Below are 57009 nucleotides of genomic sequence, written 5' to 3'. Positions count from 1 at the left end.
TTGTATTTACAGGACACACCTGTACACTCAAATTTTGGATTGAATCCATCATCTCCAGGTGCACCGCTCACTGTACCATCAAAGCCACAAACTCAGATTTTGGACCACACGTTAAATCACAATGACGTGTGTGTGTGTGTGTGTGTGTGTGTGTGTGTGTGTGTGTGTGTGTGTGTGTGTGTGCTGAGGCAGCACACAGGACAGGGAGAGCATGCTGGAGCTGCACAGCCATGCAGGAACGTGAGGACCACTCTTGAGAAGGGAACAAATACCTCCCTTCTCTGAGAGGTGAAGGAAGGAAGCTCCACTCTCCAGTCACACAGCAGCAGCTTTGCAGCCCACCTCCATCACTTACCCAGACTCTGTGGGTAGCAGTGGTCCTGAACAGCCCCCAGTGAAGCCTGCTGAAGTTAACCTTATCCCTAACTCATAAAATCTGTGCAAATGCATGTGAGCAGCTGCATGATGCTAAACACTTACTCATATTACTTGTTTTTTATACACATAGGTCCACACTAATAGAATCAGTTGGCACACATAAACCTGATCAAGATGCAAGAACACATTACACACTAAGTGCTTGATTTGCATGTGTTCCTCTGTGTCCTCTCTTGGTTTACCACAACACCGGATTGGGGGAATGAAAGCTTAATTTTTCAGCAAAATTTCAACGATACTAAGGAAAGGCTGCCAACCTGGCACTGAAGTTAAATAAGATCGAAAAAGAATTGTTTGGAGACCAGAAAGAAAATAAAGCATGACTTCCAACATAAAAGTCAAATTTTGTTGCATTGCCTGCTTCCAAGGAAGACTAATGTTCTGAAGATATCAAAATAAAAAGAAATCAAAATGTGCACATCCACATGACCTAAAGTTTAAGTTTTCTAATGTTTTACAAAAATCCGACCATTATTGATCTCTCTGTGGACTGACCAAGCAGAATATAACTCACCAGACTCTCAGAGTTGTTTATATATATTACAGGGCTTACAGAGAGGCAAGCAGTGCCTTCTATTCCTTATTATGGTTAAGTTATTAAAATCATGACTTGAAATAGTGCTGTGATTTGTAAGGCTACAGTAAAAGAAAAAATATATATCTAATAAAGAAAAAGTTAATAACTTTTTGTTTTTCTTTGGAGCCTGGTGTCTAGGATCTCCAACTCCCTTACGAACACTAACGAAATAAACTTAAAAGCATTCCCAAAAGGAAGAGCAAACAAATACTATTCCCAAAAGCACATTAAAAAAATGAGTCAATGAGAATTTAAATGACTTAAAAACAGTTTAGTGGAGGGCTGACAGCAAATCTTAGCTTAATTTACTCTAAAATGCTCTAGGAATCTAGAAAATTAATATGCAATTTGGGGGGATAATCATATCCTTAACGAGCTGCATGACAGCTTTGTCTGTGAAAGCCATGCTCTACAGCCACCAGATCACCAGCCTGAGATTCAGCACCCAGACCAGGTGATACCAAAATCACATATCTCAATTCTTACTCTGCTGAGCAGCTTCTACTTCCAAAAGATTTTGGGAAACTTCACTTCAGATATTCCCCTGCACAGCTGTTATTGAGGTCTACAGAATCATCTTCTCATGGAGAGGAAAAACCAACTAGGTCCTAATGAAAGCCTAGGTTCTGTCAGAAACACAGCCACTCTCTCAGACAACAGAGAGGACAGACTGGCAGCCAGAACGACCTGTTCCCTGTTTTCAATCATTTTCAAGCCTGATGCTGCAGCATGGCCCTAAATAAAAGCAAGTGGAGAGGATGGTATGTGGGGAATATCTACTATGCCTGAAACTGAACATGTGGTTAGGATGGATGGTACAGGAAGGGTGTTCAAAATTTTATCTCAACCCATCAAGGCTTTCACATTTTTTCATTTTTATTCCACTTTATTTTCTGCTGCTTCCCACATACTTTATTCCAGAGTCTCTCTTAAATGATCACCACACTATGTCAGTCCCAGAAAAGTTTTGTGAGGTGAACAGCTGAAACCAGGCTGACCAGAAGAGACTCACCTTTGCTAAGGAGCTAACCAGTAGGTTCTCTCTAAGTAAAAGGCTTCAGCAATCACCCAATGCACAGCCTCAAGGCAATGACTTCTTTAAACTATCCTGAAAAAAATGAAAACATACACAGTAATGGATTGGAATCCTCCACAATTTATAAAGTTGATACAATGACACTTCTAGGAATGAAATTACTGCATTGTACTGTTAAAGAATAGGTACTACTAAAATCAAACACTTATCTTCTTTTTTCCCCCAAAACTAACTTGGAAGTGTCAAGGAAAGTAAAGCAACAGTATCTGATCCTTGTGCTGGCTTTGGATACTTTTAGAGTCAAATATCAGTAAGTGATGCATATAAGCAGCAACTACGCTTTCTTCCTTTTGCATTTCACTCCTGCTCATCCATCCAAATGACTTTAATGAGGTTTCTTGAGGCAATCATTCATTAAGCCTTGCTGATCATCAGCAGATTGTGCAAAATCAATTTTATTTCTTAAAACGCAATCTTCTTCCGAGCAGTTTAAGACAAATCAGAAATCTCTGCATGGAATCACAGAGGCAGGTCAAGTGAGTATTAGTATGATTTCAATTACACAGTGATTAATTCTATTAAACAACACAAAATGTGGTAGAATATAAACTTCCTGGTTTATGTTGCATTTTTAAGTGCTTGATATTTCTTTAAAATACAACAAGCAACAAAATAAAAATCGAGATTATGAATTTTTTAAAGGAAAGAGCAGTAAGTTAATTGTCTCTACAAAGTCAATAAAATCTTACGTAATTTAATATTTCAGGAAAAATATTCACTAGCATTTCTGGCATAAGATCAAGTCAGGTTTTTGCACTATGGATTTGCTCTCCTAGAACTAGTTCTCAATTTTAAAAAAGACTGATTAATAAATGGGTTTTTTTATCGTTCACCCATAGGTTCACGGAAAATATCCACTACGTACACCTGTTATCAAGATTTTATAATGTATGTCTGCAAAAAATCAGATTGCACATATATACACTATTTTTAAATCTTATACTCTGATACCTTTGGGAAATGCCCCATCTTTTTTCCCTACAGAGCTATAACAGTAACTACACCTTTAACAATATTGCTACAGCAATGAAGAATGAGGTAGCAGCTTTGCAAAAAGAATGAGATTTTAGCAGACAAGTATCACCGTGGAGGCCCAACCAGGAAAACAGACTGGGGACACAGATCTGGGTGCATCAGAGCAGCAGGGCAGAAGACCCTGCCCTTAGTTTATTTTTCCATTATATATCTGTGTCAAGGTGACCATGGATTGGAGAAGGGTATCGCCACCTCTCCTGTCACATTGGCCCAGGAGGCTGTCATTCAACCTCCCCTTGTCTTGGAGAAAGTATTCATAACATTGCCAATATTTACAAAACATGGTCCTGTGTTTACAATTCACCAGCGTGAGAAACTGCACGTTTCTCCTTTAATATGAACGCTCAGCAAACCAGGAAAATTCATGGCAACATCTCACCCTTTTAAGTATATTAAAAAGAAAACAGAAAAAGAAAAATGAACAATTCTATGACAGGAAAAAGAAAGAAAAAAAAAAAACCTGTATAAAGTTCACCGACCTTCATTTAGGTGACGGTGTGAGGGCTACATGTTGGTCTGATTCTGCCTTTGCTACCCAGGGTTTCACCCTGAACCCCTTGCAATAACTTGCTCAAAATATCTCGAGCATAGTCTAACATAATTCAACCAACACCCTCATATTTTTAAATTTTTATAAGATACAAGGGAATATACGGTGCAAAAGGCAGGAGCATTCCAAGAAAAATCAATCACTCAATTCAAAATTCTGAACCCCAAAAGTTCTGTCCCAAAACCACAACCCCCAAACAACGTGCCCTTTCCCCACAGAGGTCACAATGGCTACCATACATAAAACTGAGCCATAGCAAACAATTCCTCTGAGTCCATGATTAACAGTCCGCTGGCTCTCAGCATCACACTGCTTCAGTCAGTCCTTGTCCAGCAGCTCCACAGGATCCAAAGTCTCTATGGAGGCCATATAGGAAAAGAGAGGATGCCAGTCCATGTCCATGTTAATCAGATCTCGAAGAGGCTTCTGTGATGGGTGGCACTAGGGTGGCACAGGATGCACAAGGTTTCAGGATCAAACAGGATCAGTCCAATGCACCTGAGGCAGCTCAGCAGAGTTTCAGCGGCCACCTCCATGGCAAAGATCCCAGAACCTGAGGATAGAGAACTTAGAAAACACAAATTGAGCAATTGACTTTTTCTCAAAGAATGCATGCAACATAGGATGTGGACGTAGAAACCCACTGCAAGGTCCAAGGAAAACTGACCATAGCTATGTGGCAACATCAACACTTCCTATACTTGAGATGATGGCTGTACACCAGCCAGAGAATTTTGCTCTTGTTCTAGAGCTTGGGAAACTGTTTCGTCCCCCTGACGTCTTCGTCTTTTTCTTCGCCTCCGAGTTCTCGGGCTTGGCGTGGGCTCAGCATGACCCACTGCTTTGCAAGTTTCTGCAGTATGGTCTGAACCCACACCTTGTGCGCAGAAAAACAAGGGAGTCACTTTCTGTGCCTCCTTTTCCTGTTCTCCACTAGGCTGAATATCTGCCTGTGTCTCATGTCCAGCATTCTGCCTCTTTTCTGCCGGCTGTGAAGCAGCCGTTGGGGTCATCACCATAGAATCACAGGTGTTTAGAACTGCACAGGTCTGGACCATCTCCAGGATATTAGAAGTCTCCGGAATGGTTTCCAGGAGCCTCTGGCAAGCAGAATTAGCATGGCTTCTTGCTAATTGCTCCAAAATTATCATTGTCAAAGTTATATCCTCGACTCTCGTCTTTAAAAAATGCATCAGACGCGATATAAATTCATTAAAAGCTTCCTCTGGCTTCTGTGCTATGTCTAAGAAGTCTTCCTTTGGGGAGAAGGATAACTTGGTTTTTATCAATGCAGATATCCCTATGTATCTGCACGAATCTAAAACCCTGAAAGAAAGGCCAGCTTGCACATCAGGGCAAGCATATTGACTCCTCCCCATAAGTAGGTCAACTCCGACCCCAAACAAGGGATCATCTCGAGGCAGGTGGCTATTTTCGACAGCCATTTGTCCAGCTAGGAATTTCCAATTTCTTTCAAAGGTAAAAACCTGTTGAGGTTCAAGCATCATTGTTGCAAAACCTCTTATTACATAAGGCAAGATCAGATTCTCAAATTCTGCACTGATCCATTGAATTGCCTCAGTGAAGCTTGTATTATTTTCTGCCACGTCCCTTGATAAGGGAAGCGGGACTGCCCATGATGGGTCATCATGGCTATGATGCTGTGGACCCACGTCCACAGCTCCCTGAACTGGCTCGGGCAAAGCTGCATCTTCAGGCAGCAGCTCTCTTAGGTCAGCAGCCTGGTTCACCTGCGGACTAAAAGCCTCATCCGATTTCACGACAGGGAAAGCGTGCACATCAGACAACGCTTTTGCCCCGTTATCATCTCCCACAGCCGACCCGGCCCCGTAGGGGGGGTGGGCGGGGGACAGTGACTCGCTCAGACTCCTCTCTGAGCGGGGGGGGTGATTGTCGCGCTGGGCAGGGGGGCGTGGCTGACGGGCCACAGCTTTCAGCTCCCGCCTGGCCAGCCGATGGGTCAGTGGCCGGGTCCAGAGCCGGCAGCAGCTCTGCGGCTCCAGCGCTCGGCCCCGTCCCCTCTAAACGGAGGGGGCATGCGGCGGGGCCGCGCGGCGGCGCGGGCGGGCTGTCCAGCGCGGGTGGCCCCGCAGCAGCAGGCAGCGTTGCGCCCAGCCCTCCCCCCGCGGCGTCGGACCGGCACCGGACGCGTGGGGCGGGGCGCGGCGCGGTGGGCGGCGGCGGCGGCTCCGCTGCGGGCACCGCACGGACTGCCGGCGGCGGCGACCCCGCGCACAGCATTTGGCGCGGCGGGGGGACGGGGCAAGGAGGGGCCGTCCCCGCCGGGCTCGCCTGCCGAATCCTTCGCGGAGCAGGTCGCGGCGGGGCGGGGCGGGCCGGGGAGGCGGCGCACGGCGGCCCCCCCGGCTCCCCGCAGGGGGCCCGAGGCGGCGCGGCTCCGCGCGGCAGCTGCGGGGCGGACCCCGCAGCGGCGGCGGGCAGCGGGGGGGTCGCCGCGGCACGGCGGCCCGGGGCGGCGCGGGCGATCCCCCGCGCTCGGCGTGGGACCCGATGCCGAGCGCTCCGCCCCCTCGGCACCCCAGCTCCCCGCCCGGCCAACCGCGCGGGGAGCGGACCGAAAAAAGCTTCCCCGCCCTTCCAAAAACCCCGCTGGGCGCGCCCAACCCCCGACATGGGGGTGGGGGTCTCCTGCATCGGCTCTAACCCTGCATCAGAGCGATCCTCGTCAGAAGCGACGGAGCTCACAGGGGAGCCAGTCCTGCTTCCTGTCGAAAACCCAGAATCAACTTCAAAGTCCTCTCCAGCCTCTTTTAAAAGTGGGAAGACTGTTGTCCATGCCCGTAAAAGAGTGCCTGCCTTAGAGTTTCCGTCAAGGACGGCAGAGAAAAGGCTTTTTCCCAGGGTTCTCCATGGGCCAATATAAAGTGCCTTTTCAGCAGTATAAAAAATTCCAAGTTTCTTTCCCCAGCTAAGCAGTTCTCTCACGTGTTTCCTGGTCAAGTCAGCGTCACAGGACAACAAAAAGGAGTGGAGCAGTTCCATCATCAATCGTTCCTCTGAGAACATCGTGGGTTTCTTCTTTTTGCAGCTGTAGAAGGCAGATTTTTTTTTTTTTCTTTCTTCTTTTTTCTTTCCTCACTAGCTTGCAACTTGACCACGTATAGGCGCCAGTTATCACCGTGGAGGCCCAACCAGGAAAACAGACTGGGGACACAGATCTGGGTGCATCAGAGCAGCAGGGCAGAAGACCCTGCCCTTAGTTTATTTTTCCATTATATATCTGTGTCAAGGTGACCATGGATTGGAGAAGGGTATCGCCACCTCTCCTGTCACATTGGCCCAGGAGGCTGTCATTCAACCTCCCCTTGTCTTGGAGAAAGTATTCATAACATTGCCAATATTTACAAAACATGGTCCTGTGTTTACAATTCACCAGCGTGAGAAACTGCACGTTTCTCCTTTAATATGAACGCTCAGCAAACCAGGAAAATTCATGGCAACAGACAAGTGCACTCAGAATCAATTTAAGTCTATCTAGATTCTGGCTGCTCTCAAAAAGGCCACCATCACCTTCCCTTCCTCTTCACCTCCTGGTTTACCACTCCAGTCCATCTCTTGGGCAAACCAAATAAACTCCCAAGAGTAAACAGAGCAAGTGCACATGTTCTGTTTTAAAGATATATTTTCCGATCTGCCTTTCAGCTGTATGCATGACTGTGTGTACAAGGGGACAGCGGGAACCCGCAGTGCGAGCAAGGGAAGGATGCAGGACTGCCCTTTTGGCAGCCTCTCATAGTTGCATAAGCAACCGTGAAAGCAGAGCCTCATCAGGAACACCCTCAGAAATGGCCCACAAAGCTGTGCCTCCTCCACAGTGCACAAGCAGAAGTCAGCAGGGCACTCCTACACCCACCGCGCTGAGCTGGAGTCTGCAGTGCAGATCATCAGCCCCCATGGTGCAGAGGCAGGCAAAACTGGAACTCAAGCCTGTCCTTAACAATTGCTTGTTGTTAGCTATGGACTGTGGTTGCTGCCTTAGCAAACATCTCAGGATGGCGCTTTAAAAGTAGGCCAGGTGAAAGGTGTGATTCTGGGAATTCCTGCTCAAGAACGATATAAAACATTCTGAGTCAAGCAGTTACGTATTTTCCTGAAGGCAGAAAACTGCCTCCTTCTTATCTCGACATCTGCAAATCCACAGTTGCAGAAGAGAGCCCTCCCTGCTCTACTGTCCCGCCCTACTTTTCTCCCTCCTCCTCCCTGCTACACCACCTGTGGGGAGGCAGAGCTCCAGGAGCGAACACAAAGTCACCAAGTTCTGGCCACAAGCAGGTGCAGGTCAACCCAGCTGGAGGAAAAAAACAGAAGTTACAAAGGACAAAAACTTTCAGATGAGGTTCCTTCCAACATCTCGCAATTCAATGTGATCTATGACAGCTAATCCTGTTAAAATCAACTGGATGTTTGCCATTGCTTTCAGCAGGAGACCTTAAGGGCACACGCTTAATGTATCAGCAATTCCTGTGGATGGGAGCTGCATCTGCTTGCCTGAGTGCATTACTGAGCCTGAGAGCTGACCTTTAGATGGTCAAAAACATGTGCCTCTCATGCCCAGCTCATATGTGCTTTTAAAGGATCTATCCAAGGGCTTTAACTGCAAGCAAGCATATTGACCCTGCTGGATTTCAGTGCTATTATGCCAGTCCCATACCTGAGATTTTTTTCTTTTATGAATTTCCAATGCCTTCAAGAGTACTGCTCCCTTTAAAGACAACCTGAAGGCCCCATGGCAAGGGTAACATTTTGTCCAAACTGAAGCAGCCACTGCCCCCTGGAATGCGATTGTCCAGGATCTGACAGTCAAAGCACAGCTGGATTCAATCACATATCTTAGATAAGCCCTGCAAATAAAGCCCTCTCCCTCACAAGTTAAATACTGTTTACTGTCAGTTTTAGATGAGACAGAAAATTGAAGATTGTAGGATGCTGGACTCCCTGTGCCCTTTTTTACAGGTTTCAGCCTGTGGGTCCTGGCTGAGTATCCCGCGTATTTGCATTCTGGCTGGCAAAGCCCACACAAATGAGTAAGGCAGCCTTCCCTTTCCCTGCTGAGCTGGAGTGCATTACTGCAACCCACAGGAAGCCAGCTTCATTTCAGCTCAGAGATGACTGTGTTTTACTGGCAGAAAATATGCTGAAAAGCCTGGAAAGATCTCAACACAATTTGGAATGATTTGGGATGAAGAAGATGCAAACAATATAGTACTTAGAGAAATTAATTGTAGAAGAAGAAAATCAAATGAAATAAAGCATTTCCATAACAGCAAGCAATCTTCTGAAAACATACTACCTCTGTCAATGTTATTAAAATAGAAATTGTGAAGGAAAAGTCTATTCATTCCTTTTCACATGGGTTCTTTGCCAGTTAAATTCAGGATGGAAAACCAAGATCTTCTTGCTATGACCAGGACAGTTTTGAACATAATTTCCCTACCATTTTTCTGAAGCTATTTGCTGCAACCTCTCCAAAGCACTTTGTCATTGACAGTTAGAGACCAGTTTGGATAGACCATGTCCTCATCCAAAAATGACATGCTGTTGCCAAAAAACTTTAAATTCTCCATCTTCTCAATCACAGTAATTGGAAAAAGAATTTCTAAAGATAAGAGATATCAACTGGTAGAAAGAGTCTAAAACAAATTAAAGTGACACAACTTGGGGACTGGATTTTTCACTTAAATATTTGTTTTGAGGTTTTTGCCAGTAGATCTTTGACCACAGACCCAAACAAGGCTCAGAATACATCAAAATACTTAGATAAGAAGCTGTCAAGTATTATCTAGGCATAAGTGAAAATACACATAAATGTGATCTGAATGCCCTTATATTTGGGGGAAATTCAACTTTCAGCATTCAGCTCTGCACTACACTTTCCTTTTATCTTTGTTTCAGTAGAAAAGGCCCATATGGATGCTACAGGGCACAGTGCCTTAGCGCTGCTGCATTTCAGATGAGAAACATCACCACATCCTATCTGCATTACAGTTATTCAATGTCTCAAGACAATTTTCGCAAACATTTGGTGTGTTTGCTTTGCTGTACTAATCAAATTTCATTTCAAGTTCCTTCTATTCCTATTCTCACAGCAGTTTCAAATGGGAGTTGAGATATTTCTAAAATACTGTGCAGCAGATGTTGTAACTCAGGAGTGGGTGAAGTAGGGCCAGGAAAACAAAAGCAGGGAGCTATGAAGAGTAAATTGTTTTCCAGGTTTTTCTGTTTATTTGTTGTGCTGTGTTATGCAAGTGGCTTATCCTCTGTGCCCCAGCACTGCTAGCTGTTGAAAGGATATGTTCCCGGAGGACTTCCCAGCGTCTCATTATTTGTTGTTGGAGGAAAGCACTGCAAAACTGATGAAAAATGCCACAAAAGGGTGCAAAGTTTTATTAGTCTTTCAAGGACTGATCAGAAGGCCACTCAAGAGAAAAAAAAAGACATCTCTAATTACTTCAGTGGACTTTGAGCTGGACTTTTTAGTCAGCCCTCACTCAGTGAACTGCAGGCATTTGTCATTTCCTCTGCTCTGTTTCAGTGTCATTGCCTGTTTGCAGCAGAGCATTCCTGGGGAAAGTAGTATGCCAATCAGCAAGAGTTGTTTTCTTGTACTACCTATTAAAATTATTTTTTAACTCAAATTTTATTTTAAATTACATTTTAAAATAGTAGTGAAAAATTCTGAAGGTGATCACAAGGTTGATAGGTCTAACAGTGTAAAAAACTTCAACCATGAGGAAGCGTATGCTGCAGATATTTACCACCTAAGAGGCACCTGCTGTCACTCTGAGCTTGTTTTACAGCAAAGAGTTAAAGCTTCTGGAGGCTGGTGGGTTTCTTGTTGTGCCATCTGAAGAGAAGAGAGGAAAGGAAAATAAACCAGTCACAGCCAGTTAGCCACAGTAGATCGAGTTCTCAGGAGCACATCTGCAAATTAAGCAGATAGATTCCCCTCCATCAGGCTGTCTCTCCATGCCACGAGCCCCCTGTGCTGTCACAGAAGATTCCTCACTCTGCTCACATTTGAATCCCAATTACACAGAAAGATCACGGAGGACACAAAAAACTGCTATCAGCCAGGTATGTCTAAATTACTGTTTCACCCAAAGCAAACTCGGTTGATACACTTAGCAAGTGTTTTGAGAAATACTATATAAAAAATTCCTCCCGTAAGCTTCTTTATAGAGGACTTGAAACTTCTCTGTGTGTCTGGATATGATTTTGATTGTGGAGAATTTGGAAACAGCACTTGCTTTTCAGGGGTATGCTTTTCCGTTTTGGAAATGAAAAAAACAGATCTATTGGAGGAAAAAACCCACAATACTGCAAAATCAATTTAATTCTCTAATGGATATCTGTGTTCACACCAAAATAACTGCAAACTAATTAAAGGGGAGCAATGGGTGTTTATCAGCTAAAGACTCCACATTATCCTGCATTCCATTCTCCCAGTGTCAAATCAATTCAGCTCAAATATCTTATTTTTGTATAAATGAAAAAGGTCCTTTGTGTTTGCTACAGTTCATAAGATCAACTCATTCATCATTCATTATTTTGCAGCATTCAAATTACTGTGAAATTATTACAAATAATACTTTCAATGTTGAAAAATATGAGATGTCACACTAAACAGCAGCACTGATTAGTCATTGTTCTCCTGATTAGAATGTTTTTGTTGCCTAACTGGGTAACAGGTGAAGCACATAGGTGGACAAACCATCTCTGCATAGGGTCAAAGAGGACAAAAAGTAATAAACACAGTTTGGGAGTGACTCAGTGCCTAAACACTGTCATCTAGTGACACTTCATAAACCCTAGATTTACTAGGATCTGGGACACAAAACAATGGGAGACTTGCTTCCATAGGAGAAGGCAGAAGACAAGACTATCCAAAGGTACATGAAATGTCAGCTGCTGTTTAGCTCACTCAGTGCTAGCCCCCATCTCTAAAAGCTGTTCATCCTGTACTTATCTGTGAACATGTAATATGGTTTCTGAAATGGGACACTACCCAAAATTGTAACTATGTCCATCTATTTCCATAGTAAGCACATTTCAAATTACATCAGCTAGTGTTTTTAAAAAACACCTTCTCTCTTCATTTGATCCTTTTATAAATGTATCTCCCAATGCATTTATCTAAATCTGAATTCCTTATAATCTCTTCTTGTCGTAATAACAACTCTTAACTGAAAAATCTGCTCAAAATACTGTTTGAGTTTAAAATAAACATGGGGAGAATATTAGTTTTCCTCTTTCTGTTAGCTTAGCTTCTAGCTCAGGTCTCTACTGCTTCCCAAATAGAGGGCTTATAAAAGTAATGCTGAGATTCTCATTTATTTGTATAATCCTTACAGCTTACCCTTTTATAAAAACATCAATTATGATGAAGTATGGCACAAGTCATCAAAACTGGTAATTGTTTATGTAACTCCCCCTTCTCTTCTTACTCCTCTTCACTCCTTGTAATGTCTCTTCCCCAGTATCTTGTGTTGCACCACAACAAAGGCATCTGTCTGTTTCCCTCTGCACTAGCTGTAATGCTAATCCAACTCCAGTTTTGAGCATAAAGCCACAAAAAAGCACTTTAAACTCTTTGCTGATAAGGCTAGATCTTTTGGGCTCCCCAAAGCTGTTCAGGGTTAGATGAGCCATGGCCCAAAGGAATCAGTGGTATTGGAAGGTTAGAGTTGGAGGTCAGCAGAGCCAAAGAGCAACCACACTGTATTGACACACTGTAATTAGCATGAAAATACACGGAAAGACAAAGCAATTCCAGCAAGTGCCTAAGGAGCATTTTCTCCAAAAATCTCAGGTAAATATTCCCTCCATTACAAACTGAACTCTTTGCTTATGTAGAGTTAAAAAAATATTACGAGATGACAAGGAAGTGTGTTTAAATATTCTTAACCAGTATGTTCTGTGTGTCTATCAATCAAATAATTTTCACTGATCTGTCTCCACTCTGTATCTGCAGACTCTTCAGACAGCAAACCCCTCAGAACTGAGTACTGCTCAATATTTGGGAAATAGTTTGTGACATTATGGACACTAATAATTGCCCTATTTGGAGATTCTTAAATATATGTAAAAATACAAGATGCATACCAATATGTCAATTAAATTGTTTGCCACTTTTAATAGTCTTGTTAGACTTCAAATATAAACCAGTCAAATGTAGAACAGGGCTGGTACAAGATAAAGAATTCTAATTTTCTCGTAAAGAACAAAAATTTTCTTACAGCATCTTCAGTATGGAAGACATTTTACTTTTCTAAAGATCCTGTAAAACCAAAGAAGCTAAGTAACCAGATAATATGAAAGAAGAGACAAATGATACCTAATCAAGTAAACCTAACTTAGTGCAAGCTCCTCTGATGATGCCTTTTTTGAATGCTTGTAAGAAACAAGCAGCAGATTCCTGTTTAGCATATCACCTGAAGGTAAATAACTTCATAAGTCGTTCTTCATGCATAATAAGGACAAAACCTGCTGTGGATACCGACATGCTTAGAGATGGGTTCACTAATTTAATTAACTTATAACCGAAGTTCACCCACAGTGCAGTACTTCTAAAAAGAAATCTAAATATAGAAAAACTACCACCTTCAGGGCAGAGGCATTAGGCTATACAGTGAACAGAACTCAGCCATGATCTCTGGATGATTCCACAGCATCAGACAGCAGTTCCATGGATTGTTTTTCAAACAGACTCAGTAATGCCTATGCCTGCCCTGTCTGTGTGCTCTGGCCTGAAAACATCTCACCTTTGAAAAACATTCCCTGGCAGACCCCTATGTTAGCGCAGCAGTTCCACACCACTCTGCAGACAGCAGTGCAGCGATGTGGTACAACATGGCAATTGATGTAGTCAGTGTCAGCAGCTCCCATGGTTTTACAGCCACTCTTCCTCTACACGATGTTGTTCAGATCCCCCCAGGTTTTGATGTCACGTAACTAGAAGATACCAAATCCTTTCTTAAAAAAGAAACCCTATGTGTCTTGATTTATGTTGTCACAGCAAAACGAAAAGCAACAACAAGGAAAATATTAATCCTAAAGATTAAAAAAAAAATACATTTTAAAATGTAGGATTTAATGGTTTGTTCTAACATTTAGCTCACATCTTTAAATTCTGGGGATTTTGCAAAGGCTGGGACTGAGAACTTGGACATTTACTAAAGGGCACAAGTCTGCTGTCACGACAGGACACTGCCAATGAATCAGCCAGTTATTTCCCTCCTTGGTGTCTGTGCTCTCCAAAGCTCTTTCACAGTCAATATCCAGGCTGATTACAAAAACTCCTTTCAGTCTTCAAACAAACAGGTTTCTAAGAGTAAAGGATACCCCTTGAAGCCTACTGATGAAAGCCTGAGCCAAGCGCAGAGATGAAAGCCAAGGGCCTGGCGCACGCTGCAGCCCCGGGGCAGCGGGCCTCGCAAGCCGCGATCCCCAGTGAGCTGTCCCGCACACGCGTGGGATCCACCCCGGCCCCGCGGCCCCCGCAAAGACAGCGGGCACCTCCTGCTTCTAACGCAGTCAACAAAGGCTGCCGCTTTCCTTGTAAACAAAACGCGCAATCGGAAGTTTCCGTGCACGCCGTCCTCCGGGGCCCCGGGGCGGGCTCCCGGCCGGGAGCGGATGGGCGGGGGTCTCCCGCCGCCCCGGGCGAGCCCGAGCCCCGCCGGACGAGGCTCCCGCCCTCGGGGCCCCGGGCCTGCGCAGCCGGGAGGCTCCGGCCCGGCACGCCCGGCCGTCTCGGGCGACACACGGGCACGAAATCCCGGCTGGGGGCATCTCCGGCGCTGCTCCCTCCGCCCCGCGGCCGCACTCACCGCCGCGGCTCTGTGAGCCCGCCGCTCCCGAGTCCCCACGGCCGGGCCGGGCCCGCAGCGGGGACTACCGGCCCCAGCAGCCCGTGGGAGCGGCCGCCCCAGCGCAGGCCCCGGCCGCGGCGGGGGCGGGCTCCGTGTGCCATCGGCCCGTGTTGAGCACAAACTCCCCGCGTACCGCGGCGGTGGTGCGCACCTCATGCTTGACTCATGTCTTAAGACGCAGAAAAGCGTGTCTGAGTGGGTTTCCGGGAGTGAACTGCAGCACAACTCCCATAGGATTTATTCAAGTTCTAAATTCAAGTGTTAAATATTTGTGAGAGGGTCTAATGCATGTTTGTTCTGTTTTATTTTCGGGTTTTTTTTATTTTCTCAGCCACGGTATGGCCCAGTCAACAGACAAAATGTCGCTGCAGATGGTATCCACCGTCAATAACTCATCCTTGCTTCAGCCGGGCTTCTCTCTCCTGAATTTTGATGGCCATGTGTTCTTTTTTGGTCAGAAAGGATGGCCAAAGAGATCCTGCCCCACTGGTGTTTTCCTCCTCGATATAAAGCAGAATGAGCTCAAAATGAAACCTGCTGTCTTCTCTAAAGACTCGTGTTACCTTCCCCCTCTCCGCTACCCTGCTCTTTGCACACTCAGAAGCGATGCAAGAGCCAATGAGTACCAGTACATCATCCATGGTGGTAAAACACCTAACAATGAACTGTCTGATAAGATTTACTTTATGAGTCTGGTAAGCAAAACTAGCAAGAAAATTGTGTTCCAATGCATTGAGAAAGACCTGGGTGGAGATATTCCTGAAGCTAGATATGGGCATACAATTAATGTAGTTCATAGCCGGGGTAAAAGCATGAGTGTTCTGTTTGGAGGGAGGATGTATACTCCTCTTGCACAAAGAACCACTGAAAAATGGAACAGCGTAGTCGACTGTTTGCCATCTGTGTTTCTCATTGATTTTGAGTTTGGATGCTGTACATCATACATACTTCCAGAGCTTCAAGATGGACTTTCTTTCCACGTGTCAATTGCCCGAGATGACACAATCTACATCTTGGGAGGCCACTCACTTCAAAATAACACCAGGTCCCCCAACTTGTACAAGCTAAAAATTGATCTGCCCCTGGGCAGCCCATCTGTGACCTGCACCATCCTGCCGGGGGGGATATCAGTGTCAAGTGCTATAGTGACTCAGGTCAGTGACAATGAATTTGTCCTTGTTGGTGGCTACCACTCAGACAACCAGAAGCGGCTGGCATGTAACACCATAGTTCTGGAGGACAGTAAGATAGAGATTGTTGAAAGTGTGAGCCCAGAGTGGACACCAGATATTAAACACTGCAGAATGTGGTTTGGCTGTGATATGGGTAAAGGGTCGATTTTGCTGGGCATTCCAGGGGCCAACAAACAAATAATCCCAGATGCAAACTACTTCTACATTTTGAGATGCAAAGGAGCAGAAGAGGACGAGGAAGAAGAATTGATAACACAAATTTGCAGTCAGACATCAAGTGAAGACCCTGGAGACTCGGCTCCGTTTGAAGATTCGGAGGAGTTTTGTTTTAGTGCTGAAGCCAATAGCTTTGATGCTGACGATGCTGATACATACAATGAAGATGATGAAGAGGATGAATCAGAAACAGGCTACTGGATCACCTGCTGTGCCAGCTGCAATATTGACATTAACACCTGGGTCCCTTTCTATTCGACAGAACTCAACAAGCCTGCAATGATCCTGTGTTCCAGTGGGGCTGGCCACTGGGTCCACGCGCAGTGTATGGATCTCTCAGAGACCATACTACTACGTCTCTCAGAAGCAAATGTCAAGTACTTCTGCAACAAGCACATGGACCTTAATAAAGGGCTACAAACTCCCCAAAAGGTGATGTGCCTGAAAAAGCCACCCATGAAACCATTGCGCAAAAAGAAAACCATGAAGTTATCGACATCAACAAAAAGGTCCTTTCTTCGGAGACTGTTTGAATAGATTTGCACTGCTGATTTGTATTCACCTGGGAGGAAATGAAATCACAGGCAAAGGCAACACTGGTTGAAGCAAAGTGGGTTATTGGCACTTGAAGAGATCTTATTTCAGTTATCTCAGTGTTTTTGATACATTTCATAGCACATTAATTTTTTCTGTCTCTTACATGTATTTTTGTAATACCCAGACAGGGATCCCATCCTAGAGGGCACTGTGTAAACACACAGCCAGACACTGGTGAACTGTGTGCTGAATTTTTAGCTATAACTCACTCCCTGGTAAGTTTAATGGAACTGCTGGTAGGATAAGACATTATCCCATGAAGTCAGTGCTGTTACCATCTGTCCATAAAGAGCATTATATTGCCTGTTTTAATTTTTTATCTTAGTCAGTAGTTCTAGAAATATTTGACCCAATTTATATCTGCAGTTCTCCCATTTTATGTTGGTGGAATGAAATAAAATGAGACTAATTACTCTGATTTTAAACAAAAGTAGTGGTTTAAGTCCCTTGCATCAGAAATAATGAAATATTCAGATACTGAAGGTCAGTTTTCTTCAGGGACTTCCATTATGGAAAGTTTACATATGGAGCATTTAATTCTGGATAATTAACTTTTTATTTTGAGAGTTATGGAATGATTATATGTCAGTTTTGGCTACACTTGTGGAACATCATCTCACAGTAAAAATTAAATTGCTTTTTTAAAACTACTGTGGTCATCAACTACTTTGTGTTTGTATTTTTAAAAATTTGGTAAGGTAATAAAGTTTATAATAAAAATGACTGCATTTTTTCCTGTATTCATGGGTAAATCAAATACTGTAAATCCTAAAGTTTACAAAAGGACAGTATGTATGCTTGGGAGGTCTGTATGAGGCCTGATAAGGGGGTCTAGCTTCACAGCTGCCCCATGCTGTGAGCTCCCGTTGACTTCAGAAGAAATTCCTTCTGGTGAACAGGACTTTTATCATTTACTCCAGGCCCTTCTCTAGCCATTTCTTTCTCTGCTTTCCCAGGGTGACTGTGTAGAGTGTGAAAGCTTAGAAGTGCAAACTGTAGCTCAGAATGATTCATTGAGCCAGTGGAGCATTGTGAGGGTAGAAACAAATGTGGTTGGCTGCTCAAAACACGAGGAGAAGATTGGATTCAGATTGAAAAGGACATTGTCAAGGTTGAATAGCCCAAGAGTTTACTAAGATTTTTGTGGATTCTTTTATTGGCTATTTGTGAAGCCAATCATTCTTGACTTTATTTTTTATTCTTGTTACTGCTCCAAACATCTTTTCAGAAAATCAATACCAGCAGCTCAACATTTGTGAGCCAACAATAATAGCTCAGTATTCACAGTCCAACTCTCATGCTGGATCCCTGAATAAAAAAGAAAAACAGGAGCAGCTGTCAGCTATTTGATCACTGTGTGCAGACCCTGAGCAGACACCCCTTTACAAAGCAGTGTTTGGAGCTCAGTATTCCTGTCAACACAGGCGTGTCTGCACAGTACTCCCCTTAAACCCTTACCACCCCAAGTCAACAGCAAGGAAAAGGCAACCATACAAAGTTTCCATTTCTAAACTTTTCTTATGCTGAGGGAGCTTAAAGTTTGGATAGAGCTTCTAAAGGGGGAATACATCACCCTGATTGCCCTCTCTACAGCCTGATATGGGTATAAATTCATAGATTTCAATGCCAGCTTCCCATTTGCATTGTCATGTTACTTCATGTAAGCTCAGAGTATATATTGCTATATGTTTTTCCAAGAAGTAAGTTAATATCATGTTCATGTAAAGTCCCTTCAAACTGATGAAATTCAATAGTCAATGTCCCCTTTTGTAGGTTAGTCATAGGTCTTAGAGAGTTGAAATTAAACATTAAAATATATCTTCATCACACACAACCAAAAAAATCCACACCTACATTAAAACCACACCATCTCAACACCAACAAAAAGGGACAATATACTCACACAACAAAACTCGACCACCTTGCCACTTTGCCATTTTAGAAAAACAAAGGACTCCCCACAATTATTGGACTCCCAATAGTTTTTGAATTCCCTGGCAATACCCAGTCTGAGTTTTGCCTGTTACCTCTCTCAGTTCCTGTCATTATCTCAAGTTCCTTGGACAGCACACTGTATGACAAATTTGTCTGCTAGTGCAGACAAATAAAAGGATGGCAATATTTTGTAAAGGGAAAGCTTGACGCTGGCCTGGCAGAAGTGACATGTAGCCTGAGATAAAACCTTGTGGCTCAGGCACTGGTGGTGTGGTTGCAGCTTGTTGGGTACAACTCTGAATTTCCAGAACTGACTCCTGCAGCTGCAGTGGCTCCCTGAATCCCTGGGAGATGAGAACAGATGTTCAGCATGTGGAAAGCACAAGCACACATTGTGGCCCCTTCCAGCTCTTACCTGAGCTGTTGTTCTTTACTTAAAACTATGGCTGTGAAAAAAGCAATTCACAGACAGACTTTATGTTATACCTCACTGGGCCCATAGCATAAGTGTATTGTATATTTGAGCTGTGGTTTTTTAAAATGTATGGTTTATTTGAGTAGGAGGTTTGCTTGGTTAAACCATGTCCCAGCTTCACAGTGAAAGGTTGTACAAGCAACATTATATCACATCTCAGAGACTGTAGCTGCTGCAGGAAAAGGAATTTGTAAACAAAATAGAAAATATTGGAAAGTACTTGAACATAAAGAGATATACAACTTCAGGCTGTAAAGAAGACACTTGACATAGCATTCAAGACTGCAGAAAGTACCTAATTTCCTGAGTCATGTACTTCAAAAGCATTCATTGTCTTCAAAACCAGCTAATCAATACAAAATGTTTCTGCTCAGGCAGGTTAGAATTAACAGATAAAATGAAGCAGATTTAAGTGCAGAAGTAAATCTCTCTTGCATCTGCATCCAATTGGCCTGTGTGTTTTGTAACCACAGTAAGTAGCATCATGGTTCCCAGACACATTTTAGCAACACTGTATTGCTATTATCAGCTTCTATGAGAAGAATATATGGATTTTACTGCTATTGAAAGGTGCTTGGACCTTGAAGTACCTGATTAATTTACAGCAAAAGCACAGCACAAACTTTACTGGTAGCACTAAAGCATATGTTGTAGTTCAGAGTGACTCATTGCACTGATAGACCTTTGAAAGGAATGGAAATAATGCAAGTGGGAGCTCAAAGCAGAAGGAAAATACTGAATTCAGATTGAAAAGGAATTTGTTAAGTTATTTACTGCTGGACCCTATGTATTAAAGACAGAAAGATTGGCTTACTTCTTTTTTATGATTGGTGGCTATAGCTCCCTCCGTATTTCCTACCCTATTCCATTTCAAACAAGACTAACTTTTGGGAAAGGCTTGAGCCTTTGAAAAATCAAACTCCATTTTATTGTCTCTACTTTGAAAACTGTGGCACTGGAGCCCATATTTGCTTTGGAAAAAGGCAAGACAATAACCCTATAAACTCTCCAGTTTCTCAATCCATAAATATGTACAGGAAGAACAGGGCACTGGCCACTCTACGGATGTGCAGGACCTCCTTTGTAGAGCTGGTAGTTACTTGTCCACTTGCCCAGAATGCCCATCTCCAGAGGAAGAGTATTAAAAATGCACCTCTTGACCTCTCTCCTGATGCTGCTAGAAAGGCTGCTAATGAAATCCTCTTTAATATGTCTTTTTATATCATGGACAATATTGAGCTTGATGAAGAAGGTACAAAGCTCCTTAAAGACCTAAGGAAAAATTAGTAGTTGCAGCTGGTCACCTGCTTGACAATTACACCCTATTCAGTCCCCTAAAGCAGTACTCTGAAGAGCTGTGACAGGCCTCAATTATTCTTCATCTTATCCCCACAGGAGTACATGGAAAGTAAAATTCAGTCAGTTATTACAGATTTAGAAGTAAGGAAGTTATAAATCCTATAATAAATCCTAATTTACCAGAAAACAGTCTGAGGCTTAGGTTTTTGCTTTATATGAGTTCTGGGTTTTTTTCCATCCAACATTTTTTTTTACTTGAGGTCAGATGAAAAAGCTAAGTTGGTGATATAAAGTCCAGATATTAGATGTCTGGTTATCTGATTACACAGGAAATCATGTAGCCTAATTTGCTCATCATTAGTTCCATTCTAACCAGTTGGTTTACATAAATCTCTTAACCTGTAGATATCATTGTAAGGAAGAAATAAAGATTTTTCTGAACTAGAATGAAACTAAGCTACAAATTATGGACTGAAAGGTAGATTGGAACTAGTCTTTACAGCTTAACTTCTAGTGAGGAGCCAAACTTTGATGCAAAAGACACTTAATGTATTAGCATAGTGATAACAGTGCAAGGCTGATTTTACATAGAATCTGAGATGGTATTCGTAAATGAACCAAAAGACATTTACAGACTAAATAAAACTGAGTTTATATCATTTTAGTGGTCTCCCAAAAAGTTGCCTGTGAGGAAGGGTGCTGAAAGGACTGCTGAGATTCGCAGAGTAATCTTCATTTGTGTTAATTTAGTGACTTCCAGAACAGGGCTGGAATCTGCCTCTGGGTATTAGAACAGCCTAACTGTGAAAAATATCCACAGTTGAAATGAAAACTAAGACTATCACCAGGAAATTATGTGCATTATTGAAAAACTGTAAGAAATAAAAAGTCAGAAACCTAAATATTTATAAGACCTTTATTTTAAACTGGTTTAATGAAATAAGAAATTGTAATACAGTAAAAAAAAAGTAAAATTATGAAGCCATGCAGTGAAACAATGCAAATAACTCAGTGTAGTCAGAAATTAGGATCCTGTAAATATCTAGAGTTTGTTTCTGAACTACTTGACTAAAAATCAAAGTTGATTTGTTTAAAGACATTAGAATTATTCCTGAGGAAGAAAAACATGTGATAGCAGAATCATGGCTTCTAACCTAGTTCACATCATTTATAACATGGCAATTCACAATACAAAACCCTAGAATAAAGCAAAATAAAACCAAACAAAACAAAACAAGGTATATAATGTGATTGTATGAAAACTATAGTCAATACAATTTCAGAACAAGGTGGTAATTATTTACTGTGAATTACTGAAGGATTTGTACCAGTTATTAATGTAAAAAGAGAATATGAAGGTTTGAAAGAGCACTATGAATAGAAGTCTCTCCATATTTCTAAAACCTCTTCAAAGTCAGAAAGCTTAATAACAGGCTGCATAACCAAATGATGCACCTGTCTGCAGCTGGGATTTGTTTGCCTTCCAGTGCATGGCTGTGTGCATGCAGCATCGTTATTTCAGCTCTGTTTACAAAAGCTTCACTTATCCTTTCAGTGTTTGTTCTAATGAGCTCAGAATTCTCAACTGATTTACAGAAAGATGTCAACAATGGGGAAATAGAAGATTAAACTAGATTCAAGTCTAAAAAAACAGAGAAAAGCAAAAAGATAATAGTACCTCACTGTGTCAGCTGTCCTACCCAGAGCTGGTAGAGTGTGAAATGTGACTTAATAGCTTAAAATATCTCACAAAACAATACTGCCACATGGCACTGCTTCCTCTGTCCCCACTCACATTTTGTTCATTTTGATGAGTTACCTTAGGATGTAAGGCTTATCTTAAGGAATCATATGTACAAGGATCAAACTTACTCAGCCCTTTTAAACACAGCGAGACCAATCACTTGCTGTTGTATTGGCAGTCTGTTAAACTGAATTTGAAACTGGACAATGTTTCAGTAAGAGTGACTGAAATTACATGTGCAAAATTAACAAAGTCTGGTCCCTCACTCCATGACACATATGCATATCACTAACAATGCATTGCTGTGGATGACTTTGGATTACTTGAAATTCACTCCTGTGCAAAAGGAAATCAAAACTATATATACACCACTTAAATGGAATGAAAACCACCATGAGATGAGTCAAGATTGTTAAACAAATCCCTAATTCATTCAAGCAAACTCAAGGATACAACATAAGGTAAAACAGCTGTCCCAATTATACACACAGAGGAAAAAGAAAAGTGTGCAACTATTTGTGTAATAAAATACATGCTGACCAAATATGAAAACTATATCTGCAAAACTATAACTGCTAGAGAATGTTCTTTATACCTGCTATTTATACTCCCTAGGCAACAGCTCTATTTGTGGTCTGCGTTTACTGGTAAAGAATGATACTTATGTAAAACTAGGTTTTACGCTATATAGGAAATACTTGTTTTCAAAGAAATTTGAAAGAAAATTAATCTAGAAATGAACATTCAGTAAGTGCAGAAATACATGATACACCATACAGAAAATGCTGTAGCCCTCATAACTGCTTAGGAAAAAAGACATTATTCCCAATTGCAGATTTGACATTGTGTTAAATTATGTTTAAAAAAATGAAGTTAAACTAAAATCCCAAATTACAGACCATTTTTAAATAGTGATTTAATTAGTTGAAACCAAAAGAAAGGCATAATTAGAATAACATTAATATTTGTACTAATTACTAGCTCTTAATTCTATTTTTTAATTGTCCATAGATGGTAAATGCGAGACCCTTAAAGATACAACATGAAACAACATGAACAAGATACTACAAAACAAACCTCAGACCATTAATTCTTTTAAATTCATTGTTCACTTACACTCAGAAACCAACTTCTGCCACATCAAAATGAAAAAAACAAAGTGGATTCTTTTAGATCTGTGCTTTGATTGTTTCCACATTTAATCTTGTTTCAGAAACATTACTCCAAACACAGTAACACCCTAGCCACAGAGGCAGATCTGAAAGGCTGGATGATTTGGAGGCATCTCAGATACTTGAGTATGTTTCATGAATATGGCAGTGAACTAAAGTCATAATTTTATGAATTATGAATATACTAAGTATCACTTCAGAAAGACAAATACCAAGTAAGCACTGCTGTAATAGTGAAAAATATGGCATGCAGAAATTTCAAGAGAGTTTGTTGCTTTTTAACTAATCATGTAAGCAACTATCTTTGAGGTTAATAAATATCCCTCTTCTACAGATTTGGAAAATGCGGCTGTGCATGTGGTATGTCCCAGGTGAGAAAAAGTTCTGTATCAGATACAGCTGGAGTACAGCAGCAGCAGTCAGGGAAATACCCTACTGGCATGTATCTGATCAAGGCAATAACCCTCTCCTGAGAAAGGGGACTGCTGTGACTAAAGTCACTTGGTAAAACTATTGGTATTAATGAGGATTTACTGGTGACTTCAGTGAGGCCAGGAATTCATTCAATAAAACTGTACTAATGCAAATTGTACTATATACTGAAGTTACCATAGGAGTCTAAAATGCTCATGAAGCAACAAGCTACACAGCAGAGCTTGAATGTACTTTATATAATGAGATTATCACAAGGAACTGTAAATCCTGATTTAGGAGCACAAGTACAAGTTTGCCTTTCAGAGTAAACAAGCTATGATAAAAATATCTTTTAAAAACTTCAGCTACCTTTCCTATATCTTCCTAGAGTAAATTAGCATGATGATACCATCATCCGTTCCTAAGCAATAGTATAATATATATGTTAAATAATAATACTTCTAGAGTATGTGACATCAAAGTTTGCATCTTTAGTATCTTCTACAAAAATAACTGAACTTTATCCCAAAACAATTATTCAGCTGTCTCACTGACGAATCTTTACTTGTAAAATCCAAAGAACCATCAAGAAAATAATCAAGCCCTCTTAAAAACTAAACAGCAAAATATTCAACAAAATGCAAACGAAACAAACAGCAATGCTGCTTTGCAGCAACTGTCACAACTCTCCACAATCATATTCTCTCCAAACTAAAACTTGCTATAAAACCTTGTTTACTTTGATTTTATCCCTTAGAAACAATATGACCAGAACAAAACAAAGACCCTTCTTTGCAATTTTTTCTGCTTTCATCTCATATAACAACTGGTGAATGCACCAGTGCACTGCCTCTTGGAAGTGCCCAACACACACAGTGTTTATTAGAGGAACTCCTCTCAGCACCTTAAGAGGCAGTGTAAATTTCAGACTCCTCTGTACCACTACAGGTTTGAAGAAGAATCTGATTCCTTGCAGGGAGACACCATCACAAACCCAACACTAAAGGTGCTGTACGTTTAGGGTTCTGCTGAATCATTGTTTTCCAAGACCTCCAGTGGCAAGGAGTCACCCAAACTACCCCCTGAATCAACGGTGAAGTTCTGGCTTTTTAATGTTCTATGAGCATTCATGAACTTCTGGAGGTACTTGGAGGTATATAGCCAGTGGTGCTTCAAGACATCCTCCATCTCATAGACTTTGGACTGCCTGGCATTCATTTTTCGGAACCTCCTAAACAATTTGTTTCCAGACTCATTTCCTTCGCTTGCCCAGGCCCCGATAGACCCATCTCTTTCAATGATTTCAGGAACATGGGCAAGTGTTTTGTGGAAATAATTTGTAATCTTGCCCTCATATCTGTACTTGAACTTTGTAGATAAGAGTTCTGCGAAACGCTGTGAATTGTAGCTATACTGGCACAGCAGTTCTGGGCACTCCTTGGCAGGGCATGAGGATCGCCACACTGGCTTCATCTTCAGATAAAGGTCCATTAGTTCTTTCAGGGCTTCATGCCTTTCCTCACACTTTATTAATTCACATACTGCCTCTACAGTCTCTTTGGACATGAGCTTTCTAGCAAAATTCCCACTCATCTTCAACATAGGCTTCAAGTTCATCTTCTTCCTGAGGTGTTTGTCAAGAGCCAACTGCCACCTCTTCCTCTCCTCTTTAGACACATCAGGATTCTTGTAGAGTTCACCAATCTCCATCTGGAAAATCCTGTAGAACTCTGTTGCATTGCCAATGTCACAGTGCAATGCATCTATGGAGGGAACAGTCTCAATAAAAGGTTTGGCTGAAACACCCTTCACTCTGTCACGGAGCTCATCAACAGACTCGTGATATGGGTTGGACCTCCATATTTCATATCGCTCCAGATTTTCAGCATGGCTCCTGGTTATGGAGTGGAAGACCAGATTCTGGGATGCCTCCGAGCGGGTTGCATCACACAGGGTACAAATGTAAGTGGAACCTGAGGCCTCCAGCCCTTCCACTTCCCGCACGAGTTTCTCATCATAGCCTGTACCTCTAAAGACAAATCTAAATGTTCTCAGGATGCCTCCCATTTCAAGCAGCAGTTCACTGTTTTTCATAGCCTCTCTTTCTGCTATGAGGGGGCTCAGGATTGCTGTCAGAGTTTCATGATCTGATTCATCAGCCAGCATAAGGCACAAGGGCTTACAGCACAACTCTGAATTGGGCTTTACTTCCTCAAAGATCCTCTTGGTTTCATTCCCATGCGCTACAGAAATGTTCATGATTGTGAAGGAAAAGCGAACAGCCTTCTCTGGGACAGCAGGCCCACTTCCATGCTTCTCACTGACATCTCCCATTCCGTCACAGGACTCTTTTACCACCACAGTGAAGGGGCCATTCAAATAGTCATCCAGGTTTTTTGCTTTCATGCCTTCCAAGATCTCCTCCTCCATGTCTTTTAAGGCACAAACCAGGGCTGCATCATATCGGAATCTCTTTGCAATTGTGTCCACTGGGTAATCATCAATTGAGAGTGGCAGTCCTGATAGTCCATCTATAATTCCCACTTCTGTGTTAGTGGATACATTTTTCAGGGGAGGTTTCCACTCAAATGGGTGATAACCTGGCAGGAGGGCTTTCTCAGCAGTGCGAAGAGCATGCAAAGGCTGGAAGATCTGTCTCCCAGAGACAGCTTTGACTGTTCTATACATTTTATGATACTGACTACAGCTGAGAAACGTGTTGATTCGGATGGCCAGACAGACTGCAGGATGAAGTCCAGATCCCCTCCCTTGCATTATAGCCTCCAGTTCATCTGCTTGTTTGTGTTCATTTTTTGCTCTCAAAGCTAGCAGGAACAAAGTCATGCACACAGCCTTTATATCACCACCCTCTTCTTTCTCAGCAAAAGCCTTGACTTGACGTTTCAGTTCCCTCAGACGATGTTTCTGAGCTCTCCTCGTCAAAGACAGGAGGTGCTGCCTCGGTCGGCCACCTTTATTTATGTAGCTGTAGAGCTCTCTATCTTTCATCTCCTTGTGGCCGGAGAGGTGTTGGCCGTATTTTCCATGCAAGATCTCTTCATCACATTCCTTTACAGGGCATCTTATACTCAAGTTATCAAGGATGCTCAGGAAGGATTTCACTGGGGTAACCAGATCAGTAGGAAAGCAAGGATACCAGCAGGAGGGGCAATAGCTGCCCATAACCTTGATACATTTAAGGATGCAGGTTCTGCAAAACAAATGTCTGCATGTTGTTTCCAGTGGATCTGCCAAAATATGATCACAAATCTGGCAAGAGATGGATTTAATGAAATCTACTGGGTAATCAATTGCAAGCAGCTTGGTGCTGAGATGTATATCCTTGCAATTGACAATCTCTTTCATTAAATTTTTGTTGTTTATCTGTGCTTGGTTCTTCGCACCTCTGTTTAGCCGAGCGCGTTCCCCAGTGGTTTTGACACGTTTGCCACGTTGTACGCTTGGGGGCTGTTTTTTTCTCTTGACTCCTAGTCTGGTAGTATGGCACACATCACAGTTTGGGGAATGGGGTTGCCACTCCATTGTGCTGTTCCTAGGAAAATATACTTCACATGGAGTATTACTGAACTTTCTTTGTATAATACTCCAACAGTTGTGACAAAATCGAGTGGGATGGATAGTATCGACATCCCCTCGCACGTCAATCTTGAAAACCTTAGCAATAAGATCTGGCCAAGAGGTTGCTGTTTTTTCTTTCTTTCTCAGAAGCCACAGAGTTTCATCATCCACTGGCCCATGCACTGGGTAAGTTCTCTTGTAACAATCAGTTTTAAATGAAACTCCACAGATGCGGCAGAGTTGCTCCAGATTTTTCTTATGATCTCCATTGTCTTGTATTTTCATGGCATGGGCTTCTTCCTCAAGTCCCTGCCTATTGCCCGTTAACTCCATCTTTTCTCCTCTTGGCACTGCTTCATCTTTACGCAGGATGAATTCTTTGTTTGAAGAAACAGCCTCTTCTGCCTGCTCTTTGTTTATGTGCTGGCTGTCATCAGAGGGTGTTTTTTCAAATGATCGCAATTTGAAGAGCTTGAATTTCCATTCAGAAAATTTTGTATATGTGTGCTGAAGTTCTTCAGGTAGGTCCATTTGTGATGCTACTGATGTCTGCAACCTCACAGAAACCAGATCACCTGAGAAACAGAAAGATGTTTGCTTATTTTCCAAAAAATAATGCCATGATTTTTAATAGAACAGTTCTAATCACTTTATCTAAGAAATACTTTGAAAGTCATTACTCATCCAAGACAACTTCTGAACAGACAGGCCCAGAAAAAGCTGTCCACTTAATGTATGAGATGAGTTCCTAAATTTATTTTGACTTTGATCCTGAAGCATCACGTCTATTTGATCACCTTTGCACCTTACATTAAGCCATTAGTCATCCTATAGTAAACATCCAAATCTGCCCCTTCCTTCTTTTGCATGATGGGGCTTACCATGAGTAAAGGTACTATAGACAACAGCATTACATTCTGAAAGTCAGTGATTTTTTTAATGTGAAACTGAACTCAATTGTTGTCTGAAGTGTAGAATTTTGTGTGTTTGTGCTATGTTATCTAAACCAGCAAACCTATGGCTCTCATGTTACTTGTTAGTTCTGAATCTGGTCAGAAGTGTTTCACAGGTAGCATTCCACATGGGCAGAGCAGCACATAGCACTCAATCCCAGTGTAGATTTTATTCAGGCCTCAGTTTTGTAAGGTACTTTAGCATGTGCCTAATGAGTATGAGTAGCTCCATTAAAGCAGGAGGAGTGTGTCCTCTGTTGATGCACAGCACTACAGTTCCCTGAACACCAAAGGGAATACAGCAATACACACTGGCTTCAGATTTGATCGTGAGAGCATGTTTATACAATGTACATTGGTTGTTCATTTAAGTACCTTGCTGAGATCTCTCTGTAAAGATTACTGGTACTGGAAATTTGAAAATGTCTGTGTCAATTTGACCCTAATTTTAGCTTTCATAGAGGTGCAGCCAAAAGTAATATCAATGTCGTTTCCCTGGAAATACAGTGTGTATAAATATAAATACAAGACTTTCACCTCAAACACAGAAACTTTTTGCTGCAGCATCAGACCCAGAAAATAAAATTGTATAGAAACAACAAGAGTGACTAACCTATTTTTCATTACCTGGCTATGCACAAGGTAAACAAACAGTATAGAGAAAATTCAGTTATGTTTTCTGACTTATTTTGGTTTTACTGCTCTGGCTGGTGTGAGTAATAAAAATTAGAAAGACTGTACCTTAAAACAATACACTAGAACTAGAAATTACATAGCTTTTCTGATTTATTTTACTGATTTTATCATCACTTAGTAATCCACATAACTTGCTAGAAATCTCAGTTTGGTGTCTTCTCAGAAGGTGTCCTTCATTAGGTAATACATGCAAGTCGTGGTCCAAAGTGATGATGCCCAGGGTTTCTGAGATTATTTCATCTATAACCTTTCAATAAAGCATCATTTCAGTACAGCCCTTCAGAGTCTGTTGGGAAAGGACTGCAGGCATTAATGAAGTTCCACATCCAGAATGACATACCAGTCTGATTAGCCCTTTCCTTGAGAGCTGAGTTTTACTTTAAAATCATCCATTAGGCTTGGCAACTAAAATTTAGGTTTGTTTTCTTCCCAGCTTCTCTTCACTCCATCCCACTGAGAACAAGCTGCCCATAACAATGTCCCCATCTGCCCACATTGCTCCGTCCAGCTGCCTGTACTCCTAAATATCTCTGTCTGCACTGCAGTCCCCTGCTGTCCATTGCTGATCCAGCCTGGCAATGAGTGTGCTTGTATTCTGCTGTTCACAGATCTGTGAGGTGCAGCTGTGCACAGATGTATTCAGAGCATTACTACTGTCTCACTTTCTTGTCTGAATCTAGTGACAGACTTGGTGAAATTTATGCTCTGAGTAACCCATTTCCCCTGAATAGTTCTGTGTTCCTACCACCTGCAGAGTAATTGAATACCTAGGTGCCCTATACTGCCCACAGATCCTTCTCTTCTACATAACACCCTATGCAATTTTCTGTAATTTTTACCGTCACCAGCAGTACCTTCAGAATCTCTTAACCCATGTGTAATGCCTCTTCAGAATGATATCAAAGTAATTGTAAAAAAAAGCCAGCACAGAGTATATTTAATGCAAAATACTTAATACTTTCTCTGCTCTTCTGACCCTTTGAGTAAGTGCCACTCATCTCCAAGGCCATGACCTGACTCTTGCTACTAATCAGCAGCTCAAATGAATCAGACAGGGTTTACCCACGCTAAAGGAAAGTTCAAGCAGTTTTTTCTTTTCCTCTTTCATTGAACATGTCCTGGAAGGAATGAATGAAAAAGATGCCCTCTCAGGTTACCAGACCTTCACCTTCTGCAGTAGTTAATTGTTGCCAACAGGCTACTCATCAAATGCTTTTGAATCATCTAGCTCCCAGGCAATGGAGATTACAGCAGCTCTCTTGGGAGAGCAAGAAATATTCCCAGTGCTACGACTATTTCCTGCTACTCATGCAAAATGTGCCTGTGTTCTGTTATTCTAGTTGGGGGTCATGCTGAACAATCTTTTTTCACCTTGCCTACCTCTCTCAGATTCTTATAGAAGGAACCCCAGGCATGAATCTCCATGGTTATTTAATCACCTCAAAGAGCTGTGTTCAGTATCGCCTCTTTTTCTCTTGAAAAGGGAAAAGAAATCCTCTTTTTCCCCAGATCACAGTATTTCATTCACTTCTGAAGACAAGCAAGATTGCAATACTTTTTTTTCACATCAGGGAAGTCTTTGCTTTATAAAAAGGCTCACAAAAATGAGCAGAACAACCTCTAAAGTGAGAAAGCAGATATAAAACCATTGACCTGCCCATAACCCAGGACAAGGAACCAACACTGGGATGTCCTACAAGCACCTGGGATGCTGTCATTATTACTGCTAGCCTACCTTCAGCTCGCTGGCAGTTTGTAGAGCTGCTGCTATGTCTGCCCAGTTGGTTCCAAATGTCAAGTTTGTTTGCTGTCTCTCATGCATGCTCTCACTCTTTCTGTGTTCCCTCTGCTTTTTAAAGACACTGCAGTGCTGTTTATCTCACTTATCCCTCTCCCTCTGAGTTCCCCATACAACACTGGTGCTAACCACAGTTTATTTGAACTGAACACAATACAGAACTCTCAAATCCAGGTGGCACCTGGCAATTTATGAGGCTTAACCACAAAATTCATATAAACAAGGTCGTCTTGCGTGAGACTCCTGGGCTCTGAGATAAGTATGCAGGCTCTCTCTGAGGAGCACCTGCACTGTTTTTTAACACAAAGTTTGCCTTTAGCTTTCTTCTTTGTAGTTTCATAACTGGTTTCTTCACTGTTAACTCTCTGAGAGGAGAACCTAGTCTTGGTCACACTGGTGTTCCATGTCAAAGCTATTTCACTGAAGGCCAATGTCTCTTCCCCAGCCACACTTCTGCAGTTTGGGTGAATGACAACAGGGATCACAAAAGGTCCATGCTTCTGATGCCAGTATTTAATTTTCACAGATATTACCTCTTTAGTAATATGTATCTGGGGTCTTGAAGGCCCTGGGCAGGCAGGACAAATCAACAATATAGAAGTTAGTTACATACTTATTGACTAACTGGTAGGTACTACACCAGGTATGAGCCAGAGGCGACCACAAACAGTGGCCAGTAGAATCTTTTATCTGAAAGCCCAAGAAGAAAACCCATGTTTAGTCTCCACAAAGCAACTATCTCAAAAACTGACTCAAAGTGGAAAGATGCTGTCATATAAGAGCACCCTGACAATTTTCAGTCTCCACACACAACATTGTGCAAAAATTCTAGTGATCCATCAAGTCCTTTCAATTGTGAACATAACTTCACACTCCAGAAGTAGAAATTTGCAATAGCAGAAAAACTACATAAACACCCAGGCATGTCACTTTTTTCCAGAGACTTTGTGATACTGCAGGACTCAAAATCCATTTCTGACTTGCACACTTTTCCCTGAGAAGGTGGCTGAGGGAGGCCACTATGCTTACATTGCAGCTCAGGATCTCCCAATTAATGCACCTCTTACCTGGCAGCATCTGATGTCAGCCAGAAGAAAAATCAGCAAAAGTAGTAGTACTTGGTATTTGCTATAGCTAAAATAGGTGAGAGGACTCACACTCCTTTATCTACTCTGATCTTACAATGCTTTCAGTTCTTAGAATCATAGAAGCCTCTAGACTGGAAAAGGCTCTTAAGATCATCAGGTCTAACCACAAACCTTGCCACCACTAAATCTTTGCCGTGACACATCTGCATGTCTTCCAAATATCCCCTTGGAATGGTGACTCAACAACTTCTGTGGCCAGCCTGTTCCATTACTCTTCAATCCTTCTGGTGGAGAAATTTTTCCTAATATCCAATCTAAACCTCTCCTTGTGCAACTTAAGGCCATTTCCTCTTGTCCTATCACTTATTACTTGGGAAATAGCCTGACCCCATCTTGGTACAGTGTCCTTGAAAGGAAGACAGTTGTGGAGAGCAATAAGGTCTCCCCTGAGCCACCTTTTCTCTAGGCTAAACAACTCCAGCTGCACCAGCTGGTCCTCATAAGACCTGTTCTCTAGACCTTTCACCAGTCTCATTGCCCCAGCACTTCAATGTCTTTCTTGTAGTGAGAAGTCCAAAACCGAACACAGGATTCAAGGTGCGGCCTCACCAGTGCCCAGTACAGAGGCCACCTGGGCACTGCTGGCTCACTTTGAGCTGTCAACCAGCACCTCCAGGTGTTTTTCTATCCATCCTGACTCAAGCTATTCTTGTTAGCTGATGTCTCAGAGCACTGGTTGGTCCTGAGTCTTTGTGCTGCACGAGAGGCTAACAGCACCTGTAAACCACGGTAAAGATTCATGCCAAAGCAGTAATGTATGGAGAAAGGAAACAAAGTACTTATGGAATATGCAATGCATGGAAAAGTAAAAGGGTTTAGAGACAAATATTGATATTCTTGCTCAGATTCTGACACACACAAAACCATGAAATAAATCCCAGTCAGAAACATCTGAATGGAAGTGTCAGGATAAAGTAGAACAGAAGCTCTAGAAGTCATTCCAGGCCAAGGCAGTGTGAAACAAGAATGTCATGGCTGAGGCATTTCTAGACATCTGAGAACATTACATGGGTAGGGCCTGAGCTCACTACTCTGCTGTTTTGCAGAACTTCCTAACAACCCACCTATTTTTATTATTTCCTCCCTAGAACTTGGAGAGACCTTTTCAAAAAAAAAAAATCATGTCGAGCTGCAGTGTCAGATATCAATCAAAATCACTCTCTGCAGTCACAGACTGATTTCCTCTCTTATCTTGAAATGGCAGGCACAGTTCCCTGACAATATGCATTGTTAGGATTGAGGAGTTTGAGGCTCTTTGAGAAGTTTAGCAGATCTCTCCCTCTGGGGTGTTTATTCAAAACTTCACCCGGGTAGCTGGCTGCCTGTCCCGTTCCCCCCAGGAGCCTGAGTTCCTGTGCAAAACCACACTGTACAGGCATCAACTTCCTTATCAAAGGAGCTATATGAGCATACATAAGCCTAGTCAAGTGCTTTTCTTCCAAGTACACAGGAAATCACCTTGGAAAAATACTGACTCAAAGGGATACAGCAGGCAGCTAAAGGTTTTAATTGATCTCAAATTGCTACAGCTTTGAGTGTGTTTTGTGTCCGTAAAAGCACAATTGCTGAACAGTTTGAGATGCACAGATCCAGTACTGGAAAATGTTTTACCTGTGCAGCTGGCACCACCAAGTGGAGAAAAGCATTTTTGCATTCATTTCTGTTACGGCATGGACATTAATATGTGATAATGGGCCTAAGCCTTACAGATTTGGAAACCCTTCTGACTAAAAGAATTCATTTATTCTTGGAACAAAAACTCCAGATAAGTTGCTCCAGATAATTCCTGAATTCTCAGTTAAAATAGGTTGGACATCAGTGCCCTTGACACCTTGCAGATTACAAAAACTAACATTTTTCTAATATACAAAACCCCGCTATCTAAGGATATCTGTTTTACAAAGCCATGCAATGGCTGAATTTCCTTGTTTTACAGCTCATGAAAGCAGCATACAGTATGTTCACTTGGCAGGAGAAAAAGGGTAGCTCTGAAATTCGGCCAGCTCCAGGAGCAGGTCCACAATGTTTCAACTTATTTATGTATGTTAATGTTATTTCTTTATTGTGATACTTTGGAGCTCCATCTGATGGCCCAGCTATTTCTCTCTCCTAACTCTTTAGCTTCCTGGCAGGTCCTAACAAAAAATGTAAGTATGTTTTGGACACAACCAGTGCTCAGAGGTGTGCATTTGGGTCTGGCATGGCCTTGGCTCCAGGAGCAGCGCCCTGCAGAAGGAGGCAGGCGCTCTAGCCATGGAACAATCTCCCGATTTCCAGTTCCCAGGGAGCATCATGCCTTGCAGACAGAAACACCGAAAATCACTGGAAAACTGTGGACCTCAGCAACTCCCTCCCTCCCCAGCTTACATCCCCGGAAACAATGGGAACAGTTTGTTGGATTTAAATGTGTCTTAATCAGAGATTCTTGCCGAGAAAACTCCCTAATGCAGCCAACCAAATTCCTTTCGTTCGTTCGTAAGGAAATGAAGCTGTGTTCACACTGTCCCGGTATTTCCCTTCCTTAAAATTCCGCTGTCCAAGCCGCCGGGAGAGGTTTCGCTCTGCGCTCTTCCAGGGGGAGGCAGAGCACCCGGCCCCGGTGCCTGCAGGAGTCCCCACGGGACCGCTGAGCGGGGCTAGGAAATTGTGTCTAATAAGCATTTGGTTAATTGTTTCTAGTAAACATTTGGTTTCCACTGAGAAGCGGCTTTTTGGCGACTCCCAAGGCGCTAGCATGCACACCACCATCGCCACCGCGCCCCGGCTTCCAGCGCCTCGTTTTTAGCAGCGCTCAGGACGGAGCGGAGCGCATGCTGATGGCTCTTCGTAAAAGCATCAGCAGCGCGGAGCGAACACCGCCGCCGCAGGAGGATTCAGCCACGGGTGCGGACAGCTCGGGGTGTGTCGGGGAGCGGTGACAGCTCGGGGTGTGTCGGGGAGCGGTGACAGCTCGGGGTGTGTCGGGGAGGGGTGACAGTGAGTGACACCGCAGCTCCCGCCGCCCCGCCCCGCCCCGCCCCGCCCGGCGGCGCTGCCCCTCCGCGGCTGCAGAGGGCGCTGCAGCGGCCGTGGCGCCGCGGGGGCCGCGCTCCCTCCGAGCCGCTGCTCCGGCGCTTCCCGGGCAGAAGCGGAAGCGGCGGCGGCGGGCGGGGAGCGGCCGCGGGTCGCGGTGAGTCCGGCGGAACGGGAGGGCGGCCGGGAGGGCCCGGACGCCGGGCTTGGGGAGCGAGGGTCCGGCTGGACTCGGGCCGCCGCAGGCGTGTGGCGGCGCCCGGCGCGGAGCGTTTTTCCCCCGGGCCGGGGCTGCCGGCTGGGGAGCGGAGCCGCCTCCTGCCCGGCCCCGCGGAGCCCTTCGGCCTCTTCCACCGAGCTCGGGGCTCGGCGCATGGCCGGGCCGGGGTGCCGGGAGGGCGGCCTGCGCTGGGGCAGGGCGCTGGTGGGGCTGGGGCGCGCCGGCCCGCGGTGCTCCGGAATCGAAAGCGGGGCTGAGCCCGGCCGGCCGCCCGGCCCGGGGCTCGCAGTCGCGCTGGGCGGCCGGCGGGGGAACCTGGCCCGGGTGACTGTCCCGCCTCTGCCCCGGGACAGTGGGAGCAGCGGGGGCTCTCGGGCTGTGCTCCCCCTTGTCTGGAGCACGTCAGCTCAACTTGGGCTCTGTTCTTCCCACCGTGAAACAGACACTCAGTAAACTTTTCGAAAACGCGTTAAAGGGTAATTTGCAAGATAGATTACTATTTCTATACCCGATAGCTCTTATTTTCTAGTAGGGACTGGCACTTTTTAATATTTACGGTAACTTTATTAACACGAGTAATAAATTATTACTTCAGTAGTAATTTCCGTCAATTTCGTCGGGCTCAGATAGGTCACGCTGAGTCTTTTCGTTCTTAAACAGAAATCTCAGCTGTAGGTGGGAGGAAAATGTTCTAATTATATCCCTTAGACCTAGTTGTTAAAGCTTGCCGAAAGTATTCCCCCATGTTTGCCTCTGGCACGTTCTGCAGCGCTACCCCTCAGCTCTGTGGATTTTGTGGTGGCTTAGATACCACCGTGAGTGATTAATAAAGTATCGATTTGAAGCTTTGGGTGAATTTTGCGCTGTGTTCACCAGCTGTCAAAAGACTTACGAGCAAACTGCTGAAGGAAAAGGCCATAAAACTTGTACTTCTAGTTGAAGAAGGGGGGAAAAAGTCACAGAAGTATGCTGATAAAAGCATAAGTCTTCTGCATATTCCACATTACCTTCAGCTTTTCCCAGTGAGTGAAGATCTATGAAGCTCAGACTCTGATGAATGAGAACTTGTCAAGACATAAATGTCTTTTAAAGTTTTGTAGTATTGCAACACTGCAGTACTGCTTTCTGTCTTAGAAAACTGCTACTGTATTTAGAAAGACAGGGCACACAATCGGTACTTATGCTGATGGAACTTCAGCATGAAAAAGTACCTGAGGTGAACATGCATTCTTTTCTTCACCCACTGAACTTGTATGAGTTTACTATTTCAAGCACAGTAACTTTTGTATCTCGGTAGCACACATTAGCTAAGCATGTGTAAAAATAAAGAAAAAAAAGAAATTTTAGATCCAAACTGTGAAAACTGACCATAAAATATTCCAGGTATAAAGCATGTCAAAAAGAAAATAAAAGTAAGTGTAAAGTGGAGTGAAAAGGAGAAATGTTTTAGTTGTTTCAGAATGAGTATTTAATTCACTGTTTGCTTTCCCAGGATCTCAGATCATTTTACTAATGCCACATACAAGACTCATGCCTGTAGAGGTGGATGGTAATTAAATGTAGCCTGGAGACTGCCGTGCAGAAATCACATTTGTATACAGCCATACCTCTCCCTGCCTGTATTTGAAATGCTTTATGCTTTACTTTGTTCCCACTAGGGCAGCACCTTACATTCTCTGTAGATCTACTGAGGGGTATAGAAAGGCATAATGCATATCTGAATGTGTTCTCAGTGTGCAAAGGGAGAACATAAGCCAGAGTCACTGCCAAAGAAAGAGTTCAGTAGTACTGTTCTTCTCACTAGCAGTGCTTTCCTTATATTTGTTATTCTGAACAGTTCCCAGTAAATTCCGTCTATAAGTTAATAAACTGAAGAAAGTTTCAGGGAATTTTGGCTTGGGCTTGTTTTTCGGTTATGGAAAAACCCACAGAATATCTTGGTCTTAAATACAGTCTAGTATACTTCCACTGCTCACTGAAATTAAATTTGTTTTGACATACTTAAATAGGATAAAATATGAATGTAACTGTGAGTGTGCTACCATCTAGTCTCCTAAGTAACATTCAAGAATGAAAATACTTAGGTGATTAAAGCCTGACAGCATTCTTTACAAATAAAGAGAAATCACCTGGAAAGCTTCAGAAACCTCCCAAGGGCTGCTGTGCTCTCCTGAGGAGCTCTTGATAGTCTAATGAGCTCAGAATGTTGTCTGTGTTTGCCTCAAACAAAAATTCTTCTTTCAAGTCTTTAGGTTCACATGTTAAAATGGTGTGAGTAGCGTGGTTATCCAAAAGACTTGGATGTCTTAAAGGTTACTGCTATTAGAAGGAAAAAAAAAAAAAAGTAAGTTTGTATCTCAACAAAATAAGCAACATGCTTGCAGGCTTTTACAAGAAAGCAGAATTTAGTTTTTGCAGTTACAAGTTCTGCCTGAATGTCTTGTTGCTTTGGCTTGTCTAGCCATTTGAGAGCTTTGAAATAGAAGTGTTTTATAGGTATTAATTAAAAGGCTTTAGCATAATTTCATGTGTTGTGCCTGGATGAGGCCATAGTGATGATAGCTACAAACCTCATAGTGGAAACCCATGGTGCTTATCAGTTATCAGTAGACCATTGATTAATGTGCCTGGGAATAAGTGTTGCAAGTGTTACTCCATAAACAAATTATCCAAAGTCACTCCACTGGTCTGTCAGTCTTATGACCCAGAAATCTATACACACATATACAAGGCAGGTGAAGAAAAGAGAAAAATTTAGCCAGTTTTCTGTCGATGCAGTGCTAAAGGCATTCCCCATGCTGGGTGTGTTCTGGCCAGGCTGCAAGGAAATTAATTATATTTGTGAACTTTGAGTAAGAAAAAGGATTTGGAATAGTCTTCTGTATTGATTCCTGATTTTTATGGGTAGTCATTGTCAATTTTCCAGGAAAGGTTATGTGGAAATTAATTGTATTAAGCACTTCCTGATTTATAATAAAAATGTTGCCTTATAGCAACTGATAGCACAGTATTCCTTAAGTTTGCCAAATGCTTGAAAATATGATTTCATATTACACTGTAAATAGTATGCAATGCCTACTTTTACTTCATCCCTAATACTCTTAATGATAGTGGGATTTTACAGGCAATCTGAAGATATTTTCTGATAGCAGTGATTTTTTTATTTAGAGGAGTTTGGCGCTTGAAAATCCATATAAGTCTACCTAAACTTCATTATACTATGGGAGTTGAAAAATCAGAGTACTGAGCTTAGTTGCATGCATTTATTAATTTAAAATATGGGCAGTTTAAATTCTGTTTTGAAGTAATTTTTATCGATCATAAGGTACATTGTTCTTGCAGGAGTTTACTCTTCTGGTCTGACTGTGCTATCTCACATCAGCCTAATCACTTTGTAATGCAGCAGTGTAAATAGCAACGGAGCACAGGTTACTTTGTGAAGAAAGGTGTCATTATGGTTCAGAGTTGGAAGACTGGGATGGAGACTCCTTTTCTTTAAACTGTTCTTTAACTGTCTTTTCTGGGGTGTGAAAGTTTCATCCTTAGGGCATTCCCAGACTTCTGCAGCACAGGTAATGATCAAACAAGTTCTGTCCATTACTATTTGGCATGGAAAGCACCTTCCTTTCTGTTGGCAAACAACACAGCTGTTGCCTCAGTGAGCAAAATCAACCTTTGCCAGCCCAGGGCCTGGATACCTCTGTGCCCAAGCTGAAGCCCTTTATCTCCAGAGTCAGCAGGTCTGGCAGCACTTCCTAGCTCTAGAAAAGAGCATTTCAGGTACATTACCAGACTTATGGTAATGTATATTATAATTATTTATATTGTATATATAATAATTTAAGACTTTCTCTGCCTTAGAAACCTCACGCTAGCAAAAGCAAGAATTACCACGTAATGATCCAGTTTAATTGCTGTTGTTCCAGGATCTAAAAGCTGGATGTTATGGAAACAAAAGAGGTACAGAGAGCAGTCTAGAAAAGTGTTTAATGTATTAAACAACTAATATTTTAAAAATAGGATAAGTTCTCAAGGCTGTGGTGTACACAAGGTGTTTTAAATTTATATTTGGATATTGTTGTACTTGCATTTGAGTCAGTTTTGTTCAGCACAGAGGAAGAATAGCAACTATTACCAATAAGAAGAAAAACTGATGTGGTTTTTAGTAATCTTAGTTTTTGTTTCACTGGAGACCTCTTTCATAATATAAAAGAAAGCAGCTTGATTTGGATTTTGGGATATATCCTAGTTTGGGGCTTAAAATCCATCCTTTTCCAGCCTAAGCATTTTTTGAATTCCCCAGGAGAGGAAGATGAGAAACTGCTACAGTAAGGTCACAGATTGTCTGCTCTACCTTCACCAGGGAAAAGACCTGTCACTGCCATTCAAAGGACACTTTTCTGTACTGGTTTTGTCTTAGCACTGCTCTGTCCAAAAAATTTAAACCTGTATTCTACTCTTGGAGGATAAAGTAACTTCCACAAGAAACAGGTCTAATTCCTAGTACAGGAGTTACAATGTATAGCAAAATTAATTTAAACTGTGGTGGAGTAATAAGGCCTTGGTTAATTGTTTGAGTAACAGCAGTGTGGATTTTGATTTGGAAAATTGTGCCTTGCCCCACACCTGAAATATATGTGGAGGAAGGAGGATTTTGCTCACAGATAAGATGAAATGGATAAGGGTAGTAGGAGGAACCCTTATATAAAATATGAACAAAGTTTAAAATCTGGTTCTTAATCACCTTAAGTTGCCTCTTTGTGCCTGAATTTCCCAATTTAAAAAGATACTTGCACTTCTTTTTTTGTGAACCACTTGGTCATATGCAGATAAAAAGCTCCGTGTAGGAGTGGAATATATCACGAATAAGAGGGGGTTTGTGTCAGACTAGGATTCTGACTGATTGCAGTGACTCAGTCATTAAACTGACTCTGGTATGGGAGTTTTGTTTCTGTAAACTAAATATTCCTTCCTGCTATGTCTGTAGAAACAATTCAAATGGCCAAAGAGGCACTGCTTGCATAGCACTTAAATCTACAAAGTGTTCAGCTAGTGAGATTATACCTAGTCAGATTCTGGCTGCTTCTTTATAAGAACAGAATTGTAAATAGTATGGGATTTTTTTCCTAGGAACAGCCTAAGAGAAGAGTCACACACTTCTTTGCAGTTAATATAACAGCTGTATTTGAGTAAAGCTGAATATTTCTTCTTGTGACTTCCTGCATTTCTTTGTGACTTTGCTAAAGGGACTTATGTTCCTCTTCCCTTTATTAGTCCCGCTAAATATACCCCTGTGGCTTAGAGTAATGTGAATTTTTCAGTCCCAGGCTGGCCTGTGGATTCTAATATGCTGTATACCAACGTTCCCACTCCCTTGACCCAATTTAGTTCCTGTGACTTTTCATGAAATGTGCCCCTTGGACTGATCATCAGCAGTTGTTAAATAAGTTGTGTTAGTTTAACAGTGGAAACAAGCTGGGTTTCTTCTCCAGAGAGAATAGATCTACTGATGGCAGACTGAAAAAAAAGAAATCTCTGTCACACAAAGCATCTTTCTAAGCACTGATTCCTCTGCATCCGTTCTAAGTCACTGGGGGAGCTGGTGCCTTTGTGGGATTAAACTGGTCATGTCTGGGCTATGGCTGGAGCAGCTGCTGAGAGCATGCTTGGTCTTTGTATTGCTGTTGTGTTTAGGAGCCTTAGTTATAAAGCCTGTTGTGGTAGATAATGTATAGGGACAATACATTGGGGTGGAAAACAGAGTGGAAGTGAGTAGCACTCTTTAGGTGCAGTTCCAGACAGCTCTGCTCTAGAGTTATTTCTGCAGAAAGTGAGCACTGCTGGCCAGTTCAGTGCAACTCAGAACTGTCAGCCTGTGCTTTGAGGCTCTGTACCTTAATGGTATTTTGGAAATGTCAGGAATGCTGTTCTTCAGATACTTCTCATACCCCTGCATACCCCAACAAAATGGAAAGTCATATATTTATACAACAGAATAAAAGTTCTGGTTTGATTATTCTAACTATATCTAACCAAAATATGGAAAGTTTGGGTTTTTTTAGATAGATCTGCATCTTTTTTTGGTCTGGATAGCTGGAAAAAATAGCTCGTAGTATGTTATCATGGGCAGTATTGCCAGTTGTTTCTCATGTAGATGGCCTAAAGCACATTTCTGTGATTTTGCACATGTTCAAAATATGTTTCCCATAAATGCTAGTTGAGGCCTTGTGTAATTAGTATTTCTGTTGATATAGTCTAAAGGTGTCATAAAATAAGTCCCCAGATTAAACTACCTATATGTCCTCCTCCCATCCATGAACATTTTGTAAAAGTGAGTTATGATATTCCAATTCCGATATAGGCAAGAAATTTTTCTGTTTTGTGAGTTCATGGTCAAGATAATCCTATTCATTCTGCTGCCTCCAGCATCTGCAGTAGTGATGCAGATAAGCAGTTCTTGTGATTTGTCTCTTGATTGGATTGCCACCCCTGCTATATTTTAAATGACATAATGGTATAGCAGTGCATTCATTAGGTGAACACTGCAAGAGACCTTTGCCTATACTGCTGTGCAAAAGATTATCAAATCCAGGCTTATTTGGCTTGTTTTGCATGCCTGGCTCCGTAACCTTCAGACTACTCATACTAACTTGCACCTGGTGATAATCTCTGTTTTTCAAAGAACTGTCATTTATAGAAAACTAACCACAGTAGGATTCTAAGAAAATGATTGTAACCATTAAAAATATCAGGGGAGAGGAAGGTTTCTTGGTCTTTAGAATTTGTATTTGTTGTTAAGACTTTTTTTTTTTGAGGTTCTCTTATTCTGTGTAGAAACACTAGCAATCTGTTTGGGGATACCAGCACTTTTTCATTTCATTCCTATGAGTTCACCCTGCTTTAGAGAAGAGTTGTAAAAGCAGGCTTTAGTATGCTATCCACCACTCTTCAGGGAAAGGTGACTTGTTATCTTCTGTTCTTACAATCGTGTCCCTTGTCCTCCCTGCCAGCTAGCCTGGAAGAGGAAAAGGAGAGCAAGAGCACTGTTTGAGTACTAGTAATTTGTAGATAGCTTTTGAGTTGTGGAATTATTATCCTTATCTCATGTGTAGCTTCTTACTCAATTTAAAGTCCTATTGGCAGTTCTAAAATGTTATCAGCAGTGCTGTATATTTGAATTTCATTTACAGCACATCAGCTGCTTGGTTTAGGTGCTTGGACTTACATTTTACTTGTGGTCCTGCAGGTAAGTTGATTTGAAATCTGTATTGTGAATTGCTCAATACAGAAAATGCTAAATAATATTTATACACCTGAAGGAAAACATGGAATTGAGCTGTTATCCTTCAAGGAAACTTGGTTCTGTATGGAATTTTTTCGACACAAAATCTATTTGAATGCCTTAGAAGTAAATAATATAGAAGGGGTAAAGAAATATCTTCAGTAGACATAGCAAGGACAGAGAGGATTCCTCTTTTTACAGAAATCAGATAGTCGTATGAAAGAGAATACAGAAAGGGGCGCGGGGGGGGTATTTGAACTGTGCTGCAGGATGCAGTGTCCTTTCCTACATATCACAAGATTATCAAAAAAAGCTAACGGGGACAAAACAAAACAAATGATTTCGAGTAGAACCAGATCTGTATCTCTGCTCCCGTATTTCTGGTTATAGATAATTTTCGTTGTTGCCTGGGAGGGCGGGTCCCGCAATCCTGTGAGCTGATCCATGTCTTTGCCCGTTGCAGGCAGTGCGGTGCAGCGAGGCCGGGCTGCCATGAGCCTGCTGCACAGCGGCGGCAGCGGCGGCGGGCGGGACGCGGAGAGCGCCTGCTGCGCGGCCATGGCCAGCGCCTGCAGCGCGGCGCCCAAGGAGGAGAGCGCGGGCAGCGCCGGCAGCGCGCCCGCCGCGCCCGCCGACGAGACGCAGGGCTACGACGTGGAGTTCGATCCGCCCCTGGAGAGCAAGTACGAGTGCCCCATCTGCCTGATGGCTCTCCGGGAAGCCGTGCAGACACCGTGTGGCCACCGCTTCTGCAAGGGCTGCATTGTCAAATCGATAAGGTAAACCTGTGCAAGCTGCTTTCAAGAAGGAATTCACGTACCAGAGCAGTGTAAGATCAATCTAAACTGAATAGGGCTGCCCAAGGTGCGTCAGCAGTGAGTGCTAATAGAACTCTGGAAATTTATTATTCATTAAAGGTGCTATATATGGCTAGAATGTCACAAGTTTGGAAGTCTTATGAGCTATAGATAGTTTGGTACATTTTTGCAATCTTACCCAGATTAGGAATCTAAAAAATTGATTAAGCTTCAAATAATAATTTAAAAAAGAAAGGTAGAAAAATCCCCCAAATAAATTCCATTTCCAGCTCAGGATTATAAAATTGCCTATCTTTTGCCAATGATTGTTTCTCTTGATAACTACAGGAAACTACAGACAATTTGATTTCTTGGTGCAGATAAGGCAATTCGTGCTTTCAGTTCTTCACTTGAAATTAGCTGCTTCCTTCTTGAGCTGGAAGAGAGAATGTGATAAGGGACTAGTTTTGAACAAAACTAGATTTGAGAGAGGAAACCCATATGAGGGACTGGAAATAAGATACAAAGGCAAGAGCAGGCTGGACTTACAGCAATGGATGATTGAAAGGGCAGAGAGTACCTTGCAGAGAGCACTTGCCTTAAACCTGGAATGAAGTCATCAGTGTCCCAAATGTGTGAGTGAGTATTGAATTCCATTGATAGATATAATGCTGTAGGATTTTTTCTTTTCAGCATAAGCCCAATTTTTTTCTTAGCAGTTGCTCACTTAGCTCAAATGTCACTTTGATAGGAATTTATATATTCAATTCTGTGTGACTCATAGGTAGAATTGGCTCATTTTCAACCATACTTCGCACACTTTTGTGTAAAGATCATAAAACTGTCTTCAGTGTTTGCTGTGGTTTTCCCTGATATTTATTTTATAGCATGCAAAATGGACAGTGCTTTCTTGATTGGTTTTTCATACCATTTGTCCATAGTTCTATACCATTTCTTTTTCTTCCTTATCCATCATTTGTAGCTCACTAAATGAATAGTATGCCAGCAATTATGTTCTCTGAATACAGAGTTTTGTGGGTTTCTCTGTAGTTTCTGCTACATAAATTCTCAGGAAGAATTTCCCCATGGAAAGGACCATGAGCAGAAGCTTCTGCTTCTTTTATTCCCTTTCTGTGTATCTATGAATAGTGATGACTGTTTCAGTGAATACTAAACAGTCATCACTGTTTAGTATTCACTGAAACATACTAAACAGGGTGAAAAGCATTTTTTTCTTTTGAGATGGTAGATGATCAGTAGATCAACATTTTTCAGATGTTTCATTGCTAGTAAAAGTTTTCCCTCATTCCCCACTGAACTCTGTCTTTGGAGGACAGTTTGAGTGACTGCATGTGAAAGCAGGGAGGACAGCTTGAAGTGCCAGACCTCTCTGAATCCCCGAAGGGCTGAACTGCATGCTTAATTGGTATCCATAGATCAAGCTATTGATTTGGATTATGTAGTGTCTACAGTATGGTATCGATTTGCAGTCTGTACTGTCTACAGTACTAGATTGATTGAGGGATTGAGAAGCTTCTACAGAACTAAAATGAAAATGGAAAGTGACAGTTTACATTCTGTAAGTACTGTTTTTTTCCACTAAGTGATTGTCACAGCCTTCATTTGATCAGGAAAAATTGCTTCCCTTTATTCCTCATTTCCCCACTGTCTTAACTCAGGTGAACACAGAGATTAAGGATTTTAAATGAAGGATGGACAAGTATTTCTTGAGTAATTGTTTCTTGTGACTTACACAAACAATTGTAGTTGTTTGTGTTGAAGAAGTTGTGGCTGCAATCAGAAAAAAAATTGGAAAACCTTTTAAAAACTGGACTCTTCGATCTTACAGTGTGAAGGACATGATTAGATGAGATTTGATCACAGTAAATGTTTGCCTCCCAAAAAGTGTTGGCAGCTTTTTAAATAAAGCTGTCTGAACTGCTTTGAAGTGCTATAAGTTATGGAGAGGAGAAGCTTATCTACCTAACTACAAATGAGTTTATGAATGTTACTTGTCAACAAAATAGATTGCTGGAAATTTTAGAAGAACTAACTTCGGATGCAGTCACTAATTCAATTTCACTCCAGTCTTTTCCTGTATCTTAGGGCAAAGCTGACTTAGGGTTTGTAGTAGAGCTTGCCAAATATCAGAACCTCTGATTATTGGAAAAGCAGAGTTGTGAGGTAGCAAGGGGCAGCAGGGAAATCTTTGGGTGCTGGCAGTTCATCCAGCAGCTGGCATGGCTGCAGTTAAAGTCTCTGCCAACTGTCTCAGCTTTTTGGCTAAACCACTCATTTGCTAAAATGACAGAGCAGCATTTCTTACAGAATTATTCTGGCTTTACTCTTGATACCTGTATTTTAATCTCAAGGGAAATTACAGGAATATTCCTCGTACTTTGTAGCAGATGGCCATTGTTTCACAGGCACTGTTGTGAGTGGCAGAGTGCAATCTAATAAATAATTCTAGCATAGGAAAGCCTTCACTGTAATGTAAGTTAGAGATGAGGTGCATAAATTCAGTTCTGTCACAGGAAGTATATAGTAACATCTTTGTCTGTAGATGGATCTTAGCAGTGTTTTAAACACAATCCTGATCCTTGTAAATGGTATTTGAAGCCTGTTTAATATCCTACAATGAGTTACTGCTTTTTCCTTACTACACTTGCCTACTTTGGAAAATTGCATTTCATTCTTACTTCACCCTTTATCTGCTAGTTATTTATATTGGGGATTTGGTAATCATTATTTCAAATGAATCTGTTGCTGACTGCTCTTACTCATGATCGGCTTTTCTTTGTAGAAATAAAACTGCTGTCTTACCAGCAGGCCTATTGAGCTATCTTTATACTCCACTAAACAGGGGTTTTGTAACCAAGTTATACCTGTGAAAACTGATTTCCTGTAGGTTGTGAAGTGAGGGAGCATTTCTGGCTTGTGACAAAGATCACACTGGTCTCAGGGAGCTCTGAAACAAGGCAAGCTAGGTGTTTTCTTTCTTCCACTCGTTTAGGAGTGCGATTCTCAGCTATGTGGTGAGCTTGCTCTGCAAGCAAAACTTGTGAGGAAGTTCTTTGCCTCTTTTTGAAGTGGCTACTTTACCTCCACTTCCTCTAGCAGTATTGCTGATGGAGTTGCTGAGCAATTATTTCCTTTTCCAGCAAAGAACATAAATTCCTTCCTGGTCTCCACAGCCCACTAGGTTCTACTTCCCTCCATGCTTGCAGGCAGTGACAATGATGTGGCCTTTGATCCTTGCACCACAAGTGCTCTCTGACATTTTTCCACCCCATGTATTTTTCCATTTTATTGGTGTTTCCATTAGCATGCAGGAGCTCTGATCCCTCATGCCTCTTTCACTGCATTAACTGTGAATCAATATGTTGGTCTACTGCTTTCAGAATGAGCTGACACTGGAAAATTTGATGGAGGTGATCTCCTTTTTTACTCCATTTCTAATGATTTTTGTATATACATGCAGGTACACAGAACCTGATGAACTGGAACAGGCTGTTAGTTACCTTGTGCAGGTTGCATTCCTGTTCCATCAGATTCCAAACCTCCACCAGTTAGCACTGACTCGTCTGTTTGCTATTAAAATGGCTTCAGATGCAACACCTGGTTCCAAATCCAGTGTAACTTTCATAGTTACTAATAATTTTTGTGTCTGGAGGTTTTCACCCTGTTTGCTTTATAATGAAATTGAGGGATGACCAACTGATCAAATGGTTGAAAAACAAAACCAGCAAACTGAGCAGTGTGCAATGCAATGCCAAACAGATGAAGTCAATGTGGAAAAAAAGACAATTTTGCCTTTTTTCTTACCTGTGATCGCCTTGGCTGTTTAGAAAATGAGAGAGAAATGAGAGGTCTAAGAAAGTTTAAGTAATTGTTTTGAAGTAGTATGTGAAATAGTCTTTGATGTTTGAGCTATGTGAAGTACTCAGAGAAGCAGGAATGTAAGCTCTTAGTGTCTTTACATATTCCTCAAGTTTGTTTCCAGAGTACTTAACATGGCATTTGTACAAATAAAACTGAGTTTATAAAGTGCTGCAACCACAGTCATGCCACCTCCAGGGAAAGTGTGTGTTTTCAATTTTTCTGAAATACATTTCATATTTTCTGGTCATTGCCACATAATTACCATTGTTTTCAAAGATTTTATTGCTGTGTTATTATTTGGCCACTAATGTCTTCCTGGTGTAAAAATATTTTAAATTAAGTGCTTGGAAATCTGTTGGTAATATTGGAATACCTTTCCTTCTTTTCTGCATTGTAGAGATGCAGGTCACAAATGTCCTGTAGACAATGAAATTCTGCTTGAAAATCAACTTTTTCCTGACAACTTCGCCAAACGGGAAATCCTTTCATTAATGGTCAGGTGTCCCAACAAGGGCTGCAGCATGAAGATGGAGCTCAGGCACTTAGAGGTGAGAAGTAGTTTTGAAAATATGGAACCTTGTTTTCACAGACAAGTAAAAACTTGAAATTACCTAAATATTGTAATAATATTTAATAATAAATAAACCAGGTCATACCTGGTACTCATTTATGCTGACTCAGTGCACTTTTCTTTCAAGACTAAACCCACATATGGGTTTTTAATGAGTATTTAATTGTACTTAGGTGATTCTCCAGTGAACATCACAGTGCATGACAATTGTACTAATGCAGCTTTCTGCTGACAATCATTCATGTTCGTCTTTTGATCAGCTGTGTCTGTGCTTCACACAAGTTTCTTAAAGTCAGTTTAATAGTCTCTCAAAGTAGCTACATATATTAGTTGAAATAATTGTTTTGGAAAATAATATATTAAATTAAGCAGTTAAAAGGATAAATATAAAACTAAATTTTTACTGAGAACTTTCGTAAAGCTCTGAATCCGTGAAACCCTGACCTTAGTAACGGGACAGGAACAGGCTGTTGGTGGAGTCAGCATAAGTGTATAAGGATTTCCCTGCATGAAGGGAAGGTTGTGATTCGTCTGTCTTGCCCTGTACTTTCTCTTGAAAACAGATGAGATGATAGTTCTTGTTTAAAGTATCAAATCCCTCTTCTGCCCTTCTGCAGGACCACCAGCAGCAGTGTGATTTTTCCACTGTGGAATGCCCACAATGCCAAGGAACCTTCCCAAAGAACCATCTGAAGGAGCACATGTCCCAGGAGTGTCCGAGGCGTCAAGTGTGCTGCCCAAACTGTGCCACGCCTATGGCCTATGAAGATAAAGAGGTATTGAGCAGGAGTCTCAGTCTGTCAACCTGCATTCAACCTGCTTGGAAAGGGAATAGCAGTTAACAAAAAAAAAAAAAAAACAAAAACAAAATAACCCAACAAACCTAAAAAGTTTTGGTCTAGAACAGCTTTCTGTGCTGCTGCACAGCTGAGAAGCCACAAACTCAGGACATTAGGCTGGAACAGGCAAAAGTGGGGAGAGATTGTCCTTAAATACAAACATATTGGGAACCATGTGGTGTGAGGAGACTTGTGGACTTGTGTTAGAACCACTGATTTCTGACCTTACTATCAGACAGGCCAGTATCTACTGCCCATAGAGTACAAAAAGCAGTATTTACATTTGCAGTTTTTATGACTGGGAGAGAGGATGTATCAGGAGATAAATTTTGGGGGCATATCTGCTACTACACAAGACCAAGATAATTTCTGAATTCTTCACCTGGCTCTACATTTTTCACTCAGGTGATACTGAGGATAATATTTTCCTTTTGCTGTTACCATTTCTTTATATGGATGTGTTTTATCTCAAGGACTATTAAATGTCCTTGGATATTAATATTGTGATTTGTCAATCAAATGTACCTCATACAGTCCAACAATACAAATTTAAAAAGCGAACCAAAAAAGCTCTTTCATATAGTTCCAGTACAATTGAACGTGAATTTTAGAAACTTATGGTTAAAATCAGGTTTCATTGGAGCATAAGAGCTTCAGGAAATAAAGTATCTGCAACTTTATGAACCACTTGTATAAGTCCAGGAAAAAACAGTAATAGAAAACATACTGTTCAGGGTAAAGGGATTGTCTTTGTTTTGCAGTTGCATACAGCTAAATGCTCAAGGAATTAGGAATATAAATAAAAATCCAATGTATGATCAAGGGTGATTGACCCTCTCTTAAATTGTGTAACTTTACTGATGCTTTCTCCCCTTTCTTTTTTCTGTTTGATCACTTAAGCTGCATGACCAAACCTGCCCACTTGCCAATGTGTATTGTGAATATTGCAACACGGTGCTCATCAGAGAGCAGGTAAGAGATTCCCTTTGTCTCTGGTTATTCCAAGCCAGGTGTTTTGTATTTACATTGCTTCTTTAATCCAACATTAAACGCGGAGATACAGTTGGTCTGCTAGCTGCTAAATCGCTACCTACCTGTCTCTGAAAACGTCCACTCAGGTATGATACTCCTTAAATGCTGCTCCAGCTTGCAGTTGCAGTCTGGCAAACCTCTGCAGGATTTTGGCTGCACATCAGACTGTTCAGTTGTACTGGTTCTTGACAGGGGCCATGCTGCATGTCTCTGATCTTGAACACAGTTTAAAAAATACCAACAACTGCCATTGGTTATGGCTGACATTACAAGAGAAGGCTTTGATTTGGGCAGAGAGGGAGAGTTTTTGTACTTGGAAAGCCACTGTTGGGAAATAGCTATCAGTAAACTCACTATCAAACTGGGATGCTGGCTGGAATTCTGCTTGTCCATTACTGTTGTAATAGCCATTATTATTTCTTCTGTTCAATAATAATTTCATTGGCAGGAAAATGATAAATATTGATTTGTTTAATATGGGATGGAAACTATGTTGATGGCCTGGGTTAAAATAAATAATGATCTTGTAAAATTGCACAAATACTCTGAAAACCAGGATTGAGCTTAGTAATGACAAAAGAAAAGGTCTGTTGTTAGGTAGAATAATGAACTGCAGAAGTGAGGAACAGAGAATGCTGAACATTTGTAATAATAACTGATCTCTATTAGCCTTGTGATTCATAGTGCTATTTAAACAAGGCAAACACCCGGGGTTATATAAACAGGGATTCTGCCTGTGAAACACTGAATTATCCTTTGCGCTGTTTAGGGCTCGTGAGGCATCAGTTGAAATTGTTGTGCTTTTGAGGAAGGGTGAATAGGGAGGATCCAGAGCAGTGAGATGACTGATCTGGATCTGGAAAATGTGGACCACAAAAAAAATTGAACTTGAACTTTTTGAGAAAGATGATAATAAAGAGAGACACAATAAGTATGTGCAAGTAGTCCTTCAGAAGGGAAGGAACTGAACCTGATCTGGCTGGAGGTTAGGCTACAAACAAAAGGTGTTTGGTCTAGCCAGGAAACCTGAATGCTTTCTGAGACCAAATGTAAAAACAAAGTCAGTGAAATGTTTTGCTGCATACATGTGGGATGTTTATTTTTTATCAGCTAACATTTTTGTTCAAAACTTCTGTATTCCCTTAAGAAATTACCTAGAAATTTCCCATAAGAAATTACATACTGATCTGACTTCAGGTACCGGTTCAAAATCCATCCAGCTCTATCCTTTTTGGATAAGATATTCTTGATGGAGAAGTAATATCAAATCTGATTTATTTTAGATGCCTAACCATTATGACAATGATTGTCCTACTGCTCCAGTGCCATGTTTTTACAGTGCCTTTGGGTGTCCTGAAAAGGTAAGCCTTGCATCAGTACCTTCTGAATTGCAAACCTTTTGATTTTGGCTGTTGCTTTTGTATTGTGTTTTCCTATTCTTGCCTCATTCACCAGCCCAAAATCTTCAGTGATTTGTGGTTGTGGGTTTTTTGTTTTGAGGTATCTTAATTCTGAAACAGTGCATGTTGATGCATTGCATTCAAAATTGCTTTTTCAAATTTAAAAAGCTCTGCGAACAATTTGCTTGATGACCTTCCTTTTAGTATTTCATGTTTCTCAGCTTTCATGTCAATAAAGTAGCTTCTAGCATTTCTTCCAAAGTTGTGGCCAAATATGCTTATGACTCCTAGGGTTCCACAAAGAAAATCAATTTTATTAAATTGTAAAATTATTAATCTAGATACTCTTATTTCTAGTTTTTTAATACCTCTTATTAAAAATGGGTATTTCCCCTTCATTTCCACACACATTTTTCCCTACACCATTTGGTACTATGGAGCAATTTAGCAAATCGATGAAGGGAGTATAATGCTGATTTAGAACACAGAAAAATTCTAAATATGTTTATCACTAACAGACTTTCACCATGTCTTTGTTTTGAGTTCAACAGTGTTACTGAAAGTGTACACCATAATTAATGATGGTTTCATAGGGAAGTTATCACTCCTACAAAAGCTGAATTTTTTTACCATGAATGCTCAATAACAAGAAGGTGACCCTGAATACACAGTGCTTGCCTTTGGAATATTTGACAAGAATGTTTTCAGTGTAAAATACTCCATATTTCTTCATATCTTGCTTTTAATTTTAGGTGCACTGTTTGAAATGTACTGTTCCTATTGCTCACTGTATGTTCTACTGAAATACTTCATGTTTTTTACTCAAAATTGTCTCCATTTGAAGTGTGGGTCTTTATAATAATGTGTGGGCCTTTAATAAGTTGTTCTCAGTCTTTTCTGGAGAACTTAATTTTTTTTGTTTTCGTGGAGATGCTGCAGCTTCTGTAAAAATATAATCAAAGGTTTCCTTATTAAACATTACGTAGAATTATGCAACTATGCAATATGGTATTACTAATTATAAATATTCTAACAAGAATATGTTTGTGACATACCAAAGTCCCAAGCCAACAACAACAATAATGTACATATCTGATTTATGTTGCAGTCATTTATGTCAGTTCTATCTTAAGTTCCCAGGTTAACAGTTCTATGCTGAAATCACCTCATATCTACACTTTTGTTGAAGCCCAGCTGTATCAACATCAGGCAAAGACACAAAGATCTTAAAGGTCTTTTCCAACCTACACGCTTCTGCCATTTGCCCACTGGTATTTGAACTTCTTTTTTCATTTTTCCTAACAGTGATCCTAAACTTGGAGCTCTCTGTTGATAAAGTGCTATTTTGTCACACCTTTGTCCTTGATTTACACTGCAGTTTTTCTCACATGACAAAAACAACTACTTGTTTGATTTTCTTTAGAGCCACATTTAAAGTGTGAATGCAGATGTTTAATGTGTTCCTAATGCCATATCTCTTAAATCCTAGATGCAAAGGAATGAACTGGCACGACATATGCAGGAGTTTACTCAGGTTCACATGAGGATGATGGCTCAGAGTTTTCAGAATATCAGTGTTACTGCTGCAAATCCTGTACCCTTCATCAATGGCCTACCCTTTGAGCCTGCCCTCTTCTCACACGTGTCTCATGCTGCCTATGACTGCAATCCAGAAGTTGAAAACTTCAAGGAAACTATTCAGCAGTTGGAAGGTCGTCTGGTAAGACAAGATCACCAAATCAGGGAACTCATTGCTAAAATGGAGACTCAGAACACTCACATGGCAGAACTCAAACGTACTATCCGAAATTTGGAGGGGAAGATTACTGAAATGGAGGCACAGCAATGTAATGGTATTTATATCTGGAAGATTGAGAACTTCAGTGGACTGCAGAAAGCCCAGGAAGAAGAGAGACCTGTAGTGATGCACAGTCCTGGCTTCTATACAGGGAAGCCTGGCTACAAGCTGTGCTTGCGCCTGCATATCCAGTTACCGAATGCTCAGCGCTGTGCTAATTTTATCTCTCTGTTTGTCCACACTATGCAAGGGGAATATGACAGCCACCTGCCCTGGCCTTTCCAGGGCACCATACGACTTTCTATTTTGGATCAATCAGAAGGCCCAGAACGGCAGAACCACGAAGAGGTGATGGAAGCCAAGCCAGAGCTGCTGGCCTTCCAGAGACCGACAATTCACCGCAACCCAAAAGGTTTTGGCTACGTGACTTTCATGCACCTGCAGAACTTGAAACAGAGAACCTTCATCAAGGATGACACGCTCCTGGTGCGCTGCGAGGTTCTGACACGCCTGGACTTGAACAGTGTCCGCAGAGAAGGGTTCCAGGCCCGCAGTACCGACGCAGCCATGTAGCCTGTGAGTCTCAGCCACAGCAGTGGAGCCTTACTCGTGTTTTTCCACACACACCACAGAAGTGCTTCACTGTCCACAGAGGCTGCGCTTGTAAAAGATCGTCGTTGCCAACATAGCTGATCTTCACCTGAATGGAACTTGGTTGTTGCTGGTATATTTTTGTCTGTATGAGGTCAGATGTTTAAATATTTGGTAAGGTTCTCTCTTAAAATAATAAGCTACTTCTGTAGCAAGCTAACTAAATTAAGTTAATCAAAGTTGATCAAAACTGCCTACGGGAAAATCCTATTGCAGAACCTGTGCATCTCAGATTGGTAAAACTTAAGTCATGTCAAATAGACCTGTAAGTCTTTTCACCTCAGTGCCTTGGAATAGATGCTGTTGCAAGGAAGGAGCGAAATTAATAAAGATGAGGGATTTTTTAATTTGTTTTTTCGCAGGGCTTGGGAAAGTTGAGAGAGTTTCTCTAGAATTTTGCATGGGCTATGTGTCTCTTGAAGTTTGAAGTTAGGGTTGAGACTTTGTTCATGTCACCAAGGGTTCAGGTATGCTTTGACCCTTTCCTCCTTCAGGAATTTGCACGTTGATGCAGAGTTGATCTTGGTATTTCCAAATGATACGAGGTAGTGTTTTGGAGAAGGCTAAATGACTCTGAACTGAGTTCACTAAAAAAATATTTGTAATGTGGTCTGAAGATGCCTCCCTAATTCTATTTATTTTGATAAGTCTTTCAATAAGTGTGTGCTCTAGGCCCAGAATGCCAACCACAATCATCAAGAGATATAAAAGTTTAGCATTTGAATGAAATCCCTTTGTGCTGGTGGGAACTCCTAGTGCTGGATGTGTTTCAGGTTATGAGTGCACACAGGGGCAAAGGGATGTACTGAACAGAGTGGGTGATGCAGAATTTGTTTTACTGTTGTTGAAACCTGAATTTGTACCAAAGTTGAACTTGTGACCTGCATCTGTTCAAGTGATCCCTTGGTGTTGTGGGTGAGGTACCCAACTCATCCCCTGCGAATTCTCTGTGGACAGCTGGCCATATCAGCATCCAACTACTTTGGATATCTCCTGTCCCTTTTAGACAACAGGAGCTGGGCCAACTCAGCAATTTGGATGGTAAGGAGAGCCTATTAATTCAGCAGCGTGAGGAAAAATTATAATCCTGTTTGCTTTTAGGAGGAAAATCTGGCTTCCGGAGTTACTCCTTTATCAAACACTAGATTCCCTGTGTCGAAAGTTCATGAGGTTTCTAATGCTGTGTGTATTATTGTTTTCTGTACTGACTGATTTTATGCCATGTAAATGTTAGTTTTGACCAGTCAAAGCTGAATAGTTCAAGTTCACTGGTGCTAAAAATTTTAACTTTCATGGTGCTGATAAAGTTCTGAATCTTGTCTTTAAAAGGAGGGAAGAAAAAGGGTTTTTCACCCCCTAACCTAAGTACGTGTTCAGATACTGAAGAAATAACTAAACAATGCATGAGCTTATGTGTATTATTTATCCAAGCTAGTGAAACAACCTCAAGACTGGAGACACTGTAGCTTAAGAGATACTGAAGAGTGTTCCAACTATTTGGCCTCATCCAAGCAATGCCAGTGGGGAAAGGGCACATTGCTTAATAGAGACAAGACTAAAGAGAGACTCCTTACTATAGTTTAGTGGTTTGGGAGGATACTCTGCCTGCATGCCTGCATGAGAGGTAAAAGTTTCAGGGCCCAACCTACCACTTTGTTCATCATAATCAGATGAATAAAATTGCCTGTGCGAGTAGAACCTGTTAGATGGAAGAGGGATTGCGTTCAATGGAGTATTGTCACTACTGAAACATGAACTTCCTGGCTAATGATAAATGCAGTTAGCTGTTGGTGACTTTAGTGTATTCTCAGTTGTTAGGGGACAGGTGAGCATATGTTACTCAAAATAGGGAAAGATCTCAGCTTTCAAACCAAAGTTGATTTTATAATGAACAGCCTCATCCTATCAGCTGAACTGTTCTGGAGTGTCTTCAGTTGGAGCATTCCCAGTAAAGCCATTCTTAACCAAGAGCTGTTGATGTCCATGGCAGTGCACAGAGCCACTCTGCACAGAAGGCACTGACACGAGTTCTCCATTTTCAGGCCGTTGCCTACCCATGTTTTTTTCAAGACGCTCAAAATCTGCCGTTCTCGTTTGTTCCCCTTCTTGTTTTTTGGGGGGCAGGAGGGGGAAGCAGTCAGAAAAACACTTGTCATTTGAGAGCTGCTTCCTGCTCCAGGTCCTTCCTCAAGCCTAGCAATAAGAAAAATGTCCTCACTCTCTGTTCAAATCATTTATACCCAAGACCCACTAAATGCATTAACACTTTATTTGCTTTTGAAGATTTGCATTCTGAATGGAATTTTTGCTTTGAGTCTTATCTGCTAGTTCTGATGGACTTCTGCCTCTGAGGAGGAAACTCTGTGGTGGCAGGGTTTAAATGATTCAGGTTAAAATTGTACAATAGCACAAGCCAATAAGGAATAGAAGGCTACTGCATGTATAATTCTGTATTGGCCACAGTAATATGAATGCTTTATTCACTGCTGCTATTCTACTGGTTTTATATTTTCATATTACCAACTAGAATTCTGATGTCAAATTACTGTACTGTCAGAATATTACATGAGAGACTGTCAGAGCTAATCTGCTAAGTATCAGTTAAATCTTACTGTCGTAAAAAGATTATCAGTCTTAATGAAATATTTATTAGTGTACTTGTTCCATTTTCCTCTTTCCTCTTTCTTCAAATCTCTTCTTTTGAGAACTTGTTTTACCATGGTGGATTGAGTTATAATTGCTGGAACTATTTAAATGGAAGGAGAAAGGTCTGCAGCATTGAGTTGTCTCCAAATCAAAGAAATATTTTAATTAACTCGTGTCCTGTGTAACTTGTTCAGCGGTGAGGTTTTGTTCTGTAACTCAATGCTTTGCAGCATGACTAGATCTCAAGGTGGTTTAAATAAACCAAAGTGGCTTAGCTTCGTCTTCCAAACTTCTGTTGTCTTTAACATGTTTTAAGTCACCGACTCCTAGGATGTGTGTTTGCAAAGCTGCTATGGCACGAATTTCCCAGTTATAATATATTATGAACGTGTTATCTCTTTGCCTCTGAATGTCTTCCCCTGCAGGGCAGGGAAAATTATTTTGCTAAAAATGTTGGTATGTAATGTATATGTGGGAGCTCAGATAATGTAAAATGTATAGAGTTGTTTTTTAAGTGGTCTCATGATATGTCTGGTTATGTTTGCTATCAAGGGATTAAACTTGCTAATGAAATGAAATCAGGGTGACCTTTCTATTCTTATTTAGAGATGGCAGCAGACCAAATACATTGATGATGGATGCAAAAGGTTATTCTATGTCAATGTTAAAGGTTTGTGTTGATTTGCATTTGAACAAAATGGAAGTACTCCTGTTCCCTTGATAAATAGACTGATAGTTTAATATATTTTGTAATTAATGCACAGCTATGTTTCTGACAGAACTTTAAAAAATAAACTAATTAAACTGTGCACTGTATGTTGCATCTTTATTCATATAGAGGGCTATTCAAAAATATTAACTGATACAGGACAACTGATGCTGTGGTAGTTTCTCTGTCCTGTGGGTTTCAGAGGTGGCTGGTATCATACAGCACCAAGAAGGTAAATAATACATTTCAATATAAAAACCTTCTGGCATTTATGAAGGGTATTGTTAGTTTTATTCATTACTAGAAGATACAACTCATGTAATAGAGAATAAACTAAGTGTT

At 41.5% G+C, this 57009-nt stretch overlaps 3 protein-coding genes across 3 annotated transcripts; 2 read left to right on the top strand and 1 right to left on the bottom strand.

Moving 5' to 3' along the window:
* The first annotated feature begins 14567 nt into the window (after positions 1 to 14567).
* RAG2 (recombination activating 2) lies at positions 14568 to 16944 on the top strand. Its single transcript, XM_063398331.1, has one exon. It carries the CDS (start codon positions 14894 to 14896, stop codon positions 16553 to 16555), a length of 1662 nt encoding a protein of 553 aa, XP_063254401.1. The 5' UTR covers positions 14568 to 14893; the 3' UTR covers positions 16556 to 16944.
* A 7727-nt stretch (positions 16945 to 24671) lies between these two features.
* On the bottom strand, positions 24672 to 34576 carry RAG1 (recombination activating 1). Its single transcript, XM_063399129.1, has 2 exons — positions 34330 to 34576; positions 24672 to 27808 (listed from the first exon to the last, which is right to left on the bottom strand). The coding sequence occupies exons 1-2, from the start codon at positions 34574 to 34576 to the stop codon at positions 24672 to 24674; spliced, it is 3384 nt and encodes a 1127-aa protein (XP_063255199.1).
* Positions 34577 to 34894: 318 nt separating this feature from the next.
* On the top strand, positions 34895 to 56767 carry TRAF6 (TNF receptor associated factor 6). The gene is made up of 7 exons (XM_063398330.1): positions 34895 to 34997; positions 42806 to 43121; positions 47419 to 47569; positions 48210 to 48368; positions 49332 to 49403; positions 50747 to 50824; positions 52353 to 56767. The coding sequence occupies exons 2-7, from the start codon at positions 42835 to 42837 to the stop codon at positions 53232 to 53234; spliced, it is 1629 nt and encodes a 542-aa protein (XP_063254400.1). The 5' UTR covers positions 34895 to 34997; positions 42806 to 42834; the 3' UTR covers positions 53235 to 56767.
* Positions 56768 to 57009: the final 242 nt, after the last annotated feature.

The sequence above is a fragment of the Prinia subflava genome, chromosome 5 (genome assembly GCF_021018805.1).
Source record: "Prinia subflava isolate CZ2003 ecotype Zambia chromosome 5, Cam_Psub_1.2, whole genome shotgun sequence".
NCBI classification, from domain to species: Eukaryota; Metazoa; Chordata; class Aves; order Passeriformes; family Cisticolidae; genus Prinia; species Prinia subflava.
Note: the sequence above shows the minus strand (reverse complement) of the source record. Positions and strands in the feature narration are given on the sequence as shown.

Excerpts from the sequence above, each read along its gene's own strand:
- RAG2 (XM_063398331.1), top strand. The coding sequence starts at position 14,894 with ATGCATGTTTGTTCTGTTTTATTTTCGGGTTTTTTTTATTTTCTCAGC.
- RAG1 (XM_063399129.1), bottom strand. The coding sequence starts at position 34,576 with ATGGTGGTGTGCATGCTAGCGCCTTGGGAGTCGCCAAAAAGCCGCTTC. Across the intron at positions 27,809-34,329 it reads GGAAGGGAAATACCGGGACA|GTGATCTGGTTTCTGTGAGG; the intron begins GTGTGAACACAG and ends TCTGTTTCTCAG.
- TRAF6 (XM_063398330.1), top strand. The coding sequence starts at position 42,835 with ATGAGCCTGCTGCACAGCGGCGGCAGCGGCGGCGGGCGGGACGCGGAG. Across the intron at positions 43,122-47,418 it reads TGCATTGTCAAATCGATAAG|AGATGCAGGTCACAAATGTC; the intron begins GTAAACCTGTGC and ends TCTGCATTGTAG. Across the intron at positions 49,404-50,746 it reads CGGTGCTCATCAGAGAGCAG|ATGCCTAACCATTATGACAA; the intron begins GTAAGAGATTCC and ends GATTTATTTTAG.